Source organism: Bubalus kerabau, chromosome 5, assembly GCF_029407905.1.
Source record: "Bubalus kerabau isolate K-KA32 ecotype Philippines breed swamp buffalo chromosome 5, PCC_UOA_SB_1v2, whole genome shotgun sequence".
Classification (NCBI taxonomy): Eukaryota; Metazoa; Chordata; class Mammalia; order Artiodactyla; family Bovidae; genus Bubalus; species Bubalus kerabau.
In genome coordinates this window covers 24021368-24093456 of record NC_073628.1, presented here as the reverse complement: position 1 = coordinate 24093456, position 72089 = coordinate 24021368, and the positions used below count along the sequence as shown (strand labels likewise).

General features: G+C 40.2%; 3 protein-coding genes and 1 pseudogene across 3 annotated transcripts; 2 read left to right on the top strand and 2 right to left on the bottom strand.

Moving 5' to 3' along the window:
- Nucleotides 1-3200: 3200 nt before the first annotated feature.
- Nucleotides 3201-4172, top strand: LOC129654175 (olfactory receptor 151-like). Its single transcript, XM_055583725.1, has one exon. The coding sequence runs from the start codon at nucleotides 3204-3206 to the stop codon at nucleotides 4170-4172; it is 969 nt and encodes a 322-aa protein (XP_055439700.1). The 5' UTR covers nucleotides 3201-3203.
- Nucleotides 4173-21416: 17244 nt separating this feature from the next.
- On the bottom strand, nucleotides 21417-22358 carry LOC129653711 (olfactory receptor 145-like). The gene has a single exon (XM_055583422.1). It carries the CDS (start codon nucleotides 22356-22358, stop codon nucleotides 21417-21419), a length of 942 nt encoding a protein of 313 aa, XP_055439397.1.
- Nucleotides 22359-41849: 19491 nt separating this feature from the next.
- Nucleotides 41850-43170, bottom strand: LOC129653710 (olfactory receptor 8B12-like). Its single transcript, XM_055583421.1, has one exon. It carries the CDS (start codon nucleotides 43168-43170, stop codon nucleotides 42229-42231), a length of 942 nt encoding a protein of 313 aa, XP_055439396.1. The 3' UTR covers nucleotides 41850-42228.
- A 24502-nt stretch (nucleotides 43171-67672) lies between these two features.
- LOC129652555 (olfactory receptor 151-like) lies at nucleotides 67673-70163 on the top strand (annotated as a pseudogene).
- The last annotated feature ends 1926 nt before the right edge of the window (nucleotides 70164-72089 follow it).

Sequence of the window (72089 nt, the reverse complement as noted above, 5' to 3'; positions counted from 1 at the left end):
TTACCTCTAATATCAGGAACAAGACAAAGATGTCCACTCTTTTATTCAAAATAGCTTTTAGTCAAAACAGTGACTTTTATTCAACACAGTTTTGAAAGTCCTAACTGAAGTACAAAAGAAAAAAATAAAAAGAATTCAAATTGGAAAAGAAGAAATACAACCATCACTGTTGGCAAGACTTGCTTAAGACAGATTTTAAACTGCCATTTTGACTTAGATATACCAAGATTCCTTCTTGGCAGTCTTAGGCATCTACATATTATTAACATCAGCTAAAAATCTTCTCTGTACTGATTAGATTGGACTAAAGATGGACAAACAGTAGGTAGTAATCTAGAAATCAACAACATAGAAACAGAAAAATGATGAAGCAACAGGAGAGACAGTGAATATTCCAAAGGATATACTTAATGTGAGAAGAAAAAGTGACCAAGATCATCTAACAAATAGGGATCCCAATATTTAAAGATAAGCAAAGAAAGGGATAAGAGAAGATGTACACATGCCGTTCAAATAATGTTGCTCTTGATCTGTAAGTTGTACTGTATTCTGTTTCTACTTCCACCTACTTCTAAGCCTGGTCCAACATGAATTTTTCCTGAGTCCTTTCAACACAGTGGAGGGCAGTCTCAAACTCTTCCTCAGGAGCTTTGTTTAATGCAGTATAAACTGCTTTCCATGCCAAAATTTAAAGCTACAAAGGCATTCTGGTTACAATAAACACAAAACTTAAAGTAAAATCCTTTACTGACTTTAGTTGAATTTTGCCTGTCCAGAAACATCAGTTCAGTTCAGTCCCTCAGTTGTATCTGACTCTTTGTGACCCCACGGACCAAAGCACACCAGGCTTCCCTGTCCAACACCAACTCCCATGGCTTGCTCAAACTCATATCCATTGAGTTGGTGATGCCATCCAACCATCTCATCATCTGTTGTCCCCTTCTCCTCCTGCCTTCAATCTTACCAGTATCAGGATCTTTTCAAATGAGTCAGTTCTTCTCAGGTGGCCAAAGAATTGGAGTTTCACTTTCAGCATCTGTCCTTCCAATGAATATTCAGGACTGATTTCCTTTAGGATGGACTGGTTGGATCTCCTTGCCATCCAAGGGACTCTCAAGAGTCTTCTCCAACACTACAGTTCAAAAGCATCAAATCTTTGGCACTCAGATTTCTCTATTGTCCAACTCTCACATTCATACATGACTACTAGAAAAACTGTAGCTTTGATTAGATGGACCTTTGTTGGTAAATAATGTCTCTTCTTTTTAGTATATTGGAGAAGGAAATGGCAACCCACTCCAGTGTTCTTGCCTGGAGAATCCCAGGGATGGGGGAGGTTGGGGAGCTACCGTCTATGGGGTCGCACAGAATCGGACACGACTGAAGCGACTTAGCAGCAGCAGCAGCAGCTTTTTAGTATGCTGTCTAGATTGGTCATAGCTTTTATTCCAAGGATTGTATTTTAATTTCATGGCTGCAGTCACCATCTACAGTGATTCTGGAGCCCAAAAAACTAAAGTCTGTCACTGTTACTATTGTTTCTCCATCTATTTGCCATGAAGTGATGGGACTGGATGCCATGATCTTAGTTTTCTGAATGTTGAGTTTTAAGCCAGCTTTTCACTCTCTTCTTTCACTTTCATCAAGAGGCTCTTTAGTTCTTCACTTTCTGCCATTAGGGTGGTATCATCTGCATATCTGAGGTGATTGATATTTCTCCCAGCAATCTTTATTACAGCTTGTGTTTCATCCAGCCTGGCATTTCGCATGTTGTACTCTGCATATAAGTTAAATAAGCAGGGTGACAATACCCAGCCTTGATGTACTCCTTTCCCGATTTGGAACCAGTCTGTTTTTCCACATCTGTTTCTAACTGTTGCTTCTTGACCTACATACAGATTTCTCAGGAGGCAGGTCAGGGAGTCTGGTATTCCCATCTCTTGAAGAATTTTCTACAGTTTGTTGTGATAGACAGTCAAAGGCTTTGGTATAGTCAATAAAGCAAAATTAAATGTTTTTCTGGAACTCTCTTGATTTTTAAATGATCCAATGGATGTTGGCAATTTGATCCCTGGTTCCTCTGCCTTTTTGAAATCTAGCTTGGACATTTGGAAGTTCATGGTTCACATACTGTTGAAGCTTGGCTTGGAGAATTTTGAGCATTACTTTGCTAGCGTGTGAGATGAGTGCAATTGTGTGGTAGTTTGAACATGCTTTGCCATTGCCTTTCAGAAACATAGCACTCAATAACCAGAAAATCCCAGTAAATTAGAATTAATGTAAGTAGAAACCTGACATCATTATTTTTTAAATCTCATCAGGTGATATTTATGTGTAACCAGAACTAAGAATAACTGTCCTAAGACCTCAGGTTCAGTGAAAAATTACTACAAATTCCATATGCCTAATGAAAATGTACATTTGTATAGCAACAGAATATTTGGAAAATATTGAGTTGGCAAATTGTTTGGGTTTTCCACAACATCTTACAGAAAACCCTGAACAATAGCCCATTCAATATTTCATGTATATTATTCCATTATATTTTTAACTTTGAAAATTGATATTGTAACACCATATAATTCTCAAATGTGGAAACTGATTTGTCATTCAGTAATTGGAAGGGCTCTATCATCCCACACTATCTGGATTTAAGATAAGGTGACCGCATGCTTTCATTTCATGGGGAGTATTTTGGGATTGCAGATATGATAAGGGACTTTTTCTTTCTGGAGCAAAATTCAACTCTGGTCTCATAAATAAAACACACTTGTAGTTACCTCCAGGGTACTTGGAAAACATGAGAGTGGAAAGGCTCTATAGGGACCCCTATTTTCTACAACTTCATATTCTTCAAACCATGCCATAATTGTAGGAATCCTAGAAAACATTAGAAATGAAGAGACAAACAATTAGAAAAAATGAGTTCAAGATCACTCACTCAGGAACAGAAACTGATACCTACCCACACCAGAAAGGCTCATATATGGTTATTTCTAACTATCTTCAGGGGCTGCTGCACCAATGCTCAGCATCCTTAAATAAAATGACTTGGTACAATGAAGTCTGTCAGCCCTCTATGTCCTGGATCCACAGCTGATTGAATCCTGGGATGTGTAACTGGTTGATACCAAGGGCTGACTGTATATACATTTTCATAAGCTCTTATTTCTTTTTTCCACAGAGCTCCCAACCAAAGGACAATGGCTATACACAACCACTCCACAGTGACAGAGTTCATTCTTGGAGGTTTAATAAATCAGCCAGAGCTCCAACTACCCTTCTTCTTCCTCTTCCTTGGGATCTACTTGGTCACCATGATAGGGAACCTGGGTGTGATAACACTGATTTGTCTGAATGCTCAGCTTCATACACCCATGTACTATTTCCTCAGCAACCTCTCCTTTGTGGATCTCTGCTACTCCTCTGTCATTACCCCTAAGATGCTGGTGAACTTTGTGTCAGAGAAGAACACCATCTCCTATGCAGGGTGCATGTCCCAGCTCTACTTCTTCCTGGTGTTTGTCATTGCTGAGTGTTACATGCTGACAGTGATGGCCTATGACCGCTATGTTGCCATCTGCAGACCTTTGCTTTACAACATCATCATGTCTCATGGAGTCTGCTCCCTCCTGGTGGCTGCAGTCTATACCATGGGGATCATTGGCTCAACCATAGAAATTGGCCTCATGTTAAAACTATCCTATTGTCAGCACCTCATCAGTTACTACTTCTGTGATGTTGTCCCACTCATGAAGCTCTCCTGCTCCAGCACCTATCATATTGAAATAACAACCTTCTTTTTGGCTGGATTTAACATCATAGTCACCAGCTTAACCATCTTTGTTTCCTATGCTTTTATTCTCTCCAGCATCCTCCGTATCCACTCCACAGAGGGAAGGTCCAAAGCCTTCAGTACATGCAGCTCCCATCTTGCAGCTGTGGGATTGCTTTACGGCTGTACCACATTCTTGTACTTAAAACCCCCCACAGGCAGTTCCCTGGCCCAGGAGAATGTGGTCTCCCTGTTCTACACCACAGGGATACCTATGCTTAACCCCCTAATCTACAGCTTGAGAAATAAGGAAGTGAAGGCTGCCATGCAGAAAACACTAAGGAGAAAACTCTTTGGATGCAAATGTCATTATTTTTTTCAGGTTGAAAATTGGTAGAGAAATATAGAGGAGAAGCCCTGTAAAAATTTACATACATATAATGGAAGAACAACCACTTATCAATATGATTTATCGAATGTATTTGCTAATTTTTTCCAATTCCCTTTCTGCCTCTCACATCTCTCATGTCTTACTCTGCTTGAATCATTCTGGTTTCAAGCGGTCTTTTGTTTTGTTTGAGATCAGTTATTTGGTTGGTTGGTTTATTTATGCTTTGCCCTCTGGTAAACAAGGAGATCCAACCAGTCCATTCTGAAGGAGATCAGCCCTGGGATTTCTTTGGAAGGAATGATGCTAAAGATGAAGCTCCAGTACTTTGGCCACCTCATGCGAAGAGTTGACTCATTGGAAAAGACTCTGATGCTGGGAGGGATTGGGGGCAGGAGGAGAAGGGGACGACAGAGGATGAGATGGCTGGATGGCATCACTGACTTGATGGACGTGAGTCTGAGTGAACTCCGGGAGTTGGTGATGGATAGGGAGGCCTGGCGTGCTGTGATTCATGGGGTCGCAAAGACTCGGACACGACTGAGGGACTGAACTGAATTGAACTGAACTGAACTGAAAACATGTATCTTGATTATAGCATAAGTTTAGAACATCTAGCAATGAGTTCCATACTGTTCATGGGGTTCTCATGACAAGAATACCGGAGTGGTTTGCCATTCCTTTCTCCAGTGGACCACATTTTGTCAGAGAGCTATCCAATGATTTTTCCCCGACTAGCCCTTTGAGTACACAGACAAATAGAGATGAATTCAGAAGTCATAAGAAATAGCAAATAGTCTCTTTCTCACCCAGATTTATCCCACTTTTCTCTTTTATTATAATTTTACTGTGTCCTTATACCTGCCACAACTATTGTTTTTCTAAAATGTCCTTCAGCTGAAAATTTATATCCCCTCCTTTTCCTCTGTGGAGGCAAAACTTTAATGGACAGTCTTTTGCTGCAAAGCTTAATGTGACAGTTAATACACAAAGTAACCGAGTACCCTTGACCCATGTGTCTGATCTCCATTTCTGCCATGATTATTTAAATGGTGCCATCACCCAGTTATTCTATCACCATCAGGATCATCACTGAATTATCACCATCCATCTCACATTCATGGATGCTAGGCCAACATCTAAGTGTTTGATGGAATTAGTTCATTTCTCAGATGAGGAAACACTAAGTAATCTCAGATAACATAGCTGCTAAACAATTAACACTGAGATTCACACTGATAGATCATCATCCCCCCTCTCTTGGCCAACAGTATCTCTGTGTATCCTGCTATTCTTAGCATAATTATAAACTTCCAATGTCTAACTTTTCCTTCCATTATCTTCCCACAGCTTCCAGACATCCAAGGAATATTAAACATCCTTGTAGTCTTTTCTCCACGCTAAATAACATTCTGCAATCTCCACCTATATGACTCAGTAAACCAGCTGACCTGGTACAAAATGTCTTTCACCATTTGACTGAAACAATGAGTTAGAGAATTAGTTAGTTGCCTTGTGCTGCAAATATTTGAGGGCATTCTTTTCATTATAATTCATAATTTTTAATAATACTAAGCTAATTGTAAGTCCTTTGTCATTTTAATTATTTTAGATACAGTATTTCATAACTTTATGCAGAAAAATGAACAACTCTAAATTTCTTAAGCAGAAAGAATTTAATGCAGGAAACTAAATGTTCAGATATTTTTCTTGCTATTTTTAACTGGTGTCACAAAGAGTCAGACACGACTGAGCAACTGAACTGAACTTTAAATATATCCTGCCATTCCCTTCTGGCCTGCAGAGTTTCTGCTGAAAGATCAGCTGTTAAGCATATGGGGTTTCCCTTGTATGTTACTTGTTGCTTCTTCCAGGCTGCTTTTAATATTCTTTCTTTGTGTTTAGTCTTTGTTAGTTTGATTAGTATGTATCTTGGCATGTTTCTCCTTGGGTTTATCCTGTATAGGACTCTTTGTGCCTCTTGAATTTGGTTGACTATTTCCTTTTCAATGTTGGGAAAATTTTCAACTATAATCTCTTCAAAAATTTTCTCATACCCTCTCTTTTTCTCTTCTTTTCTGGGACCCCTATAATTCGAAGATTGGTGCATTTGATATTGTCTCAGAGGACTCTGAAACTATCCTCAGTTCCTTTCATTCTTTTTACTTTATTCCGCTCTTCATAAGTTACTTCTACCATTTTATCTTCCAGCTCACTGACTTGTTCTTCTGCTTCAGATATTCTGCTATTGATTCCTTCTAAGGTATTTTTAATTTCAGTAATTGTGCTGTTTGTCTCTGTATGTTTGTTCTTTAATTCTTCTAGGTCTTTGTTAAAAGATTCTTGCATTTTCTCCATTTTGTTTTCAAGGTTTTTGATCATCTTTACTATCACTATTCTAAATTCTTTTTCAGGTAGTTTGCCTATTTCCTCTTCATTTATTTGGACTTCTGTGTTTCTAGTTTGTTCCTTCATTTGTGTAGTATCTCTCTGTCTTTTCATTATTTTTTTAATTTATTGTGTTTGAGGTCTCCTTTTCCCAGGCTTCAAGGCAAGTTGAATTATTTCCTTGAAGAAAATTGAATTCTTTCTTCTTTTTGGCTTCTGCCCTCCTAAGGTTGGTTCAGTGGTTTCTGTAAGCTTCATATAGGAGTTTCCGTTTGTTTGTTTGTTTTTCCTCTGGTGGGCAAGGCCGAGTGAGTTGTAATCCTGTCTGCTGATGATTGGGTTTGCACTTTTGTTTGTTGTTTAGATGAGGCATCCTGCACAGGGTGCTACTGGTGGTTGGCTGATGCTGGATCTTGTATTCAAGTGGTTTCCTTTGTCTGAGTTCTCACTGTTTGATACTCCCTAGGATTAGTTCTCTGGGAATCTAGGATCTTGAAGTCAGTGCTCCACTCCAAAGGCTCAGGGTTTGATCTCTGGTCACAAGTAGTTTGTTATGGCATTAAGTGAGATTAAAACAAACACACTAAAACCAAAGATGAAACCCAAGCATATGGCAGTTACAAAATCAGGCAAATAATAATTAAAATAATGGAATATACACGTAAACATATACACCCATAAGCAAAGTCAAAACAGTCCAACTAAAATAAAGTACAGTAGAGTGACCCAGCAAACAAAGGAAATCAAAAGTTATATTTACCAGTTAAGAACAAAACTAACTAAAGCACAAACTGGAAAACAAAACTAAAGCAAAGTGCCAGGTGGAGAATAAAGCAATGAAAACAAAACTAACAGATATGTTGAGAGGAAAGGAAAGAAAGAAAGAATAGATGTGCAGTGTTAAATAGAGGTAGATGAAGAAGATTAATATACATTAAAGATTAACTGCAAGAACAGTTAAGGAAAAGAACAGTAGGAAAGGAAAACAAAGGAATAAATGTAGAAAAAATGTAATAGGATTTTAAAAATTAAAATTATTTTTAAAAGAAGAAAGAAAAAGGAGGAAAAAGGAAAACTCCACAGAAGTGCAAAAGCCCAATGTAGAGGCAGAGTTTTATAACAGAAGAAAAGGTGTGATTGAATATACACATATACATATATGTTGCTGCTGCTGCTAAGTCGCGTCAGTCGTGTCCAACTCTGTGCAACCCCATAGATGGCAGCCCACCAGGCTTCCCATCCCTGGGATTCTCCAGGCAAGAACACTGGAGTGGGTTGCCATTTCCTTCTCCAGTGCATGAAAGTAAAAAGTGAAAGTGAAGTCGCTCAGTCGTGTCCGACTCTTAGCGACCCCATGGACTACAGCCCACCAGGCTCCTCTGTCCGTGGGATTCTCCAGGCAAGAGTACTGGAGTGGGGTGCCATTGCCTTCTCCAATATATATCCATAAGCAAAATCAAAACAGTCCAACAAAAATATAGTACAATAGATTGACCTGGCTAATAAAGGAAACCAAATTTATATCTACCAAAATAAAGCACTAACTAAATAAGGCACAGAACTAAAGCACAAACTGGAGAAAAAACAAAAAAAGCAAGGTGCCAATTTGGGAATAAAGCAATGAAAATAGAACATATGTTGATAGGAAAGGCGAAAATGAAAAGAAAGAAAGATTATCTAGATATGCAAAGTTAAATAGAGGTAAATAAAGATTTATATATATTAAAGATGAACTTCAAGGGGAAAAGAACAGTAGGAAAAGGAAAAAAAGAGTAGGAATAAATGTAGAAAAAATAATAGGTTTTAAAAATTAAAATTAAAAAAAGAGAGGAAAACTCCACAGAACTGCAAAAACTCAATGTAGAGGCAGAGATTTATAACAACAATAAAAAATATGACTGAGAAAAAAATTTTTAAAGCTCAAAAGCATAATTGGATTTCATACTGCCTATAAAATCAACAACTACAACAGGGGGTGGAGGAAGGAAAAAAAAAGAAAAAAAATCCAAAAGATTCTATAGAACAAGTCAAAAAATAAGAATAATAAATGTTTTTCTTGAGTCACTGCTGTCAGAGTCCTTTCCGTCGCTGGGAGTCACAGTCCACCTCACCTCCCTAGGATGCCCTCCAAAACCATGCTGATCTCTGGACCTGCTGTGGGGGCAGCTCAGAGTATAATCAGGTCCTCTTCCTGTGTGTTCTTGCCGCCAATGTCCACAGCTATCAGAACTAGTGCGTTTTCTTTCGTGGGAGCTCTCAATGACCTTTAATATATTCCATAAGCACAGTCTGTCTGGTTGACCGTGTGGATTTAATCTGCAGCTTGTACAGCTGGTGGGAAGGTTTGGGTCTTCTTCCTTAGCCACACTGCCCCTAGGTTTAAATTGTGGTTTTATTTCCACCTCTACATGTGGGTCGTCCACTGGGGTTTGCTCCTGAGTCTGCCCTGGAGGACTTGGGTTTGCCGCTGTGAGGTCCAGGTGTGGAGGTGATGCAGCTGCTTGGGTCTCAGGGGTTCTGGCAGCACCAGGTACTCAGGGGCACTGGCGGCTAGGGCTGCAGGAAATATAGTGCTCTAGAAGGGTATGGCAACCAGTATTGGCCAATATGCTCCAGTATTCTTGTCTGGAGAACCCCCCCTCCCTGACAGAGAAGCCTGGCAGACCACAGTCTACAGGGTTGCAAAGAGTCAGACATGACCAAAGCGACCCTGCATGCATAGACACAAGACTTTTTTTTTTGCCTGTGGCAGCTCTGCCCCAGTGAAAGTTGAGCGTGAAGGTGGTGCAGCTGCTTGGCTTTTAGGGACCCTGGCGACGCCAAGTGTGCAGGGCACAGAGTGCCTCCCCTGCAGGGGTTATGGCCCTATCAGGGTCTTTTTGAGCCTCTTGGAGCTGACGATCAGAGGTCTCTTTGGCAAGTCTTTCTCTGTAGCTCCACCTTCATGCACTTAGAGGGCTCCCTTCCCTGGGATCCTTCTCTTTTGTTTGGCATGTCAGGCACATACAGGGGCCTCCCTGACTGGGGTCCTACTCTGTAGATCGGTGCATCAGGCACTTAAAGGAGCACCCTGGTGGGGTCCTACTCTGAAGTTCAGTGCCTCAGGCATTTGATGGGCAAGCCTCTCTATGTTCACTGCCGATACTGGCATGTGGGGGAAGAGAGGCTATGGTGATGGCTCCCCCCCTTACATGTGACTCAGCAATATCGCCTTGCTTCCACGGCTGCCTGGCTTTCCTCCACAGGCATTTCCAACCACAATTTCCTCCCTCACATTCTATCGATCCGTCTGTCTGCAGTCAACAGCACCTGTCACCCTGGGATTGCTCCACACGCCCTAAACTCCAGATCCCAGCTGCTGCACCTTCCAGAGGACCAGCGTGCCTGTCCAGGGTATGTATGGTTTTGTCAAGGACTGTCTGATTCTCATTCTATTTAGGCTGCCACAGATCAACTGTTTCACTCTCAGCCTTAAATGTTTCTCCTCTGACTCGGACAATTGCCCCAGTGTGGGGATTGGACCCCTGCTTCAGTTCCCCCACCCACTGAGCGCAGGTCCAGTCTTATTAACACTCCTGTTTTTCCCCCTAGTTCCTTCATCCTACTGAGTTTTGCGTGGTTCTATATATTCTTTTCCACTGGTCAGGTACCCCTGTCCACTGTCAGCTGGTGTTCTGCATGCATTTCTGTGTCTGAAGGTGTATTCCTGATGTATCCATGGAGAGAAATGTACTCCATGTCCAGCTACTCCTCCACCATCTTGTTTTCCTTCTGTATATCTTCTTTGATGATATATCTTCCAAGGTCTGAGAGATGAGTTGTTGCCAAGGTTCTGAGGAATGGCAGGATGTACAGGTAGAACACAAGAGTATTTTTAGGACAGAGAAACAACTTTCTATGTCACTATAAATGTTTATATATATATCACTATACATTTGTCAAACTCCACAAAATGCACAATACCAAGAGTGCCCTAATGTCATCTATGGACTTGGGTGGCAATGATGTATCAATGTGGATTCATAAATCATAACGAATGTGCAACTCTGATGGGGGATGCTGATAGTGGGAGAGGCTATGCATATGAGGAGGCAAGAGATATGTGGGAAATCTCTGTATGTTCAGTTCAATTTTGCTTTGAGCCAAAAACTGCTCCAAAGAAAAATAAGGTCTTTTTTTGAAAATGGTTTTTATATTCACAGTTACCAACAGAAGAAAGCGTACCATACCATGAGAGCTAAACACAGAAGCACAGGATTGGTCAGAAAGCAAAAAGAGAGGATGTAACTGGACAAGAGACTTTATTGTGTTTTCCACATGGAATAATGAGCAGGGCAGACTAAGCAGGTTTAGGATTGGCTAGTTTGAATAATTTCAGCTGGTTTTGGAACACAAGGGCTGTCCCCAGTTGTCTAGAAACTGAATTTGGCTTAGTTAGGGCAGATGGATAGTGGCCCAGAGTTTGAGAGGACAGTAAACGGGGCTGTTGGGTGTATGGGTCCAGCAGTGGTTGGTTTGCATTTGAAGCTACACTCATAAATGAAGGAATTCATCACAACTAAGCCTGCTTCATAAGAAATACTAAAAAGTGTTCTTCAAGCTGATGTTCAGTTCAATTCAGTCTCTAAGTCGTGTCCAACTCTTTGCGACCCCATGAACCCCAGCTGATGAAAAGGAACTAATTAATAACATGAAAATGTTTGAAAATACACAAGGTAAATGTAAGTATATAGTCAAACTAGGAATACTACTATGATATAATATGGTGGTATCCAAGCCACTAAACTCTAATATAAAGGTTAAAAGACAAAATTATTAAAACAACTATAGCTACAATATTGTGTTAATGGATTATAGTTGTTGTTTAGTCTGTAAGTAGTGTCTGACTCTTTACAACCTAATGGACTGCAACATGCCAGGCTTCCCTGTCCTTCATTATCTCCCTGAGTTTGTTCAAATTCATGTCCATTGAGTCAATGATGCTAATAACCATCTCATCCTTTGTCACTCCTTTCTCCTTTTGTCTACAATCTTTCCCAGCATCAGGGTCTTTTCCATTGAGTCAGCTCTTCGCATCAGGTGGCCAAAGTATTGGAGTTTCAGCTTCAGCATGAGTCCTTCCAATGAATGTTCAGGGTTGATTTCCTTTAGGAATCATTGGTTTGACGTCCTTGCAGCCCACAGGATTCTCAAGAGTCTTCTCCAGCACCACAGTTTGAAAGCATCCGTTCTTCAGCACTCTGCCTTCTTTATGGTCCAACTTTCACAACCATACATGATTACTGGAAAAACCATAGCTTTGATCATATGGACCTTTGTCAGCAAGCTGATGTCTCTGCTTTTTAATATGTTGTCTAGGTTTGTCATAGCTTTCCTTCCAAGAAGCAAGCATTTTGTAATTTCATGTTACTGATATACAATATGCTAATGGATATACAATATGAAAAGAACTAAGCTGTGTCAGCAGGGGAGAGAGTAAAAGGGTAGAGTTTTTGTACACAATTGAACTTAACTTGCTGTCAGCATAAAATAGACTGTTATATCTATAAAATGTTTTATGTATGCCTCATGTAAACTCAAAGCAAAAAACCTAAGAGAATCACAAAAGATAAAGAGAAGGGAGTCAAAGTACACCAATATGGAAAATTATTCAAAAAGGAAAGTAGCCAGAGAGGAGAAAATGTACAAAAGAGCTACAAAATTGCCAGAAAACAATAAGATATCATTAGTACGTTGTTACCTATCAACTATTACTCTTAATATAAATGAATTAAATTCCCCTATCAAAGGCATAGAGTAACTGGATGAATTAAAAAAAAAACTCAACTATATGATTCCTGTAAGAGACTCACTTCAGGTTTACTAACACACATGGAGTCAAAAGCCTCTTGATGAAAGTCAAAGAGGAGAGTGAAAAAGTTGGCTTAAAGCTCAACATTCAGAAAATGAAGATCATGGCATCCGGTCCCATCACTTCATGGGAAATAGATGGGGACACAGTGGAAACAGTGTCAGACTTTACTTTTTGGGGCTCCAAAATCACTGCAGATGGTGATTGCAGCCAGGAAATTAAAAGACATGTACTCCTTGGAAGGAAAGTTATGACCAACCTAGATAGCATATTGAAAAGCAGAGACATTACTTTGCCAACAAAGGTCCGTCTAGTCAAGGCTATGGTTTTTCCAGTGGTCAAGTATGGATGTAAGAGTTGAACTGTGAAGAAAGCTGAATGCTGAAGAATTGATGCATTTGAACTGTGGTGTTGGAGAAGACTCTTGAGAATCTCTTGGACTGCAAGGAGATCCAACCAGTCCATCCTAAAGGAGATCAGCCCTGGGGGTTCTTTGGAAGGAATGATGCTAAAGCTGAAACTCCAGTACTTTGGCCACCTCACGAGAAGAGTTGACTCATTGGAAAAGACTCTGATGCTGGGAGGGATTGGGGGCAGGAGGAGAAGGGGACGACAGAGGATGAGATGGCTGGATGGCATCACTGACTCGATGGACGTGAGTCTGAGCGAACTCCGGGAGTTGGTGATGGACAGGGAGGCCTGGCGTGCTGCGATTCATGGGGTCGCAAAGAGTCGGACACGACTGAGAACTGAACTGAACTGTACTGATGGAGTCAAAGTGAAAGGAAGGGAAAAGATACTTTATGCAAGTCAAAATAAAAAAGGACAATGGTAGCTATAGTTATATCTGACAAAGTAGGCATCAAATTTAAAATGATCACAAGGGACAAAAAATTGACATTATATAATAAGGGGATAATTCATCAAGGGAATAGAATAACCATAAATTATATGCACTAAATATCTAACCATCTAAATATATTAATCAGATAATTACAGATCTGAAGGGAGACATTGACAACAATACAAAAAGAACACATGGTTACGACACCCCACTGCCAATAATGGATAGATCACCCAGACAAAAAAGTAAAAAGGAAATGTCAAACTTGAACTATGCTTTAGACTAAATTGTCCTAACAGACATCTACAGAATATACCATCCCACAGCAGTGGAATACTTGTCAAAGGCACACAGAACATTTTCTAGGATATATCACATGATAGTTCATAAAGAAGCCCTAGGAAATTTTAAAAGAATGAAATCATGCAAAGCATCTCTTTTATCCACATTTGTACGAAACTAGAAATCAGTAACATGAGGAAAGCCAGAAAATTCACAAATATGTGGAAATTAAACAGCATACTTCTGAAATACCAGTCGGTCAAAGAATAATTTTTTTAAAATCTTGAGATAAACTGAATGGAAATACAACATACCAAATCTTATGGGCTACAACAAAAGCAGTTCTAAGAGTGAAATTTTTCCTGCTAATTTTTATTGAAGTATAGTTGATTTACAATGTTGTGTTAGTTTCTTGTGTACAACCAAGTAATTCAGACAGATGTATAGATAAATATAGATTGTGTGTGTGCTCAGTAGCTTTAGTCTTGTCCAACTCTTTGTGAACCTATGGACTGTAGACTGCCAAGCTCCTCTGGTCATAGGATTCTCCAAGTAAGAATACCAGTGTGGGTTGACATTTCCTTCTCCAGGGGATCTTCCTGACCCAGGGATAAACCCGAATCTCCTGTGCCTCCTGCATTGCAGATGGGTTCTTTACTGCTGAGTCACTGGGAAAGCCATAAATATGGCTTTCTCAGATTCATCTTGATTATATCTTATTATGATACTTTTTTTAATTTTTTTTTAATGCAGTTCCCTGTACTACATAGTAGGACCTTCTGATTTATCTATTTAAATATAGGAGTTTATGTGTGCTAATCCCAAACTTTGTTTTTTTTAGTTTTGTTTTGTTTTTAATTGAAATTTATTTATTTTAATTGGAGTCTAATTGCTTTACAATATTTTATTTGTTCTGCCACACATCAACATGAATCCACCATGGGTGTACACGTGTTCCCCATCCTGAACCCCCCCTCCCACCTCCCTCCCCGTACCATCCCTCCGGGTCATCCCAGTGCACCAGCCCCAAGCATCCTGTATCGAACCTGGAATGGTGATTCGTTTCTTATATGATATTATACATGTTTCCATGCCATTCTCCCAAATCATCCCACCCTCTACCTCACCCACAGAGTCCAAAAGACTGTTCTATACATCTGTGTCTCTTTTGCTGTCTCACATACAGGGTTATCATTACCATCTTTCTAAATTCCATATATATGCATTAGTATACTGTATTGGTGTTTTTCTTTCTGGCTTACTTCACTCTGTATAATAGGCTCCAGTTTCATCCACCTCATTAGAACTGATTCAAATGTATTGTTTTTAATAGTTGAGTAATACTCCATTGTGTATATGTACCACAGCTTTCTTATCCATTCATCTGCTGATAGACATCTAGGTTGCTTCCTTGTCCTGGCTATTATAAACAGTGCTGCGATGAATACTGGGGTTAATTTATCCCTCCCATCTTACCCCTTGGTAACCATAAGTTTGTTTCTATGTCTTTGAGTCTCTACCTTTATGTAAGTGAATTTATTTGTATTATATTTAAGATTCCACATATAATCGATATCATATGATATTTATCTTTCAATTTGACTTGCTTCACTTCTAAGATAATCTCTAGGTCCATCAATGTTGGTGCGAATGACATTATTTCATTCTTTATAATGGCTGAGAAATATTACTTTGTTTCTCCTGAGGAAATAATCAGAAATCTAGACAAAATTTTAACACAAACTAATAATTATAGCATTATTTATAATAATAAAACATTGGAGAACCTGACACAATTTTAATTTTTAACAATAGAAGAAAGATGTTTAATGACATATTTACATGATGAAACCTATGAAAAAGTATGATTCAAAAATATTTATTGATAAGCAAATGCTCCCATTATAATGAGAAATCCAACAGTATTTTATAACATGACATACAGAGCATGATCACACTGGAAAAAATGTTATACTCCAGATAAGATCCTCATTTCCTGATCTCTGAATGGTGGAGTGTGTGTATCAGTTAGCTGTTGCTATATAAGAGTCTCACAAAATCTCATTGGTGTACAGTAATGATTATTTGTTGCTCACATGTCTACAAGATCGTTGTGGTGCATCTTGTCTGGTGCATATGCCTATATGTATACATGTATATTATATATATAAATGTACAAAGATATATGTTTGAATATAGACATATTCATAAGGAATAGCAACAGCTGTTGCTTCTAAAGAGAATTCAGGGATGGAATAACTAGAGGGGACGCAGACATATTTTCACTGCATAACCTCCACTTGTGTTGTTTAATTGTTTACCATGTGCAAGAATTACTTGGTCAAAATGTTTTTACTGTATTTTAATAATATTTAAGAGGAAATAGCAACCCACTTTAGTATTCTTGCCTGGAAAACTTCATGGACAGAGGAGCTTGGCAGGCTACAGTCCAGGGATTTGCAAGCAGTCAGACTCAACTGAACAACTAAGCATGCACACAAAATATAATTTTAAAATGAAAATTAGAAAACACTCAATTTTTCTCATGAATAAGGAAGTTCTTGAAAGGTGAAGTGATATGCTACAGGTCATGCAAAAAGCAAAGGAAGTACTGATAAGTAGATGAAAGAGTTCCAGCAGGAAAGGAACTAAGATTTATTAAGTGCCTGGCATTTAATTCTCTCAAAAACCTCATGAAGTCAAGACCATTATCTCACTTTTAAAAACAGAGAAATTAATATTTAAAGACATTAATTTTCTCAAAATCACACAACTATCAACTGAGCTTACCAGATTACTAGAAAACCATCTCCATTACAGGGTCACAATTTGATGTTTCCTCTGGTACCTTTTCGGAGAAAGTGATGGTACCCGACTCCAGTACTCTTGCTTGGAAAATCCCATGGACGGAGGAGCCTGGTGGACTGCAGTCCATGGGGTCGCGAAGAGTCAGGCACGACTGAGCGACTTGACTTTCACTTTTCACTTTCATGCATTGGAGAAGGAAATGGCAACCCACTCCAGTGTTCTTGCCTGGAAAATCCCAGGGATGGGGGAGCCTGGTGGGCTGCCGTCTATGGGGTTGCACCGAGTCGGACACGACTGAAGTGACTTAGCAGCTGGTACCTTTTGAAAGGGTCTTAGTCACCTCATTCACCAGGTACATAAACCACACACTCAAAAGGTCTCCTGAATTCAATTCTCATTTCCTGGTGCATAATGAGTAAAGCAAAACCTTCCCCCAGCACTCTCAGTTTTATAACTTTGATCTAAAGGGCAAACTAAACACATTCAAAGTTCCCTTTTTCCCAAAGGAAGAGAAACTTCCCAAAGAAAAGCTCATATGACAAAATGCCTCATCAGCATTTAACATGTTAATACTATTCCAAAGAACTTCCTTTATTACTAATTAATCATTGAGACCCAAGGTGTTCCAATGTATTCTATACCACTTTACCCAGTGTTTTAGGTGTATAAAACAGTCAAAATGAATTATCTCTTTCCCATACATGACTGCATGAGAAGATCCGTTTAATCTGCAGTGCCTTAAAATCCTCTAGAAATGACCTCTTCTAATAATCAGCTCCTTAGTACTTCATGATAACTAACTAAATCCCCAAATTATTTACTCCTATCTTACAACTTACAGACTTTTAAGTAGTCTATCCCGAGCCACAGACTTTTCCATCAGAGCTAAATACCCAAACTAACCCTTCACTTGAGTTCAGTTCAGTCCCTCAGTGGTGTCCGACTCTTTGTGACCCCATGAATTGCAGCATGCCAGGTCCCCCTGTCCATCACCAGCTCCCGGAGTTCACCCAAACTCATGTCCATCGAGTCAGTGATGCCATCCAGCCATCTCATCCTCTATCGTCCCCTTCTCCTCCTGTCCCAAATCCCTTCCAACATCAGGGTCTTTTCCAATGAGTCAACTCTTCACATAGGTGACCAACATATTGGAGTTTCGGCTTCAGCCTCAGTCCTTCCAATGAACACCCAGGACTGATCTCCTTTAGGATGGACTGGTTGGATCTCCTTGCAGTCCAAGGGATCTCAAGAGTTTTCTCCAACACCACAGTTCAAAAGTATCAATTCTTCAGCGCTCAGCTTTCTTCACAGCCCAACACTGAAATCTATACATGACCACTGGAAAAACCATAGCCTTGACTAGACAGACATTTGTTGCCAACGTAATGTCTCTGCTTTTGAATATCCTGTCTAGGTTGGTCATAACTTTCCTTCCAAGGGGTAAGCGTCTTTTAATTTCATGGCTGCAGTCACCATCTGCAGTGATTTTGGAGCCCAGAAAAATAAAGTCAGCCACTGTTTCCACTGTTTCCCCATCTATTTGCCAGGAGGTGATGGGACCAGATGCCATGATCTTAGTTTTCTGAACTTTAAGCCAACTTTTTCACTCTCCACTTTCACTTTCATCAAGAGGCTTTTGAGTTCCTCTTCACTTTCTGCCATAAGGGTGGTGTCATCTGCATATCTGACGTGATTGATATTTCTCCCGGCAATCTTGATTCCAGCTTGTGCTTCTTCCAGCCCAGCGTTTCTCATGATGTACTCTGCATATAAGTTAAATAAGTAGGGTGACAATATACAGCCTTGACGTACTCCCTTTCCTATTTGTAACCAGTCTGTTGTTCCATGTCCAGTTCTAACTGCTGCTTCCTGACCTGCATACAGATTTCTCAAGAGGCAGATCAGCTGGTCTGGTATTCCCATCTCTTTCAGAATATTCAGCAGTTTGTGATCCACACAGTCAAAGGCTTTCGCATAGTCAATAAAGAAGAAATAGATGTTTTTCTGGAACTCTATTGCTTTTTTGATGATTGAGTGGATGTCAGCAATTTGATTTCTGGTTCCTCTGCCTTTTCTAAAACCAACTTGAACATCAGGAAGTTCACGGTTCACATATTGCTGAAGCCTGGCTTGAAGAATTTTGAGCATTACTTTACTAGCGTGTGAGATGAGTGCAATTGTGCAGTAGTTTGAGCATACTTTGCATTGCCTTTCTTTGGGATTGGAATGAAAACTGACCTTTTCCAGGCCTGTGGCCACTGCTGAGTTTTCCAAATTTGCTGCCATATTGAGTGCAGCACTTTCACAGCATCATCTTTCAGGATTTGAAAAAGCTCACCTGGAATTCTATCACCTCAACTAGCTTTGTTCATAGTGATGCTTTCTAAGGCCCACTTGACTTCACATTCCAGGATGTCTGGCTCTAGGTGAATTATCACACCATCGTGATTATCTTGATCATGAAGCTCTTTTTTGTACAGTTCCTCTGTGTATTCTTGCCACCTCTTCTTAATATCGTCTGCTTCTGTTAGGTCCCTATCATTTCTGTCCTTTATCGAGCCCATCTTTGCATAAAATATTCCCTTGGTATCTCTAATTTTCTTGACGAGATCTCTAGTCTTTCCCATTCTGTTGTTTTTCTCTATTTCTTTGCACTGATTGCTGAGGAAGGCTTTCTTATCACTTCTTGCTATTCTTTGGAACTCTGCATTCAGATGCTTATATCTTTCCTTTTCTCCTTTTCTTTTTGCTTCTCTTCTTTTCACAGCTATTTGTAAGGCCTCCCAGGCAGCCATTTTGCTTTTTTGCATTTCTTTTCCATGGGGATGGTCTTATCCCTGTCTCCTGTACAATGTCACAAACCTCTGTCCATAGTTCATCAGGCATTCTATCTATCATATGTAGTCCCTTAAATGTATTTTTCACTTCCACTGTATAATCATAAGGGATTTGATTTAGGTCATACCTGAATGGTCTAGTGGTTTTCCCTACTTTCTTCAATTTAAGTCTGAATTTGGTAATAAGGAGTTCATGATCTGAGCCACAATCAGCTCCCAGTCTTGTTTTTGCTGACTGTATAGAGCTTCCCCATCTTTGGCTGCAAAGAATATAATCAATCTGATTTTGGTGTTGACCATCTGGTGATGCTCATGTGTAGAGTCTTCTCTACTAACCCTTCAATAACTCTAAATTCTGACTCTCTTACTCTTGAAACAATGTAGGAAATATTCCAATCAAGCATCTTTATAACCCTTAAACTAACACAAGTTCTAATTCACTAGCCTGGGTCCCTCAGCTTCTACACATAACCATAGGAGTTACCATGCTTCACCTGCTATCTTGGGCCTACACACTTGATACCCACACACCACATTTTTAACACAATTCTGTTGTCAGTTGGCCAGGATCAAGTTTAGCGAACATTTGTCTCCTACTCTTGTGAAGAAATGTAATATTCAAAACTTATATATGGAGAATTTATATTAAATAACTGTGACTACTGTCAGATTTTAATATACTGATATATCATACATTCAAAATGAAATCGGCAAGGGCAACAAGGAAACAATGCAAGAACACAGGGCACAGAGGAAAATGAAGCAGATTCAAATTCAAGGCCTGGATTCCAGTCCCAGCTGTGGCACCAGTTCTGTGGCCCTGGAAAACATATGTAATATTTCCAAGTCTCCAAGTCTGTTAAATGAGATTAGATTAAATGGTTTATAAGACCCATTCAAGATTAAATGATCTATGATTGTAGAGCATATGCATAAAACAATATTAGAATATTCAGGGTGGATCAAGGGGAAGGAGAAATACATCTGAACCAAACACTCAGTGCTCACTCACTTCTGTCACGTCCAATTCTTTGCAACCCCGTTGTCTGTAACCCAGCAGGCTCCTCTGTCCATGGGATTCTCCAGCAAGAATACTGGAGTGGACATTATCAGAGAAATGCAAATCAAAACCACAATGAGATACCATCTCATACCGGTCAGAATGGATGCTATCAAAAGGTCTACAAACAATAAATGCTGGAGAGGGTGTGGAGAAAAGGGAACCCTCTTACACTGTTGGTGGGAATGCAAACTAGTACAGCCACTATGGAGAACAGTGTGGCGATTCCTTAAAAAACTGGAAATAGAACTGCCATATGACCCAACAAACCCAGTGCCAGGCTAACACACCAAGGATAGCAGAATTGAAAGAGACACATGTACCCCAATGTTCATTGCAAAACTGTTTACAATAGCTAGGACATGGAAGCAACCTAGATATCCATCAGCAGATGAATGGATAAGAAAGCAGTGGTACATATACACAATGGAGTATTACTCAGCCTTTAAAAAAAAAAGCACATTTGAGTCAGTTCTAATGAGGTGGATGAAATTGAAGCTTATTATACAGAGTGAAGTAAGTCAGAAAGAAAAACACCAATACAATATATTAATACATATATGTGGAATTTAGAAACATGGTAACAACAACCCTGCATGTGAGACAGCAAAAGGGACACAGATATAAAGAACAGACTTTGGCTCTGGGAGAAGGTGAAGGTGGGAAGATTTGAGAAAATAGCATTGATGCATGTATATTACCATATGTGAAATAGATGACCAGTCCAAGTACAATGCATGAAACATGGCACTCAAAGTTGGTGTACTGGGACAACACAGAGGGATGGGATGGGGAGGGAGGTGGGAGGGGGGATCAAGATGGGGGGACACATGTACACCCGTGGCTGATTCATGTCAATGTATGGCAAAAACCCACCATAATATTGTAAAGTAATTAGCCTCCAATTAAAATAAATAGATTAATTTTTTAAAAGGAATACTGAACTGGGTTGCCATGCCCTCCTCCAGGGGATCTAATGCATCTCTTATGTCTCCTGCATTGGCAGTTGTGTTCTTTACCACTAGTGCCACCTGGGAAGCCCAAAGTGAAAGTGTTAGTTGCACATCCAGACACAAAGACTTAAAACTTTCTGTACAAGAGAGGGGAAAAAATGGAACTTACACCCTTCGTTGAAAACACACACAAGCTAATAAACAAAACATTTTATCTACTTCTTCAAATACTACTCCTTTCTCAAGAAATTATTTTTTTGCAAGGTTTTCCTCAGGGCAGCTTTGACATCCTTGTTCCTCAAACTATATATCAGTGGATTTAACATGGGCACCACAATGGTATAGAACAGGGACGACACTTTCCCTTGGTCAAGGGGCAAAACGGAAGGTGGTTTGAGATACACAAAAGCCCCAGAACCAAAGAAAAGGAAAACCACAATTATGTGGGAGCTGCATGTACTGAAAGCTTTGGACCTGCCCTCAGTGGAGTGAATGCGGAGAATGCTGGAAAGGATTAGAGCATAAGAGATGGAGATGGTGACAGTGACCATTCCAATAACAGTGGTCACAACTATGAAGACCACCAGTTCGTGCACAGAAGAGCTGTTGCAAGCCAGCTCAAGCAGAGGAGGGATATCACACAAGAAATGATTGATGAGGTTGTCAACACAGAAGATCAGACTTGCTATGCTTCCTGTGTGAGCCATGGCCCCTGAGAACCCCATCACATACACACCCAACAAAAGCAGTAAACAGACCTTAGGAGACATGCTGACTGTGTACACCAGTGGCTTACAGATGGCCACATAGCGGTCATATGCCATCGCTGACAGGACGAAGGACTCAGAGATGACAAAGAAGCAGAAGAAAAACAGTTGAGTCAAACACCCTGCATGCAAGATGATGTTCTTCTTTGAGACAAAACTCATCAGCATTTTGGGAGTGATGGTGGTGGAGTAACAGAAGTCTATTAAGGAGAGGTTGAAGAGGAAGAAGTACATGGGGGTGTGCAGGCGCGAGTTCAACCCAATCACCGTTATCAAGCCCAGGTTCCCCACTACGGTGACCACATAGAAACCTAGAAACAGGAGGAAGAGGGGGATCTGGAGTTCTGGTTGGTCTGTTAAGCCTGCAAGGATGAATTCTGTCACTGAAGAGTTCTCAGCTGCCATTCTCCCCTGGAGAAAACCCAGTCCATGGGGGAAAGAAAAGAGAACCATTTTGAGAGAAACACCACTATACCCTCCCAGCACCCACCTCCCATTCTTAAGAATAAAATCCACCAAGACATTTGAGATTTCGTGTGGAAGGAAGGATTTTACCGTTTGCTATGGATCTACTTTAATAGCTAAGTGACTTGAGCTTCCAGAGAACAATAAAGAGGCTAGACTTTGCCTCCCGAGTGACCGCTGGCACTTCTACAAGAAGCAGACATATATTCATATTCCAGTTCATTCAAAAATAAGAGATGTCTTTTAGGTCTTTAAGTCAGTCCATTTTCTGTGCCCTGTCTCTCCTACTTCTGTTTGACACTGGGGACTTTTCCTTGACCAGCAGAAGAGACTGTGACTTCTCAGAGCTCCCACCTCTGGGTCATTGTTGACAAATAAAGAAGGAGATCTCATATTTTTCCAGGATCTCCTGTCTCTAGTGGCTTTAGGGTTAATGATAATTGTTTCAAGCCAGCACTTATTTAAGTGGCTACTATGTGAGGCTGTGTACTAAGAGCTATGTAACAATACTATTATCCACATTTTGCAAATGAGAAAGCTGAGTTAAGTAACTCACCCAAAACTCAGCCCTAAAACTACTGAGTAGCTGCCAGAAGGTGAACTTGGGCAGTCTGACTCTCACCTTTTGCACTGATAACCACCGTGTTACATGACTGACCAGGGCCAACCACGTACTCACCTTCCTTTAATTTAGAACTGTAATGCCATACTCCACTGTCTCTTGTCCACAATAGTCCTGGGAAAGAAAATGACCATAGTGAATTGAAGATGGCTGCTTTGAGCTCAGAACTCTCTCCTCCCAATCTGATCCTAAGAATCAGAATCTCTGACTTACCTTGTATGTCATTCTGCTTTGAAGAGCATGTTTCTGGTTATTGGTTTGCTCAAAACCCCTCCAAGCTACAAGGAATGAGGCCGTGCCTTTTCCTGACTAGTGGATAACAGGAGAATAGGAAGTTTTATTAGGATTGTGGATCTCGGTGACTTCATTATTCAAAGACTCCCTCAAGACCATTTCCTGAGAGATTACTTTCCCAGTGATAGAAATGTTTGTTTATACCCTTGATATTACGTGCTTTGGTTTCTGGAGACAGTTTCTTTCAACAGACAGTTATCTGGCATAATTAAGAAAAAAAATCATTGTGAAAAATGACTGTTATTACCATTTCTGGAATATCCATTACTGTGCCTGACAAAGACCCTTTACAGTTTCTGGCTGCCAAGATTGAAAACATCATGCACATATATTCTATATTTCATAATAATTATATTCAGTATTAAGGTAAGTTGCCCACAGAGACAATGTGTTTCAGAGCCCATGTGCTTGGGTCTGTCTAAATTTAGGCCCATATATATAATCACTAGATTAAACTTCCTCTTGTTGAGGGTCATTGGAATCCTTAAACCAGGGTCCCTGCCTTCTGAAATCTGGCAGTTTTGGGAAAAGTAACAAATAAATATGAAATGACTTTAATAAAAACAAGAAGTGAGTATGTCAAGAAACAATTAACACTAAGGGCTATCTATTATAATTTACAGTAAGATACGCTTCCCAGGTGGCTCAGACAGTAAAGAGTCCGCCTGTAATGCAGGAAAACCAGGTTCAATCACTGGGTCAGGAAAATGTCCTGGAGAAGGAAATAGCAACCCACTCCAATATCCCACCTGGTGATCCTGTGGACAGAGGAGCCTAATGGACTACAGTCTCTGCAGTTGCAAAGAGTCAGACAAATCTGTGCAACTAACACTTTCACTTTCATTCAATAGTGTATTCATATTTCATCCATTCTAGGAATGACTGCACCATCCAGCAAACAAGAAAGAAGATTTCTGTGATTCTCTGCCCTTATCTTCCCATAGGCTGGAAGTCTAGTGGCAGCAAAGGTTCTCTATCAAGCACTTCGTCTCAGCATCTGTCAGAAGCAGCTTTGCTCTCAATTAAGACTCCCATTGGCTGTCCATACCTTCCACCCACTTTTTTTTTTAATTTTTTATTATTAATATTTTTTACTTTACAATATTGTATTGGTTTTGCCATACATCAACATGCATCTGCCATGGGTGTACACATATTCCCCATCCTGAACCCCCCTCCCACCTCACCCACTTTTAATCGAGTGCTCCTCTCTATTGACTTTCTAGCTTCTCAAGTTCTCAGGCTGAATCCTCGTAGATCAAACTCCCAATCCAGGTATACATCCAAATTTGTTCTTCCTCTTTAGTTTGCTTTTGTCCATTGTGTCTTCTACTTCTCAAAATTAACTTCTGCCTTGTCAAAAACTCATTAAAGCCTCGATGCACTAGTGTTGAGGTTTTTACTGAATGATGTCAGATGATGCGTGACTGTAGATGAGATTTTCAAAGCTGAGGTGCTTGTGGGAGAAACTATATATGGAAATTGATGCAATCGCTATGAAGGACATTATGGAGATTCCTTAAGAAACTAGGTATAAAACTATCCTATGTCCCAGTACTCCCACTACTGGGCACATTCCCTGTGAAGATCATAATTCAAAATACACAGTGGAAAAAGTGGCAGACTTTATTTTCAGTACTCCAAAATCACTGAGGATGGTGAGTGCAGCCATGAAATTAAAAGACACTTGCTCTTTGGAAGAAAAGTTATGACCAACCTAGACAATATATTAAAAGGCAGAGACATACTTTGCCAACAAAGGTCTGTCTAGTCAAAGCTATGGTTTTTCCTGTAGTCATGTATGGATGTGAGAGTTGGACTATAAAGAAAGCTGAGCACCAAAGAATTGATGCTTTTGAACTCTGATAGAGAAGAGTCTTGAGAGTCCCCTGGACTGCAAGGAGATCCAACCAGTCCATCCTAAAGGAAATCAATCCTGAGTGTTCATTGGAAGGACTGATATTGAAGCTGAAACTCCAATACTTTGGCCACCTGATGCGAAGAACTGATCCATTGGAAAAGACCCAGATGCTGGGAAAGATTGAAGATAGGAGGAGAAGGGGATGACAGAGGATGAGATGGTTGGATGGCATCACTAACTCAATGGACATGAGTTTGAGGAAACTCTGGGATTTGGTGATGGACTGGGAAGCCTGGTGTGCTGCAGTCCATGGGGTCGCAAAGAGTCGGACATGACTGAACTGAACCCCAATGTTCATTGCTGCACTATTTACAATAGACAAGACATGGAAGCAACCTAGATGTCCATCAGCAGAGGAATGGGTAAAGAAGTTATGCTGCACATATACAATGGAATATTGTTGTTGCTAAGTTGCCAAGTCATGTCCACCTCTTTGTGACCCCATGGGCTGCAACACTACTGTGGGGTTGGAGAAGACTCTTGAGAGTCCCTTGGACTGCAAGGAGATCCAACCAGTCCATTCTGAAGGAGATCAGCCCTGGAATTTCTTGGGAAGGAATGATTCTAAAGCTGAAACTCCAGTACCTTGGCTACCTGATGCGAAGAGTTGACTCATTGGAAAAGACTCTGATGCTGGGAGGGATTGGGGGCAGGAGGAGAAGGGGACGACAGAGGATGAGATGAATGGATGGTGTCACTGACTCGATGGATGTGAGTCTGAGTGAACTCCAAGAGTTGGTGATGGACAGGAAGGCCTGGCGTGCTGCAATTCATGGGGTTGCAAAGAGTTGGACATGACTGAGTGACTGAACTGAACTGGGCTGCAACACACCAGTCTCCCTGTCCTTTACTATCTCCAGGAGTTTGCTCATACCCATGTTCATTGAGTTAGTGATGTCATCCAACCATCTCATCCTCTGCTGCTCCCTTCTCCTCCTGCTCTCAATATTTTCCAGCAATAAAGTGTTTTCCAATGAGTTGATTCTTCACATAAGATGGCCAAAGTATTAGAGCTTCAGCTTCAACATCAGTCCCTCCAGTGAATATTCAGGGTTGATTTCCTTTAGGATTGACTGGCTTGATCTCCTTGCTGCCCAAGGAACTCTCAAGAGTCTTCTCCAACAGCACAATCCAGAAGTATCAGTCCTTCACCTCTCAGTCTTCTTTATGCTCAAGCTCTGACACCTATACATGACTACTGGAAAAACCATAGCTTTGACTAGACGGACCTTTGTTGGCAAGAAATGTCTCTGCTTTTTAATATACTGTCTATGGTGGTCATAGTTTTTCTTCCAAGGAGCAAGTGTCTTTTAATTTCAAGGAGGCAGTCACCATCTCAGTGATTTTGGGAGCTCAAGGAAATAAAGTCTGTCACTGTTTCCATTGTTTCTCCATCTATTTGCCATGAAGTAGGGACCGGATGCCAATTACTCAGCTATAAAAGAAATAAAATTGTGTCGGTTGTAGTGATGTGGATGAACCTAGAGTCTGTCAAACAGAATGAAGTAAGGCAAAAAGAGAAAATATATATACTATATTAATGCATATGTATATATGGAATCGAGAAAAATGGTACTGATGAACCTGTATGCAGGGCAAGAATAGATGCAGATGTAGAGTATGGACTTGTTGAACAGTGAGGGAAGGAGCGGTTGGGATGAACTGAGAGAGTGGGACTGACATATGTATACTACTGTGTATAAGCAGACAGCTAGTGGGAGGCTCCTGTAGAGCACGAGGGGCTCAGCTCAGTGCTCTGTGGTGACCTAGAGGGGTCGATGGGGGATGTGGGAGGGAGCCCCTTGGGAGCGTATACATGTATACATATGGCTGATTCATGTTGTTGTATAGCAGGAATTAACACAGCATTGTAAAGCAATTTTATCCTTCAATTAAAAATTTTAAAAAGAAACTTACCACAGAAATAATGAAAGAATTTGGTTATGGAGCTTCCTCAGGGCTCATCTTTGTTACAAGTAACACCTCAAAGGTCTTCAAAACAAATCTTTATCTTAAGCTTTACGTTTCAAGGACCAATGTACTATTTTAAAAAGAAAATCTCCCTGTGCAATGCTATACAATCTACAATTTCCCAAGGATGAAAGATAAATCAAGATTATGAGGTGAACTGACATAAAAAGGGGATTAACTAGGGAAAAAAACTGACATCATCTCAAGTCCAAAGTATGTGGCTTAATATGCTGGAGCAGGGAGATAATTCTTAACACAATAAAACATCTCCATGGACAAGAAAAAGTGTTTCTAAAACCAGAAGTATTAGACAAATAGAAAACAAAGATTGAAGGGATTAAATGCAATTTATAGACCTTTCAGTTCAGTTCAGTTCAGTCGCTCAGTCATCTCTGGCTCTTTGCCACCCCATGAATCGCAGCACGCCAGGCCTCCCTGTCTATCACCAACTCCCGGAGTTCACTCAGACTCATGTCCATCGAGTCAGTGATGCCATCCAGCCATCTCATCCTCTGTTGTCCCCTTCTCCTCCTGCCATCCCTCCCAGCATCAGTCTTTTCCAATGAGACCTTTACTGAAAATGAAAGCCACACTTTTTCTCTAAAAAGTGTTTCAGAACTTTACAAAGTCTTTTCGCAGCAACTTTATTCTGGTGGCTAGCTCACATCTAGAAGGGATGTGTTGCTGTGGAAGAAGCCAAATCTAATTGTACTGAGTGTTCTGCCTTGAACTAATCCTGGCTGTACTGCCTTGAACAAGATGCTAAGTCTCTTTGCTGGTGTTCCCCTCTCTACAGCATGGCAACAGTTAAAACTGATTTGTCTGTGTCACAGTATCGTTCATGAATTACATCAGATGTTTTAAACCAAGTGGATATTCTGATGTACTGTTTACTTGATACCATTGACAACTTCAATTTCAAGACACTTTAACTTTCCACCTTTCCTTCAACTTCTGCCCACTTATTTTCATTCTCCTTCAAGGTTCCTTATTCACCTGTCCGTGAATGTTAATGACAACAGATCCTCAACTTCTTTCCTCTTGTCCTACTCACTTTTTCTGAGCCATCTCATCCACTTGCTCACACTGAATGAATTCAAAGTCCAATCTATATTTCTAGCTGGGATTTTACACCTATAACACCAGCAACCCACCGCACATCTCCACCTGAATGCCCCATTGACATGTGACTCGTCCACTGATGTTTGCTCCTGAGTCTGCCCTGGAGGACTTGGGTTTGCTGCTGTGAAGGCCAGGGTGGAGGTAATGCAGCTCCTTGGGTCACAGGGGTTCCGGCAGCACCAGAACTCAGGGGCACTGGCGGCTAGGGCTGCAGGAAATATAGTGCTCTAGAAGGGTATGGCAACCAGTATTGGCCAATACGCTCCAGTATTCTTGTCTGGAGAACCCACTCCCTGACAGAGAAGCCTGGCAGGCCACAGTCTACAGGGTTGCAAAGAGTCGGACATGACCAAAGCGACCCTGCATGCATAGACACAAGACTTTTTTTTTGCCTGTGGCAGCTCTGCCCCAGTAAAAGTTGAGCGTGAAGGTGGTGCAGCTGCTTGGCTCTCAGGGACCCTGGCGACGCCAAGTGTGCAGGGCACAGAGTGCCTCCCCTGCAGGGGTTATGGCCCTATCAGGGTCTTTTCGAGCCTCTTGGAGCTGACTATCAGAAGGCCTCTTTGGCAAGTCTTTCTCTGTAGCTCCACCCTCATGCACTTAGAGGGTTCCCTTCCCTGGGATCATTTTCTTTTGTTTGGCACGTCAGGCACATACAGGGGCCCCCCGAATGGTGTCATACTCTGTAGATCGGTGCATCAGGCACTTAAAGGAGCACCCTGGTGGGGTCCTACTCTGAAGTTCAGTGCCTCAGGCATTTGATGGGCAAGCCTCTCTGTTGTTCAGCTGCCGATACTGGCATGTGGGGGAAGAGAGGCTATGGTGATGGCTCCCCCCCTTACACGTGACTCAGCAATATTGCCTTGCTTCCACGGCTGCCTGGCTTTCCTCCACAGGCATTTCCCACCACAGTTTCCTCCCTCACATCCCATCAATCGGTCTCTCTGCAGTCAACAGCACCTCTCAACCTGGGATTGCTCCACACGCCCTAAACTCCAGATCCCAGCCGCTGCACCTTCCAGAGGACCAGCATGCCTGTCCAGGGTATGTATGGTTTTGTCAAGAACTGTCTGATTCTCATTATATTTAGGCTGCCACAGATCAGCTGTTTCACTCTCAGCTTTAAATGTTTCTCCTCTGACTCGGACAATTGCCCCAATGTGGTGATTGGACCTCTGCTTCAGTTTCCCCACCCACTGAGGGCAGGTCCAGTCTTATTAACACTCCTGTTTTTCCCCCTAGTTCCTTCACCCTACTGAGTTTTGTTCAAATATAGCACAATTGCACTCATCTCACACGCTAGTAATGTAATGCTCAAAATTCTCCAAGCCAGGCTTCAGCAGTACGTGAACCGTGAACTTCCAGATGTTCAAGCTGGTTTTAGAAAAGGCAGAGGAACCAGAGATCAAATTGCCAACATCTGCTGGATCATCAAAAAAGCAAGAGAGTTCCAGAAAAACATCTATTTCTGCTTTATTGACTATGCCAAAGCCTTTGACTGTGCGGATCACAATAAACTCTGGAAAATTCTTCAAGAGATGGGAGATGAGACCACCTGACCTGCCTCTTGAGAAACCTGTATGCAGGTCAGGAAGCAACAGTTAGAACTAGACATGAAACAACAGACTGGTTCCAAATAGGAAAAGGAGTACATCAAGGCTGTATATTGTCACCATGCTTATTTAACTTATATGCAGAGTACATCATGAGAAACGCAGGGCTGGAAGAAACACAAGCTGGAATCAAGATTGCCGGGAGAAATATCAATAACCTCAGATATGAAGATGACACCACCCTTATGGCAGAAAGTGAAGAGGAACTAAAAAGCCTCTTGATGAAAGTGAAAGAGGAGAATGAAAAAGTTGGCTTAAAGCTCAATATTCAGAAAACGAAGATCATGGCATCTAGTCCCACCACTTCATGGGAAATAGATGGCGAAACAGTGGAAACAGCATCAGACTTTGTTTTTCTAGGCTCTAAAATCACTGCAGATGGTGATTGCAGCCATGAAATTAAAAGATGCTTACTCCTTGGAAGAAAAGTTATGACCAACCTAGACAGCATATTCAAAAGCAGAGACATTACTTTGCCAATAAAGGTCCATCTAGTCAAGGCTCTGGTTTTTCCAGTGGTCATGTATGGATGTGAGAGTTGGACAGTAAAGAAAGCTGAGCTCCGAAGAATTCATGCCTTGGAACTGTGGTGTTGGAGAAGACTCTTGAGAGTCCCTTGGACTGCAAGGAGATCCAACCAGTCCATTCTAAAGGAGATCAGTCCTGGGTGTTCTTTGGAAGGAGTGATACTAAAGCTGAAACGCCAATACTTTGGCCACCTCATGCGAAGAGTTGACTCCTTGGAAAAGACTCTGATGCTGGGAGGGATTGGGGGCAGGAGGAGAAAGGGACGACAGAGGATGAGATGGCTGGATGGCATCACCAACTCAATGGACATGAGTTTGAGTGAACTCCGGGAGTTGGTGATGGACAGGAAAACCTGGTGTGCTGTGATTCATGGGGTCGCAAAGTGTCGTACACGACTGAGCGACTGAACTGAACTGAACTGAGTTTTGCATTGTTCTATATATTCTTTTCCAGTGGTCAGGTACCTGTGTCCGCTGTCAGCTAGTGTTCTGCATGCACTTATGTGTCTGAAGGTGTGTTCCTGATGTATCCATGGAGAAAAATGTACTCCATGTCCAGCTACTCCTCCGCCATCTTGTTTTCCTTCTGTATATCTTCTTTGATGATATATCTTCCAAGGTCTGAGAGATGAGTTGTTGCCAAGGTTCTGGGGAATGGCAGGATGGACAGGTAGAATACAAGAGTATTTTTAGGACAGTGAAACAACTTGTATGTCACTATAAATGTTTATATATATATCACTATACATTTGTCAAAATCCACAAAATGCACAATACCAAGAGTGCCCGAATGTCATCTATGGACTTGGGTGACAATGATGTATCAATGTGGATTCATAAATCATAAAGAATGTGCAACTCTGATGGGGGATGCTGATAATGGGAGAGGCTATGCATATGAGGAGGCAAGAGATATGTGGGAAATCTCTGTACGTTCAGTTCAATTTTGCTTTGAGCCAAAAACTGCTCCAAAGAAAAATAAGGTCTTTTTTTGAAAATGGTTTTTATATTCACAGTTATCAAGAGAAGAAAGCGTGCCATACCATTAGAGCTAAACACAGAAGCACAGGATTGGTCAGGAAGCAAAAAGAGAGGAGGTAACTGGACAAGAGACTTTATTGTGTTTTCCACATGGAATAATGAGCAGGGCAGACTAAGCAGGTTTAGGATTGGCTAGTTTGAATAATTTCAGCTGTTTCTGGAACACAAGGGCTATCCCCAGTTGTCTAGAAACTGAATTTGGCTTAGTTAGGGCAGATGGATAGTGGCCCAGAGTTTGAGAGCACAGTAAACGGGGTTGTTGGGTGTATGGGTCCAGCAGTGGTTGGTTTGCATTTGAAGCTACACTCATAAATGAAGGAATTCATCACAACTAAGCCTGCTTCATAAGAAATGCTAAAAAGCGTTCTTCAAGCTGATGTTCAGCTCAATTCAGTCGCTCAGTCGTGTCCAACTCTTTGCGACCCCATGAACCCCAGCTGATGAAAAGGCACTAATTAATAACATGAAAATGTTTGAAAATAAAGGTAATTGTAAATGTATGTATATATCCAAACTCGGAATACTGTTATGATATAATATGGTGGTAATCTGCTGCTGCTGCTGCTACTAAGTCGCTTCAGTCGTGTCCGACTCTGTGCGACCCCATAGACGGCAGCCCACCAGGCTTCCCTGGGATTCTCCAGGCAAGAACACTGGAGTGGGTTGCCATTTCCTTCTCCAATGCATGAAAGTGAAAAGTGAAAATGAAGTCACTCAGTCGTGTCTGACTCTTAGCTACCCCATGGACTGCAACCCACCAGGCTCCTCCGTCCATGGGATTTTCCAGGCAAGAGTACTGGAGTGGGGTGCCATTGCTTTCTCCGAATATGGTGGTATCCAAGCCACTAAACTCTAAGATAAAGGTTAAAGGGCAAAATTATTAAAATAACTATAGCTACAATATTGTGTTAATGGATTATTGTTGTTGTTTAGTCTGTAAGTAGTGTCTGACTCTTTACAACCCAATGGACTGCAACATGCCAGGCTTCCCTGTCCTTCATTATCTCCCTGAGTTCAAATTCATGTCCATTGAGTCAATCATGCTAATAACCATCTCATCCTCTGTCACTCCTTTCTCCTTTTGCCTACAATCTTTCCCAGCATCAGGGTCTTTACAAATGAGTCAGCATCTCTTTGCATCAGGTGCCCAAAATATTGGAGTTTCAGCTTCAGCATGAGTCCTTCCAATGAATATTCAGGGTTGATTTCCTTTAGGATTCATTGGTTTGACATCCTTGCAGCCCACAGGATTCTCAAGGGTCTTTTCCAGCACCACAGTTTGAAAGCATCAGTTCTTCAGCACTCTGCCTTCTTTATGGTCCAACTCTCACAACCATACACGACTACAGGAAAAACCATAGCTTTGATCATATGGACCTTTGTTAGCAAGCTGATGTCTCTGTTTTTTGATACATTGTCTAGGTTTGTCATAGCTTTCCTTCCAAGAAGCAAGCATCTTGTAATTTCATGTTACTGATATACAATATGCTAATAGATATACAATATGAAAAGAACTAAACTGTGTCTGCAGGTAGAGAGTAAAAGGGTAAAGTTTTTGTACACAATTGGACTTAAGTTGCTGTCAGCATAAAATAGACTGTTATATCTATAAAATGTTTTATGTATGCCTCATGTAAACTCAAAGCAAAAAACCTAAGAGATACACAAAAGATAAAGAGAAGGGAGTCAAAGTACACCAATATGGAAAATTATTCAAAAAGGAAAGTAGCCAGAGAGGAGAAAAGGTATAAAAGAGCTACAAAATTGCCAGAAAACAATAAGATATCATTAGTACGTTGTTATTTATCAACTATTACTCTTAATGTAAATGAATTAAATTCCCCTATCAAAAGGCATAGAGTAACTGGATGGATAAAAAAAAAAAAAAAAAACCCAACTACATGATTCCTGTAAGACACTCACTTCAGGTTTACTGACACACATGGAGTCAAAGTGAAAGGAAGGGAAAAGATACTTTATGCAAGTGAAAAAGTAAAAAGCAATGGTAGCTATACTTATATCTGACAAAGTAGACATCAAATTTAAAATGATCACAAGGGACAAAAAATTGACATTAGATAATGACAAGGGGATAATTCATCAAGGGAATAGAATAACCATAAATTATATGCACTAAATATCTAACCATCCAATTAATCAGATACTAACAGATCTGAAGGGAGACATTGACAACAATACAAAAAGAACACATGGTTACGACACCCCACTGCCAATAATGGATAGATCACCCAGACAAAAAAGTAAAAAGGAAATGTCAAACTTGAACTATGCTTTAGACTAAATTGTCCTAACAGACATCTACAGAATATACCATCCCACAGCAGTGGAATACTTGTCAAAGGCACACAGAACATTTTCTAGGATATATCACATGATAGTTCATAAAGAAGCCCTAGGAAATTTTAAAAGACTGAAATCATGAAAAGCATCTCTTTTATCCACATTTGTATGAAACTAGAAATCAGTAACATGAGGAAAGCCAGAAAATTCACAAATATGTGGAAATTAAACAGCATACTCCTGAAATACCAAAGAATAATTTTTTTTTAATCTTGAGATAAACTGAATGGAAAAACAACATACCAAATCTTATGGGCTACAACAAAAGCAGTTCTAAGAGTGGACATTTTCCTGTTAATTTTTATTTAAGGATAGTTGCTTTACAATGTTGTGTTAGTTTCTCGTGTACAACAAAGTAATTCAGACAGATGTATAGATAAATATAGATTGTGTGTGTGCTCAGTAGCTTTAGTCTTGTCCGACTCTTTGTGAACCTATGGGCTGTAGACTACCAGGCTCCTCTTGTCATAGGATTCTCCAAGTAAGAATACCGGTGTGTGTTGCCATTTCCTTCTCCAGGGGATCTCCCCGACCCAGGGATTAAACCCAAATCTCCTGTGCCTCCTGCATTGCAGATGGGTTCTTTACTGCTGAGTCACTGGAAAGCCACAAATATGGCTTTCTCAGATTCATCTTGATTATGTCTTATTACAGTATTTTGAATGTAGTTCCCTGCGCTATATAGTAGGACCTTATAATTTATCTATTTAAATGTAGGAGTTTATGTGTGCTAATCCCAAACTCTTAATTTATCCCTCCCCTCTTGCCCCTTGGTACCCATAAGTTTGTTTCTATGTCTGTGAGTCTCTACCTTTATGTAAGTGAATTTATTTGTATTATATTTAAGATTCCACATATAATTGATATCATATGATATTTATCTTTCAATTTGACTTGCTTCACTTGTAAGATAATCTCTAGGTCCATCAATGTTGCTGCAAATGGCATTATTTCATTCTTTATAATGGCTGAGAAATATTCCATTGTCTCTCCTGAGGAAATAATCAGAAATCTAGACAAAATTTTAACACAAACTAATAATTATAGCATTATTTATAATAATAAAACATTGGAGAACCTGACACAATTTTAATTTTTAACAATAGAAGGAAGATTTTTAATGACATTTTTACATGATTAAACCCATGAAAAAGTATGATTCAAAAATATTTACTGATATTTAAATGCTCCCATTATAATGAGAAATTCAACAATATTTTATAACATGACATACAGAGCATGATCACACTGGAAGAAAATGTTATACTCCAGATAAGATCTTCATTTCCTGATCTCTGAATGGTGGAGTGTGTGTATCAGTTAGCTGTTGCTATATAAGAGTCTCACAAAATCTCATTGGTGTACAGTACTGATTATTTGTTGCTCACATGTCTACAAGATCGTTGTGGTGCATCTTGTCTGGTGCATATGCCTATATGTATACATGTATATTATATATATATAAATGTACAAAGATATATGTTTGAATATAGACATATTCATAAGGAATAGCAACAGCTGTTGCTTCTAAGGAGAATTCAGGGATGGAATAACTAGAGGGGAAGCAGACATATCATCACTGCATAACCTCCACTTGTGTTGTTTAATTGTTTACCATGTGCAAGAATTACTTGGTCAAAATGTTTTTACTGTATTTTAATAATATTTAAGAGGAAATAGCAACCCACTTCAGTATTCTTGCCTGGAAAACTTCATGGACAGAGGAGCCTGGCAGGCTACAGTCCAGGGAGTTGCAAAGGGTCAGACGCAACTGAACAACTAAGCATGCACACAAAATATAATTTTAAAATGAAAATTAGAAAAGAGCCAATTTTTCTCATGAATAAGGAAGTTCTTGAAAGGTGAAGTGATATGCTACAGACCATGCAAAAAGAAAAGGAAGTGCTGATAACTAGATGAAAGAGTTCCAGCAGGAAAGGAACTAAGATTTATTAAGTGCCTGGCATTTAATTCTCTCAAAACCTCATGAAGTCAAGACCATTATCTCACTTTTAAAAACAGAGAAATTAATATTTAAAGATATTAAGTAATTTTCTCAAAATCACACAACTATCAACTGAGCTTACCAGATTACTACCAACCAACTCCATTACAGGCTCACAAATTGATGCTTCCTCTGCAACCTTTTGAAAGGGTCTTAGTCACCTCATTCACCAGCCACATAAACCACACATTCAAAAGGTCTCATGAATTCAATTCTCATTCCCTGTTGCATACAGAGTAAAGCAAAACCTTCCCCCAGCACTCTCAGTTTTATAACTTTGATCTAAAGGGCAAACTAACCACACATTCAAAGTTCCCTTTTTCCCAAAGGAAGAGAACCTTCCCAAAGAAAAGCTCATATGACAAAATGCCTTATCAGCATTTAACATGTTAATACTTTCCCAAAGAACTTTCCCTTATTACTAATTAATCATTGAGACCCAGGTGTTCTGATATATTCTATAACCCTTTACCCAGTGTTCTAGGTGTGTAAAGCAGTCAAAATGAATTATCTCTTTCCCATACATGACTGCATGAGAAGATCTGCACAATCTATAGTGCCTTAATCCTCTGGAAATGACCTCTTCTAATAATTAGTTGATTAGTACTTCCATAACTAATTAAATCCACAAACTATTTACTCCTATATTACAACTTACAGACTCTTAAGTAGTCTATCCCAAGCCACAGACTTTTCCATCACAGCTAAATACCCAAACTAACCGTTCAGTTCAGTGCACTTCAGTCACTCAGTCGTCTCGGACTCTTTGTCACATGAATTGCAGACAACCAGGTCTCCCTTTCCATCACCAACTCCAGGAGTTCACCCAAACTCATGTCCATCGAGTCTGTGATACCATCCAGCCATCTCATCCTCTGTCATCCCCTTCTCCTCCTGCCCCTAATCCCTCCCAGCATCAGGGTCTTTTCCAATGAGTCAACTCTTTGCATGAGGTGGCCAAAGTACTGGAGTTTCAGCTTCAGCATCAGTCCTTCCAATGAACACCCAGGACTGATCTCCTTTAGAATGGACTGGTTGGATCTCCTTGCAGTCCAAGGGACTCTCAAGAGTCTTCTCCAACACCACAGTTCAAAAGCATCAATTCTTTGGTGTTCAGTTTTCTTCACAGTCCAACTCTCACATCCATACATGACCACTGGAAAAACCAGAGCCTTGACTAGATGGACCTTTGTTGGCAAAGTAATGTCTCTGCTTTTGAATATGCTATCTTGGTTGGTCATAACTTTCCTTCCAAGGACTAAGCGTCTTTTAATTTCATGGCTGCAGTCACAATCTGCAGTGATTTGGAGCCCCCCAAAAATAGTCTGACGCTGTTTCCACTGTTTCCCCATCTATTTCCCATGAAGTGATGGGACCAGATGCCATGATCTTCGTTTTATGAATGTTAAGCTTTAAGCCAACTTTTTCACTCTCCTCTTTCACTTTCATCAAAAGGCTTTTTAGTTCCTCTTCACTTTCTGCCATAGGGTGGTGTCATCTGCATATCTGAGATGACTGATGTTTCTCCCAGCAATTTTGATTCCAGCTTGTGCTTCTTCCAGCCCAGCATTTCTCATGATGTACTCTGCATAGAAGTTAAATAAGCATGGTGACAATATACAGCCTTGACATACACCTTTTGCTATTTGGAACCAGTCTGGTGTTCCATGTCCAGTTCTAACTGTTGCTTCCTGACCTGTATACAGGTTTCTCAAGAGGCAGGTCAGGTGGTCTCACATTTCCATCTCTTCAAGAATTTTCCACAGTTTATTGTGATCCACACAGTCAAAGGCTTTGGCATAGTCAATAAAGCAGAAATAGATGTTTTTCTGGAACTCTCTTGCTTTTTTTTTTTTTTTAATTCTATTGGTGGAATTTAGATTTTTTTATTTTATTTTATTTTTAAACTTTACAAAATTGTATTAGTTATGCCAAATATCATAATGAATCTGCCACAGGTATACATGTGTTCCCCATCCTGAACCCTCCTCCCTCCTCCCTCCCCATACCATCCCTCTGGGTCGTCCCAGTGCACTAGCCCCAAGCATCCAGTATCATGCATCGAACCTGGACTGGCAACTCGTTTCATACATGATATTTTACATGTTTCAATGCCATTCTTCCAAATCTTCTCACCCTTTCCCTCTCCCACAGAGTCCATAAGACTGTTCTATACATCAGTGTCTCTTTTGCTGTCTCGTACACACGGTTATTGTTACCATCTTTCTAAATTCCATATATATGCGTTAGTATACTGTATTGGTGTTTTTCTTTCTGGCTTACTTCACTCTGTATAATAGGCTCCAGTTTCATCCACCTCATTAGAACTGATTCAAATGTATTCTTTTTAATGGCTGAGTAATACTCCATTGTGTATATGTACCTCTGCTTTCTTATCCATTCATCTGCTGATGGACATCTAGGTTGCTTCCATGTCCTGGCTATTATAAACAGTGCTGCGATGAACATTGGGGTACACGTGTCTCTTTCCCTTCTGGTTTCCTCAGTGTGTATGCCCAGCAGTGGGATTGCTGGATCATAAGGCAGTTCTATTTCCAGTCCCCTAAGGCATCTCCACACTGTTCTCCATAGTGGCTGTACCAGTTTGCATTCCCACCAACAGTGCAAGAGGGTTCCCTTTTCTCCACACCCTCTCCAGCATTTATTACCTGTAGACTTTTGGATCGCAGCCATTCTGACTGGTGTGAAATGGTACCTCATAGTGGTTTTGATTTGCATTTCTCTGATAATGAGTGATGTTGAGCATCTTTTCATGTGTTTGTTAGCCATCTGTATGTCTTCTTTGGAGAAATGTCTATTTAGTTCTTTGGCCCATTTTTTGATTGGGTCATTTATATTTCTGGAGTTGAGCTGTAGGAGTTGCTTGTATATTTTTGAGATTAGTTGTTTGTCAGTTGCTTCATTTGCTATTATTTTCTCCCATTCTGAAGGCTGTCTTTTCAGAGTGGCAGAACTCTCTTGCTTTTTGATGATCCAGCAGATGTTGGCAATTTGATCTCTGGTTCCTCTGCCTTTTCTAAAACCAGCTTCAACATCTGGAAGTTCAGAGTTCACGTACTGCTGAAGCCTGGCTTGGAGAATTTTGAGCATTACTTGACTAGCGTGTGAGATGAGTGCAATTGTGCGGTAGTTTGAGCATTCTTTGGCATTGCTTTTCTTTGGGATTGGAATGAAAACTGACCTTTTCCAGACCTGTGGCCACTGCTGAGTTTTCCAAATTTGCTGCCATAATGGGTGCAGCACTTTCACAGTGTCATCTTTCAGGATTTGAAAAAGCTCACCTGGAATTCCACCACCTCCACTAGCTTTGTTCGTAGTGATGCTTCCTAAGGCCCACTTGACTTCACATTCCAGGATGTCTGTCTCTAGGTGAGTGATCACACCATCGTGATTATCTTGGTCATGAAGCTCTTTTTTGTACAGTTCTTCTGTGCATTCTTGCCACCTCTTCTTAATATCTTCTGCTTCTTTAGGTCCCTACCATTTCTGTCCTTTATCGAGCCCATCTTTGCATGAAATGTTCCCTTGGTATCTCTAATTTTCTTGACGAGATCTCTAGTCTTTCCCATTCTGTTGTTTTCCTCTCTTTCTTTGCATTCATCACTGAGAAAGGCTTCGTTATCCCTCCATGCTATTGTTTGGAACTCTGCATTCAGATGCTTATATCTTTCCTTTTCTCCTTTGCTTTTTGCTTCTCTTCTTTTCACAGCTATTTATAAGGCCTCCCAGGCAGCCATTTTGCTTTTTTGCATTTCTTTTCCATGGGGATGGTCTTGATCCCTGTCTCCTGTACAATGTCATGAACCTCCGTCCATAGTTCATTAGGCACTCTATCTATCATATGTAGTCCCTTAAATCTATTTCTCACTTCCACTGTATAATCATAATGGATTTGATTTAGGTCATACCTGAATAGTCTAGTGGTTTTCCCTACTTTCTTCAATTTAAGTCTGAAATTGGTAATAAGGAGTTCATGATCTGAGCCAGTCAGCTCCCGGTCTTGTTTTTGCTGACTATATAGAGCTTCTCCATCTTTGGCTGAAAAGGATATAATCAATCTGATTTTGGTGTTGATCATGGTGATGATCATGTGTAATAGAGTCTTCTCTGCTGCTGCTGCTGCTAAGTCACTTCAGTCGTGTCCGACTCTGTGTGACGGCATAGACGGCAGCCCACCAGGCTCCCCCGTCCCTGGGATTCTCCAAGCAAGAACACTGGAGTGGGTTGCCATTTCCTTCTCCAATGCATGAAAGTGAAAAGTGAAAGTGAAGTCGCTCAGTCGTGTCCGACCCTCAGCGACCCCATGGACTGCAGCCTACCAGGCCCCTCCATCCATGGGATTTTCCAGGCAAGAGTACTGGAGTGGGTGCCATTGTCTTCTCTGAGAGTCTTCTCTACTAACCCTTAAATAACTCTAAATTCTGACTCTCTTAGTCTTGAAATAATGTTGGAAATATTCCAGTCAAGCATCTTTATAATCCTTTAACTAACAGAAGTTCTAATTCACTAGCCTGGGTCCCTCAGCTTCTACACATAGCCATAGGAGTTACCCTGCTTCACCTGCTATCTTGGACCTCCACACTTGATACCCACACACCACATTTTTAACACAATTCTGTTGTCAGTTGGCCAGGATCAAGTTTAGCAAACATTTGTCTCCTACTCTTGTGAAGAAATGTAATATTCAAAACTTATATACTGAGAACTTTTATTAAATAACTGTAACTACAGTCAGATTTTAATATACTGATATATCATACTTTCAAAATGAAATCTGCAAGGGCAACAAGGAAATGACGCAAGAACACAGGGCACAGAGGAAAACGAAGCAGATTCAAATTCAAGGCCTGGATTCCAGTCCCAGCTGTGGCACCAGTTCTGTGGCCCTGGAAAACATATGTAATATTTCCAAGTCTCCAAGTCTCTTAAATGAGGAGACTAGATTAAATGGTTTATAAGACCCATTCAAGATTAAATTATTTATGATTGTAGAGCATATGCATAAAATAATATTACAATATTCAGGGTGGATCAAGGGGCAGGGGAAATACATCTGAACCAAACACTCAGTGCTCACTCACTTCGGTCATGTCCAATTCTTTGCAACCCCATTGTCTGTAACCCAGCAGGCTCCTCTGTCCATGGGATTCTCTAGGCAAGAATACTGGGTGGGCATTATCAGAGAAATGCAAATCAAAACCACAATGAAGTACTATCTAATACCAGTCAGAATGGATGCTATCAAAAAGTCTACAAACAATAAATGCTGGAGTAGGTGTGGAGAAAAGGGAACCCTCTTACACTGTTGGTTGGAATGCAAACTAGTACATCCACTACGGAAAACAGTGTGGCGATTTCTTAAAAAACTGCAAATAGAACTGCCTTATGACCCAGCAATCCTACTGCTGGGCATACACACCAAGGAAATCAGAATTGAAAGAGACACATGTACCCCCAATGTTCATTGCAAAACTGTTTACAATAGCTAGGACATGGAAGCAACCTAGATATCCATCAGCAGATGAATGGATAAGAAACCTGTGGTACATATACACAATAGAGTGTTACTCAGCCTTTAAAAAAAAAAAGCACATTTGAGTCAGTTCTAATGAGGTGGATGAAATTGAAGCTTATTATACAGGATGAAGTAAGTCAGAAAGAAAAACACCAATACAATATATTAATGCATATTTGTGGAATTTAGAAACATGGTAAAAATGACCCTGCATGTGAGACAGCAAAAGGGACACAGATATAAAGAACAGACTTTTGGGCTCTAGGAGGTGAGGGTGGGAATATTTGAGAAAATAGCATTGATGCATGTATATTACCATATGTGAAATAGATGACAAGTCCAAGTACAATGCATGAAACATGGCACTCAAAGTTGGTGTACTGGGACAACACAGAGGGATGGGATGGGGAGGGAGGTGGGAGGGGGGATCAAGATGGGGGGACACATGTACACCCGTGGCTGATTCATGTCAATGTATGGCAAAAACCCACCATAATATTGTAAAGTAATTAGCCTCCAATTAAAATAAATAGATTAATTTTTTTAAAAGGAATACTGAAGTGGGTTGCCATGCCCTCCTCCGGGGGATCTAATGCATCTCTTATGTCTCCTGCATTGGCCGTTGTGTTCTTTACCACTAGTGCCACCTGGAAAGCCCAAAGTGAAAGTGTTAGTTGCACATCCAGACACAAAGACTTAAAACTTTCTGTACAAGAGAGGGCAAAAAATGGAACTTACACCCTTCGTTGAAAACACACAAGCTAATAAACAAAACATTTTATCTACTTCTTCAAATACTATTCCTCTCTTAAAAAATTAATTTTCCCCAAGGTTTTCCTCAGGGCAGCTTTGACATCTTTATTCCTCAAACTATATATCAGTGGATTTAACATGGGCACCACAATGGTATAGAACACGGACGACACTTTCCCTTGGTCAAGGGGCAAAACGGAAGGTGGTATGAGATACACAAAAGCCCCAGAACCAAAGAAAAGGAAAACCACAATTATGTGGGAGCTGCATGTACTGAAAGCTTTGGACCTGCCCTCAGTGGAGTGAATGCGGAGAATGCTGGAAAGGATTAGAGCATAAGAGATGGAGATGGTGACAGTGACCATTCCAATAACAGTGGTCACAACTATGAAGACCACCAGTTCATGCACAGAAGAGCTGTTGCAAGCCAGCTCAAGCAGAGGAGGGATATCACACAAGAAATGATTGATGAGGTTGTCAGCACAGAAGATCAGGCTTACTATGCTTCCTGTGTGGGCCATGGCCCCTGAGAACCCCATCACATACACACCCAACAAAAGCAGTAAACAGACCTTAGGAGACATGCTGACTGTGTACACCAGTGGCTTACAGATGGCCACATAGCGGTCATATGCCATCGCTGACAGGACGAAGGACTCAGAGATGACAAAGAAGCAGAAGAAAAACAGTTGAGTCAAACACCCTGCATGCAAGATGCTGTTCTTCCTTGAGACAAAACTCATCAGCATTTTGGGAGTGATGGTGGTGGAGTAACAGAAGTCTATTAAGGAGAGGTTGAAGAGGAAGAAGTACATGGGGGTGTGCAGGCGCGAGTTCAACCCAATCACCGTTATCAAGCCCAGGTTCCCCACTACGGTGACCACATAGAAACCTAGAAACAGGAGGAAGAGGGGGATCTGCAGTCCTGGCTCGTCTGTTAAGCCTGCAAGGATGAATTCTGTCACCGAAGAGTTCTCAGCTGCCATTCTCCCCTGGAGAAAACCCGGTCCATGGGGGAAAGAAAAGAGAACCATTTTGAGAGAAACACCACTACCACCCTCCCAGTACCCACCTCCCATTCTGGAGAATGAAATCCACCAAGACATTTGAGATTTCGTGTGGAAGGAAGGATTTTACCGTTTGCTATGTATCTACTTTAATAGCTAAGTGACTTGAGCTTCCAGAGAACAATAAAGTGGCTAGACTTTGCCTCCAGAGTGACCGCTGACACTTCTACAAGAAGCAGACATATATTCATCTTCCAGTTCATTCAAAAATAAGAGATGTCTTTTAGGTCTTTAAGTCAGTCCATTTTCTGTGCCCTGTCTCTTCTACTTCTGTTTGACACTGGGGACTTTCCCTTGGCTGTCAGAAGACGCTGTGACTTCTCAGAGCTCCCACCTCTGGGTCAGTGTTGACAAACAAAGAAGGAGATCCATTATTTTTCCAGGATCTCCTGTCTCTAGTGGCTTTAGAGTTAATGATAATTGTTTCAAGCTAGCACTTACTTAAGTGGCTACTATGTGAGGCTGTGTACTAAGAGCTATGTGACCATACTATTATCCACATTTTGCAGATGAGAAAGCTGAGTTAAGTAACTCACCCAAAACTCAGCCCTAAAACTACTGAGCAGCTGCCAGAAGGTGAACTTGGGCAGTCTGACTCTCACAATTTGCACTGGTAACCACCGTGTTATATGACTGACCAGAGCCAATCACGTACTCACCTTCCTTTAGTTTAGAGCTGTAGGGCCATAGTCCACTGTCTCTTGTCCACAATTGTCCTGGGAAAGAAAATGACCATAGTGAATTGAAGATGGCTGCTTTGAGCTCAGAACTCTCTCCTCACAATCTGGTCTTAAGAATCAGAATCTCTGATTTATCTTGTATCTCATTCTGCTATGAAGAGCATGTTTCTGATTATTGGTTTACTCAAAACCCCTCCAGCTACAAGGAATGAGGCTGTGCCTTTTCCTGACTAGTGGATAACAGGAGAACGGGGAGTTTTATCAGGATTGTAGATCTCAGTGATTTCATTATTCAGAGACTCCCTCAAGACCATTTCCTGAGAGATTACTTTCCCAGGGATAGAAATGTTTGTTTATACCCTTGATATTACTTGCTTTCATTTTTATTTTTGTTGTTGTTGTTGTTTCTTCATTTTTTTATGATATACATGTTTTAATGCCATTCTCCCAAATCGTCCCCCCCCCACCTCTCCCACAGAGTCCAAAAGATTTCTATACATCTGTGTCTCTTTTGTTGTCTCGCATACAGGGTTGTCATTACCATCTTTCTAAATTCCATGTATATGCGTTAGTATACTCTATTGGTGTTTTTCTTTCTGGCTTACTTCCCTCTGTATAATAGGCTCCAGTGTCATCCACCTCATTAGAACTGATTCAAATGTATTCTTTTTAATGGCTGAGTAATACTCCATTGTGTATATGTACCACAGCTTTCTCATCCATTCATCTGCTGATGGACATCTAGGTTGCTTCCATGTCCTGGCTATTATAAACAGTGCTGCGATGAACATTGGGGTACACGTGTCTCTTTCAATTCTGGTTTCCTCAGTGTGTATGCCCAGCAGTGGGATTGCTGGGTCGTATGGCAGTTTTATTTCCAGTTTTCTCTGTTCTCCATAGTGGCTGTACCAGTTTGCATTCCCACCAACAGTGTAATAGGGTTCCCTTTTCTCCACACCCTCTCCACCATTTATTACTTGTAGACTTTTGGATCGCAACCATTCTGACTGGCATGGAATGGTACCTCATTGTGGTTTTGAATTGCATTTCTCTGATAATGAGTGATGTTGAGCATCTTTTCATGTGTTTGTTAGCCATCTGTATGTCTTCTTTGGAGAAATGTCTATTTAGTTCTTTGGCCCATTTTTTGATTGGGTTGTTTATTTTTCTGGGATTGAGCTGTAGGAGTTGCTTGTATATTTTTGAGATTAGTTGTTTGTCAGTTGCTTCATTTGCTATTATTTTCTCCCATTCTGAAGGCTGTCTTTTCACCTTGCTTAGAGTTTCTTTTGTTGTGCAGAAGCTTTTAAGTTTAATTAGATCCCATTTGTTTATTTTTGCTTTTTTTCCAATATTGTGGGAGAGGGGTCATAGAGGATCCTGCTGTGATGTATGTCGGAGAGTGTTTTGCCTATGTTCTCCTCTAAGATTTTTATAGTTTCTGGTCTTATGTTTAGATCTTTAATCCATTTTGAGTTTATTTTTGTGTATGGTGTTAGAAAGTGTTCTAGTTTCATTCTTTTACAAGTGGTTGACCAATTTTCCCAGCACCACTTGTTAAAGATATTGTCTTTTCTCCATTGTATATTCTTGCTCTTTTGTCGAAGATATGGTGTCCATAGGTGTGTGGATTTATCTCTGGGATTTCTATTTTGTTCCATTGACCTATATTTCTGTCTTTGTGCCAGTACCATACAGTCTTGATGACTGTGGCTTTGTAGTAGAGCCTGAAGTCAGGTAGGTTGATTCCTCCAGTTCCATTCTTCTTTCTCAAGATTGCTTTGGCTATTCGAGGGTTTTTGTATTTCCATACAAATTGTGAATTATTTGTTCTAGCTCTGTGAAAAATACTGCTGGTAGCTTGATAGGGATTGCATTGAATCTATAGATTGCTTTGGGTAGTATACTCATTTTCACTATATTGATTCATCCAATCCATGAACATGGTATATTTCTCCATCTATTAGTGTCCTCTTTGATTTCTTTAACCAGTGTTTTATAGTTTTCTATATATAGGTCTTTAGTTTCTTTAGGTAGATATATTCCTAAGTATTTTATTCTTTCCATTGCAATGGTGAATGGAATTGTTTCCTTTATTTTTCTTTCTATTTTCTCATTATTGGTGTACAGGAATGCAAGGGATTTCTGTGTGTTGATTTTATATCCTGCAACTTTACTATATTCTTTAATTAGCTCTAGTAATTTTCTGGTGGAGTCTTTAGGGTTTTCTATGTAGAGGATCATGTCATCTGCAAACAGTGAGTTTTACTTCTTCTTTTCCAATTTGGATTCGTTTTATTTCTTTTTCTGCTCTGATTGCTGTGGCCAAAACTTCCAAAACTATGTTGAAAAGTAGTGGTGAGAGTGGGCACCCTTGTCTTGGTCCTGACTTTAGGGGAAATGCTTTCAATTTTTCACCATTAAGGATAATGTTTGCTTTGGGTTTGTCATATATAGCTTTTATTATGTTGAAGTATTGCTTTGGTTTTTAGAGACAGTTTCTTTCAACAAACAGTTATCTGGTATAATTAAGAAAAAAAAATCATTGGAAAAATGACTGTTATTACCATTTCTGGAATATCCATTACTGTGCCTGACAAAGACCCTTTACACTTTCTGGCTGCCAAGATTGAAAACATCATGCACATATATTCTATTTTCATAATAATGATATTCGTTATTAAGGTAAGTTGCTCACAGAGACAATGTGTTTCAGAGCCCACATGCCTGGGTCTGTGTAAATTTAAGACCCTATATATAATCACTAGATTAAACTTCCTCTTGTTGAGGGTCACTGGAATCCCTAAAGCAAGGTCCCTCCCTTCTGAAATCTGGCAATTTTGGGGAAAGTAACAAATAAATATGAAATGACTTTAATAAAAACAAGAATTATGTCAAGAAACAATTAACACTAAGAGCTATCTATTATAATTTAGAGTAAGATATGCTTCCCAGGTGGCTCAGACAGTAAAGAGTCCGCCTGTAATGCAGGAAAACCAGGTTCAATCCCTGGATCAGGAAAATGTCCTGGAGAAGGAAATGGCAACCCACTCCAATACTCCCACCTGGTGATCCCATGGACAGAGGAGCCTAATGGGCTACAATCCCTGCAGTTGCAAAGAGTCAGACAAAACTGTGCAACTAACACTTTCACTTTTCACTTTCATTCAATAGTGTATTCATATTTCATCCATTCGGGGAATAACTGCAGTGTCCAGCAAACAAGAAAGAAGATTTCTGTGATTCTATGCCCTTATCTTCCCATAGGCTGTAAGTCTAGTGGTAGCAAAGGTTCTCTATCAAGCACTTCATCTCAGCGTCTGTCAGAAGCAGCTTTTCTCTCAACTAAAACTCCCTTTGGCTGTCCCTACCTTCCACCCACTTGTAATCGAGTGCTCCTCTCTACTGACTTTCTAGCTTCTCGAGTTCTGAGGCTGAATCCTCATAGATCAGATTCCCAATCCAGGGATACATCCAAATTTGTTTTTCCTCTTTAATTTGCTTTTCTCTATTGTGTCTTCTACTTCTGAACATAAACTTCTGCCTTGTCAAAATTTTCATTAGATTAAAGCCTCGATGCACTAGTTTTGATGTTTTTACTGAATGATGTCAGATGATGAGTGACTGTAGGTGAGATTTTCAAAGTTGAGGTGCTTGTGGGAGAAACTATATATTGAAATTGATACAATCACTATGAAGGACATTATGGCGATTCCTTAAGAAACTAGGAATAAAACTATCCTATGACCCAGTAGTCCCAGCGTTGATTTCCTTTAGGATTGACTGGCTTGATCTCCTTGCTGTCCAACGGACTCTCAAGAGTCTTCTCCAACACCACAATTCAGAAGCATCAGTCCTTCACCTCTCAGTCTTCTTTATGGTCCAGCTCTGACACCTATACATGACTACAGGAAAAACCATAGCTTTGACTAGATGGACCTTTGTTGGCAAAGTAATGTCTCTGCTTTTTAATATACTGTCTATGGTGGTCATAGTTTTTCTTCCAAGGAGCAAGTGTCTTTTAATTTCAAGGAGGCAGTCACCATCTCAGTGATTTTTGGAGCTCAAGGAAAAAAAGTCTGTCACTGTTTCCATTGTTTCTCCATCTATTTGTCATGAAGTGATGGGACCAGATGCCGATCACTCAGCTATAAAAGAAACAAAATTGTGTCAGTTGTAGTGATCTGGATGAACCTAGAGTCTGCCAAACAGAGTGAGGTAAGCCAAAAAGAGAAAATATATATACTATAGTAATGCATATGTATATATGGAATCTAGAAAAATGGTACTGATGAACCTATCTGCAGGGCAAGAATAGATGCAGATGTAGAGTGTGGACTTGTTGAACAGTGAGGGAAGGAGCAGGTGGGATGAACAGAGAGAGTGGGACTGACATGTGTATACTACTGTGTGTAAGCAGAGAGCTAGTGGGAGGCTCCTGTAGAGCACGAGGGGCTCAGCTCAGTGCTCTGTGGTGACCTAGAGGGGTCGATGGGGGCTGCGGGAGGGAGCCCATTGGGAGGGTATATATGTATACATATGGCTGATTCATGTTGTTGTATAGCAGGAATTAACACAGCATGTAAAGCTATTATCCTTCAATTAAAAATTTTAAAAAGAGACTTACCACAGAAATAATGAAAGCATTTGGTTATGGAGCTTTTTCAGGGCTCATCTTTGTTACAAGTAACACCTCAAAGGTCTTCAAAACAAATTTTTATCTTAAGCTTTACATTTCAAGAACAAATGTACTATTTTAAAAAGAAAATCTGCCTGTACAATGCTATAAAATCTACAATTTCCCAAGGATGAAAGATAAATCAAGATTATGAGGTGAATTGACATAAAAAGGGGATTAACAAGGGGATAAACTAACATCATCTCAAGTCCAAAGTGTGTGGCTTAATATGCTGGAACAGGGAGATGATTCTTAACACAATAAACATCTCCATGGACAAGAAAAAGTGTTTCTAAAACCAGAAGTATTAAACAAATAGAAAACAAAGATTGAAGGGATTAAATGCAATTTATAGACCTTTCAGTTCAGTTCAGTTCCGTTGCTCAGTCGTCTCCTGCTCTTTGCGACCCATGAATCACAGCACGCCAGGCCTCCCTGTCTATCACCAACTCCCGGAGTTCACTCAGACTCACGTCCATCGAGTCAGTGATGCCATCCAGCCATCTCATCCTCTGTTGTCCCCTTCTCCTCCTGCCATCCCTCCCAGCATCAGAGTCTTTTCCAATGAGACCTTTACTGAAAATGAAAGCCACACTTTTTCTCTAAAAAGTGTTTCAGAACTTTACAAAGTCTTTTCCCAACAACTTTTTTTTTAACTTTACATAATTGTATTAGTTTTGCCAAATATCAAAATGAATCCGCCACAGGTATACATGTGTTCCCCATCCTGAACCCTCCTCCCTCCTCCCTCCCCATACCATCCCTCTGGGTCGTCCCAGTGCACTAGCCCCAATCATCCAGTATCGTGCATCGAACCTGGACTGGCAACTCGTTTCATACATGATATTTTACATGTTTCAATGCCATTCTCCCAAATCTTCCCACCCTCTCCCTCTCCCACAGAGTCCATAAGACTATTCTATACATCAGTGTCTCTTTTGCTGTCTCGTACACAGGGTTACCAATACAGTATACTAACGCATATATATGGAATTTAGAAAGATGCTAACAATAATCCCAACAACTTTATTCTGGTGGCTAGCTCACATCTAGAAGGGATGTGTTGCTGTGGATGGAGCCAAATCTAATTGTACTGAGTGTTCTGCCTTGAACTAATCCTGGCTGTACTGCCTTGAACAAGATGCAAAGTTCTCTTTGCTGGTGTTCCCCTTTCTACAGCATGGCAACAGTTAAAACTGATTTGTCTGTATCACAATATCATTCATGAATTACATCAGATGTTTTAAACCAAGTGGATATTCTGATGTCCTGTTTACTTGATACCACTGACAACTTCATTTTCAAGACACTTTAACTCCACCTTTCCTCCAACTTCTGGCCACTTATTTTCATTCTCCTTCAATCTTCCTTATTCACCTGTCCTTAATTTTAATGACAACAGATCCTCAACTTATTTCCTCTTGTCCTACTCAATTTTTCTGAGCCATCTCATCCACTTGCTCACTGAATGAATTGAAAATCCAATCCATATTTCTAGGTGGGATTTTACACCTATAACCCAGCAACCCACTGCACATCTCCACCTGAATGCCCCATAGAGACCTACGACTCAACACACTGAAAACTTATTATTTTCCCCCTAAAGTGGCTCCTGCTGCATTACCCTGATCAGAATATGGCACCATTTTTCTGCTTGCTTCCTCCTCTCCATCATAATTAAATCATGTCGATTATGTCTTTTAAATGATTTGCGCCAGTTGCCTGAAAATCAGTTACTGAAAATAATTTACCAACTGGACAGTTTGCTGAAAGCTAATTCACTGAATAGCCAGTTTGTAAAATGGCCAATTTAGTATGTGTAGTTTTACTTTCAGGGTTTTCTATGCAGTATGTATTCATTTCATAAAATTAGGAACTATAGGTAAAGTGAAAGCTTAAATTACTGTAAGCTGTTATCTTTTTTAAACAACTTAAAGGAAGAAAACAAGCTTTTTTATATTTAAACACATATTTACTATTCCCAACAATCTTCATTCCTTTCTGTAGACTCAAGTGTCCATCTGGTGTCATTTTCCTTTAACATTTCTTAAAGGGAAGACGTGATGGCAATGAGTTCTCTAAGCTCTTACTTTTCTGAAAGAAAATAAAATTTACTTCACTTTAATTTAGAAGAATATTTTCTCTGTATATAGTTCTGGATAGACAGGTTTTTATTTCAACATTTTAAACATATTGTTTCATTGTCCTTTGGTGTGCATTCTTTATGACAAGAAGTCAACAATAATCTTCATTTTTGGTCCTCTGTGAAATTTGTCTTTATAATCTGGTTGGTATAACATTTATTTAAAAAACACTGATTCTAAGCAATTTGATTATGGGGATAACTTGATGCAGTTTTCTTTGTATTAGTCAGCTTGAGGTTCATTGAGCCTATCCTGCAGGTTTATAGTTTTCTTCAAAGTTGGAAATTTTCAGCCATCTTTGATTCTAATATTTTCTCTAACCTATGCAACTCTGAGTCCAGTTGAACTGCATTAGACCACTTGATATTGTATCACAAGGCACTGAGTCTACTTATTTTTGAATCCTCTATCCCTTTTTCTCTCCCTCTCTCTTTCTCTCACTTTCTCTCTCTCTCTCTCTTTCTATCTCTCTCTATTTCAGCACTTTCTTCTTACCAAATATTCAAGTTTTTTATTTATTTCTTCTATAATGTCTACTGATCTGTTAAAGTCATCTACCAAAGTTTCTTTTCATATAAAGCATTTTCAATTCTACGTGTTCCATTTGGTTTTCTTTTGTAGTTTCCTTTTTTTTTTTTTTTCACTCTGCTATGTTCTTATTTTCCTTAACACTCTTGAGTGTGTATATAAGGCCTTTTTTAAGTTCTTGTTGACTAATTCCAATATTTGTATAATTTCTGGTATGTTTCTACTGGCTGACTTTTGCCCTGGTTGTGATTTGCATTTTTTTTTTTTTTTTTTGCTTTTTGTACTATCTACTGATTTTTATTGATTTTGAAACATTATGACTATAACATTGTTGAGCTTCTAAATTATCCTGCTCTCCTTTAAAAATTGTAATGGCTTATTTTATGGCCATTAGGTCATCTGAATGCAGAGTTCCAAAGAATAGCAAGAAGAGATAAGACAGCCTTCTTCAGCGATCAATGCAAAGAAATAGAGGAAAACAACAGAATGGGAAAGACTAGAGATCTCTTCAAGAAAATTAGAGATACCAAAGGAACATTTTATGCAAAGATGGGCTCGATAAAGGACAGAAATGGTATGGACCTAACAGAAGCAGAGATATTAAGAAGAGATGGCAAAAATACACAGAAGAACTGTACAAAAAAAGATCTTCATGACCCAGATAATCACGATGGTGTGATGACTCACCTAAGCCAGACATCTTGGAATGTGAAGACACGTGGGCCTTAGAAAGCATCACTACGAACAAAGCTAGTGGAGGTGACAGAATTCCAGTTGAGCTATTCCAAATCCTGAAAGATGATGCTGTGAAAGTGCTGCACTCAATATGCCAGCAAATTTGGAAAACTCAGCTGCCGGGGTCCAGCCCCAGCTGATCCAGGGTATTCGAAGGAGAGAGGGTGTAGGCGAGGGTCAGGAAACAACTGCTTAATTAAACGTTAATTAAGGATATAAAGAGTAATAGAATGAGGATAGCTCAGTGAGGAAATTCAGTGGAGAAAAGCGGCTGAAATAAGGATAGCTCAGTAGGAAAATTCAGTGAAGAAAAGAGGCTGAATAAAATTCCAAAGCAGGGAATTAACGTCACCTACGAAGGCCGCAGGCGTCCTCCCGTTCTCCCGAAGGAGAGGAGACACTAAGGCCTCCCCGGTTGGATCTTAGAAGCCCAGGCAAAATTAGTAGGCTTGATGAGCTTCCCCTCCTCAGAGGAAAAATTCAGCCAGAAGGTGAAAGAAAGAACGACATGGGGAGACCAAATTTCGGTGAACAAAAAAGGGACGTACTTTCTTTTCCAAAGTAGTTTTATACCTTAAGTTGTGCACAGAGGATAATGGGGGAAGGGGTGGAGTCATGCAAGGACAGCAGTTCCTGGTTCTAATTGAAGCCAGGCTTTCAAACTTATCATATGCAAAAGTTCAGGTGATTTACATCATCTTCTGGCCCGGAGGCCTGTTAACATTTTAAGAAACTTATTTTTCTCTAAAGGTGATTATTCCTAAGTCACGCACCAGCCTCCAAAAAAGCATTGGACAAAGCTTCATTTTACATTTCTATACACCCATTATATCAATCAATACACTGCCAAGGACAGAGTAGGTAAGGAGTATGGAGACTTAGCAGCAAACATTGGCTCAATAAGTGAAAAACCCTTCACCAATACAATTTCTAATCAATCTTTTAACTACTCAAAAGAATCTGTGTTTAAACAATTTAGAACATCTCCTGCCTCTCACAGTTGGGAGGCTCTGAACAATCACATGTGGCCGGAAAAACCTATTCAGGCAGGCTAGAGGACTTCCAAAGGAGTTTGTAGGTTGAAACACTGTCAAACCCGGGAATTATTAACTGGAGCTGTAAGCTAACTCTCTTTTCAGAGAGAGGTAGTGGGGGACAGCCCCCGTAAAGTCAGAGGTGTAGGTGAAAGCACAAAGCAGAAAGTAGGCAGACTCTGGTTTTGGGGGTAGATGCTCAAGAATTTCCAGGGGGACTCCTGAGGCTCGATCCCGCCTTTGCTTATGCCGAGCCTCCTTCCTCATGACCTTTGCCACGGGCGGAGTGCCTCACGCTGGCCCCTGGCAGTGACAGAATTCTAGTTGAGCTATTCCAGATCCTCACTCAATATGCAATATGCCGGCTCCCGGCACTCAGCAGTGGCCACAGGCCTGAAAAAGGTCCGTTTTCATTCCAATCCCAAGCAAAGGCAATGCCAAAGAATGCTCAAACTACCACACAATTGCACTCATCTCACACGCTAGTAAAGTAATGCTCAAAATTCTCCAAGCCAGGCTTCAGACGTATGTAAACTGTGAACTTCTAGGTGTTGAAGCTGGTTTTAGAAAAGGCAGAGGAACCAGAGATCAAATTGCCAATGTCTGCTGGATCATCAAAAAAGCAAGAGAGTTCCAGAAAAGCATCTATTTCTAATTTATTGACTATGCCAAAGCCTTTGACTGTGTGGATCACAATAAACTGTGGAAAATTCTGAAAGAGATGGGAATACCAGACCACCTGATCTGTCTCCTGAGAAATTTGTATGCAGATCAGGAAGCAACAGTTAGAACTGGACATGCAACACCAGACTGGTTCCAAATAGGAAAAGGAGTACATCAAGGCTGTATATTGTCACCCTGTTTTGTTTTTTTGTGTTTTTTTTTTTTTGGTTTTTTTTATTTTATTTTTTTATTTTTTTAAATTTTATTTTATTTTTAAACTTTACATAACTGTATTAGTTTTGCCAAATATCAAAATGAATCCACCACAGGTATACATGTGTTCCCCATCCTGAACCCTCCTCCCTCCTCCCTCCCCATTCCATCCCTCTGGGTCGTCCCAGTGCACTAGCCCCAAGCATCCAGTATCGTGCATCGAACCTGGACTGGCGACTCGTTTCATACATGATATTTTACATGTTTCAATGCCATTCTCCCAAATCTTCCCACCCTCTCCCTCTCCCACAGAGTCCATAAGACTGTTCTATACATCAGTGTCTCTTTTGCTGTCTCGTACACAGGGTTATTGTTACCATCTTTCTAAATTCCATATATATGCGTTAGTATACTGTATTGGTGTTTTTCTTTCTGGCTTACTTCACTCTGTATAGTAGGCTCCAGCTTCACCCACCTCATTAGAACTGATTCAAATGTATTCTTTTTAATGGCTGAGTAATACTCCATTGTATATATGTACCACAGCTTTCTTATCCATTCATCTGTTGATGGACATCTAGGTTGCTTCCATGTCCTGGCTATTATAAGCAGTGCTGCGATGAACATTGGGGTACACGTGTCTCTTTCCCTTCTGGTTTCCTCAGTGTGTATGCCCAGCAGTGGGATTGCTGGATCATAAGGCAGGTCTATTTCCAGTTTTTTAAGGAATCTCCACACTGTTCTCCATAGTGGCTGTACTAGTTTGCATTCCCACCAACAGTGTAAGAGGGTTCCCTTTTCTCCACACCCTCTCCAGCATTTATTACTTGTAGACTTTTGAATCGCAGCCATTCTGACTAGTGTGAAATGGTACCTCACCCTGTTAATTTAACTTATATGCAGAGTACATCACGAGAAACGCTGGACTGGAAGAAACACAAGCTGGAATCAAGATTGCCGGGAGAAATATCAATAACCTCAGATATGCAGATGACACCACCCTTATGGCAGAAAGTGAAGAGGAACTCAAAGTCCTCTTGATGAAAGTGAAAGTGGAGAGTGAAAAAGTTGGCTTAAAGCTCAACATTCAGAAAACCAAGATCATGGCATCCAGTCCCATCACTTCATGGGAAATAGATGGGGAAACAGTGGAAACAGGGTCAGACTTTATTTTTCTGGGCTCCAAAATTACTGCAGATGGTGACTGCAGCCATGAAATTGAAAGACGCTTACTCCTTGGAAGGAAAGTTATGACCAACCTAGATAGGATATTCAAAAGCAGAGACATTACTTTGCCAACAAAGTTTAGTCTAGTCAAGGCTATGGTTTTACCTGCGGTCATGTATGGATGTGAGAGCTGGACTGTGAAGAAGGCTGAGCGCTGAAGAATTGATGCTTTTGAACTGTGGTGTTGGAGAAGACTCTTGAGAGTCCCTTGGACTGCAAGGAGATCCAACCAGTCCATTCTGAAGGAGATCAGCCCTGGGATTTCTTTGGAAGGAATGATGCTAAAGCTGAAACTCCAGTACTTTGGCCACTTCATGCAAAGAGTTGACTCATTGGAAAAGACTCTGATGCTGGGAGGGATTGGGGGCAGGAGGAGAAGGGGACAACAGAGGATGAGATGGCTGGATGGCATCACTGACTCGATGGACGTGAGTCTGAGTGAACTCCGGGAGTTGGTGATGGACAGGGAGGCCTGGTGTGCTGCGATTCATGGGGTCGCAAACAGTCAGACATGACTGAGAGACTGATCTGATCTGATATAAGCTTAATCTTTTTGAAGTTTCTCTCTAAGACATGTTAAAGCAGGTTTAATTTAGAGTTAGACAAATTTAGTACTACTCCTTGGAGAAGGCAATGGCACCCCACTCCAGTACTCTTGCCTAGAAAATCCCATGGATGGAGGAGCCTGGTGGGCTACAGTCCATAGGGTCGCTAAGAGTTGGACACAACTGAGCGACTTCACTTTCACTTTTCACTTTCATGCATTGGAGAAGGAACTGGCAACCCACTCCAGTGTTCTTGCCTGGAGAATCCCAGGGACGGGGGAGCCTGGTGGGCTGCCGTCTCTGGGGTCGCACAGAGTCGGGCACGACTGAAGCAACTTAGCAGCAGCAGCAGCAGTACTACTCCTAAACTATTACTTTTCATGGGCCTGTACTTAATTTTCCTTCAGGTTTCAGTAAGCTGAGTGATGCAACTTCAGACATCTCCAGGCTTTCTGTGAGTTCTGGGAATCGTTCAGATTCCAAATCAGCAGTAGTTATTATTAACTTGGCCTCATGCAACTTCACCCTATACATACACAGTTCAGTATTAGCCAAAGAAAAAAGAGGACTGTATTCATGTTTCTGGAGCTCTTTCTCTACCTAGCTCATGTCCTCTTCCTCATATTTGAAGTGACTAAGCCCCCTGTGTTCTGATCTCTTGTACAACTAGTAGAAATGTTGTGCTTTGCTTGGGCAACCCCTCTTGTGGCAGGGCATGATTAGACCACCAAAATGAAAGCTTGGGCAATTATAAGACTTACCTGATTTGTTTTCCTTCCATCACAGATACCAGCACAGAGATGCCTGTTGTCACATGTCTAAAGAGTAATTACAACTACTTTTCCAGTTTTCCAGTTTACAGTAGCAAGGTGAGTCTGTTATGAGTTGTTCAGTCAGTTCAGTTCGGTCACTCAGTCATAACTAAGAAAACACTCAGAAGTCTTTATCTATTTAGTTTTGACTGGATTTTCAGTTCAGTTCAGTCACTCAGTCATGTCCAACTCTTTGTGACTCCATGGACTGCAGCATGCCAGGCCACCCTGTCCATCACCAACTCCCAGAGTTTACTCAAACTCATGTCCATTGAGTCAGTGATGCCATCCAGTCATCTCATCCTCTGTCATCCCCTTCTCCTCCCAACTTCAGTCTTTCCCAGCAACAGGGTCTTTTAAAATGAGTCAGTTCTTCGCATCAGGTGGCCAAAGTACTGGAGTTTCAGCTTCAGCATCAGTCCTTCCAATGAATATGCAGGACTGATCTCCTTTAGGATGGACTGGATTGATCTCCTTGCAGTCCAGGGGACTCTCAAGAGTCTTCTCCAACACCACAATTCGAAAGCATAAAGTCTTTGGCGCTCAGCTTTTTTTATAGTCCAACTCTCACATAAATACATGACTACGGGAAAAATCATAGCCTTAACTAGATGGACCTTTGTTGGCAAAGTAACGTCTCTGCTTTTTAATATTCAGTCATACCTTTTCTTCCAAGGAGTAAACATCTTTTAATTTCATGGCTGCAGTTACCATCTGAAGTGACTTTGGAGCCCAAAAAAATAAAGTCTGTCACTGTTTCCACATCTATTTGCCATGAAGTGATGGGACCAGATGCCATGATCTTAGTTTTCTGAATGTTCAGTTTTAAGCCAAATTTTTCACTCTCCTCTTTCACTTTCATCAAGAGGCTCTTTAGTTCTTCTTCTCTTTCTGCCATAAGGGTGGTGTCATCTGCATATCTGAGGTGATTGATATTTCTCCCGGCAATCTTGATTTCAGCTTGTGCTCCCTCCAGCCCTGCATTTCTCATGATGTACTCTGTGTATAAGTTAAATAAACAGGGTTACAATATACAGCCTTGACGTGCTCCTTTCCTGATTTGGAACCAGTCTGGTGTTGCATGTCCAGTTCTAACTGTTGCTTCCTGACCTGCATACAGGTTTCTCAAAAGGCAGGTCAGGAGGTCTGGTTTTCCCATCTCTTTCAGAATTTTCTACAGTTTTTGGTGGTCCACACAGTCAAAGGCTTTGGCATAGTCAATAAAGCAGAAATAGATATTTTTCGGGAACTCTCTTGCTTTTTTGATGATCCAACAGATGTTGTCAATGTGATCTCTGGTTCCTCTGCCTTTTCTAAAACGAGCTTGAACATCTGGACGTTCACGGTTCACATATTGCTGAAGCCTGGCTTGGAGAATTTAGAGCATTACTTTACTACCGAATCAAGTGAGAAGCCCTACTCTGTGGGGTGACTTGATATGTTTTATGGCAGAAACCCTGTCAAGGATTTATGCCAACCTACCAATGGACTTTCCTGGTAGCTCAGACAGTAGAGTGCCTGCCTGCAATGCAGGAGACTGGGGTTCAATCCCTTGGTCGGGAAGATCTCCTGGAGAAGGAAATGGCAACCTGCTATAGTATTCTTGCGTGGAGTCTATGGGGTCACAAACAGTCAGACAAGACTGAGTGACTTCACTCTCACTTTCACTTTACTAGTGAAAAGTGAAATTATGAGATGAGTGCAATTATGTGGTAGTTTGTGCATTCTTTGGCATTGCCTTTCTTTGGGATTGGGATGAAAACTGACTTTTTCCAGTCCTCTGGCCACTGCTGACTTTTCCAAATTTGCTGGCATATTGAGTGCAGCACTTTCACAGCATCATCTTCCAGGATTTGAAATACCTCAACTGGAATTCCATCAACTCCACTAGCTTTGTTCATAGTGATGCTTCTTAAGGCCCACTTGACTTCGCATTCCAGGATGTCTGGCTCTAGGTGAGTGATCACACCATCGTGATTATCTGGGTTGTGAAGATCTTTTATATACAGTTTTTCTGTGTATTCTTGCCACCTCTTCTTAATATCTTCTGCTTCTGTTAGGTCCATACCATTTCTGTCCTTTATTGTGCCCATCTTTGCATGAAATGTTCTCTTGGTATCTCTAATTTTCTTGAAGAGGTCCCTTGTCTTTACCATTCTATTGTTTTCCTCTGTTTCTTTGTACTGATCACTGAGGAAGACTTTCTTATCTCTCCTTGCTATTCTTTGGATTTTAGTGACTGCTAAAATATTGGAGACAGACTGAAAGAAAGACCAGTAGCAGTCAAGGGAAAATATATGCATGAGAAAATATACCTGACATAGAGTAAGCACTAGGTATTACAAATAGTTAAAAAAATATCTTTAATGTAGTCAAAATGTTAAAGAATACATACTTTAGGAATTTACTTTCTGAATGTATTTTTCGTGTATGTGTGTGTGTGTGTGTGTGTGTGTGTGTATACATAAGATTTTATGTGTGTGTATATTGCTTTTATGCTCAGTAGCTAAGTCGTGTCCAACTCTTTAGGACCCCATAAACTATAGCCTGGCAGGCTCCCCTGTCCATGGGATTTCCCAGGCCAGAATACCGGAGTGAGTTGCCATTTCCTTTTTCAGGTGATTTTCCTGACCCAGAAATCAAATCCACATCTGCACTGGCAGGCGGATTCTTTACCAATGAGCCACGAGGGAAGCCAAAAATTGCTTAAAGAAAAGCTTATCAGGTGATACTGAGAATAGCAGCGGAAACTGGAAAGAGTTCACTCACTCCAAAAGCAGGTGAATTTAAGAGTGCTAACACAATGTCTGAAGGGGGTGCATCATTCTGTGGATCTAGAATCTCAAGTCTAATCACGTAGAACTCTTCTACAGAACAAACACCCATGTCTATAAGAAACAGACAACATCTTAAGAGAAACCTATTTGGGAAAGGAGGGTTAAGATCAAAAAGAAAAGAAGAATTCAAGAAAAATTTTTAACTTCAAAGCTAGACAAAAATGATCCAATATACACTGAAAAGAGCAGAAACCTAGAAGTATAATGAAAGCAAGGGAACAAAACAAATACTAAAATTTAGAGTTTATAAAAATTCTCATTAGATTAAAAAATAATAAAGGACTGAAACTTGTTCTGAAAAGGAACACATCATGTCAAAGAATAATGACTTAGAATGAAAAACTGACAACCACACTCTAGCAAAATTATTGGCCATTAAGGAAAATGAAAAGATCTTTTGAGTACCCAGACATGGGTAGCATTATTTATTTACCTTTAAATATAAGAAGGATGGTCAACAGGGGTGGGGCATGGGGGAAATGGGGAGATGTTGGTCAAGGGTACAAATTTCCAACTTGTACAGTTCCAGAGAACTCAATCAGAGAAGGCAATGGCACCCCACTCCAGTACTCTTGCCTGGAAACTCCCATGGATGGAGGAGCCTGGTAGGCTGCAGTCTATGGGGTCGCAAAGAGTCAGACACGACTGAGCAACTTCACTTTGACTTTTCACTTTCACGCATTGGAGAAGGAACTGGCAACCCACTCCAGTGTTCTTGCCTGGAGAATCCCAGGGACGGGGGAGCCTGGTGGGCTGCCATCTATGGGGTCGCACAGAGGCGGACACGACTGAAGCGACTTAGCAGCAGCAGCAGCACAGAACTCAATAAGTCTGCGGAATATAATGTACAATATGGTGCCTATAGTTAACACTACTGTATTGAACACCTAAAATTTTCTAAGAGAGTATACTTTAAGTGTTCTTGGGTCACACAAAAAGGTAACTATGTGAGATGAGGGATATGTTTATTACTTTGATTGCACTAATCATTTCACAATAGGTATGTATGTCAAATCACATAGTATACTTACAAAAATCACATGTGCAACTGAGATGTATATAATTTTTATTTGTCAATCATATTGCAGTAAAGCTAAAAAAATATAAACTAATAACAAAAGTAATCAAGGTTAATTACTAAAAATTAAGTAAAATTAATTCTATTTCAATGGAAAAAACAGTTAACTAAAATTAAACAGGCTTTTTTTTAAAGTAAGCTTAGGGGAGGGAGGAGCCAAGATGGCGGAGGAGTAGGACGGGGAGAACACTTTCTCCCCCACAAATTCATCAAAAGAGCATTTAAACATCGAGTAAATTCCACAAAACAACTTCCGAATGCCGGCAGAGGACATCAGGCACCCAGAAAAGCAGCCCAACTCTTCGAAAGGAGGTAGGAAAAAATATAAAAGACAAAAAAAGAGACAAAAGAGGGAGGGACGGAGTTCCGTCCCGGGAAGGGAGTCTTAAAAAGAGAGAAGTTTCCAAACACCAGGAAACCCTCTCACTGCCGAATCTGTGCCGAGCTTTGGAAGCACAGAGGGCAACATAAAAGGGAGGGGAAAAAAAAAATAAACAATTAAAAATCGCGGATTGTGAGCCCTACGGGAACTCCCCCAGCGGAGAAGCAGCGCAGACGCCTGCACACGGCATTAGCAAGCGGGGGCTGGGCAGGGAAGTGCGGCACGGGCTGTGTCCCTTAGAGTAAGAATCGGGCCGAATGTCCTGAGCGCTATCTGAGCGAAATAATTTGGGCTAGCAAACCAGACTGTGGGATATCTACCACGCGAAAAGCCAGCCCTAACCTAAGACACCGCCAGGCCCGCGCACAGAACAAAGGACTGAACAGAGATAGCCGGCTGCAGACCTCCCCCTCCGGTGACAGGCAACCAGAGCCGGAAGGGGGCAATCGCAGCCCCAGAGAGACACTATCTATAAAACTGTAAGCAGGCTTCTTTGCTAACTAAAACTTCTTGGGGGTCTGGACGGTCAACATCTGCCTGAGAAGGTGCGCCGGTTTTACACCCAGATAACCGAGTGGCGGGGAGGCGATAAGTCGCAGCATTGGCGCCCGCCAAGCACCTCATCGCCTGAGCTGCTCGACCTGGGAAGAACACAAAACGCAGGCCCAACCGAGTCTGCGCCTCTGAGGACTACCCGAGTGCCTGAACCTGAGCGGCTTGGACCTGGGAGCTCAGTCCAGGGCCGGCCTCTGATTGTTCCCGGCGGAACAACCTAGAGCCCAAGCAGTGTGGGCAGGGAGGTTACACGCGCCGTGAGCGGGGGCAGACCCAGTGTGGCCGAGGCACTTCGAGCGCACGCCAGTGTTATCTGTTTGCAGCATCCCTCCCTCCCTCCCCACAGCGCGGCTGAACAAGTGAGCCTAAATTAAAAAAAAAAAAAAAAAAAAATAGGGTCCTCCACCGTCCCCTTTGTGTCAGGGTGGGAACCAGACACTGAAGAGACCAGCAAACAGAAGAAGCTCTAACAGAGGGAAACGCCTTGGAAGCTACAGGCCATAGATTAAAACCCTGTGGTTACTACGGATTACATAGGAAGGGGCCTATAGATCTTGAGAAATATAAGTCGGACTAAGGATCTGCCAAAAATGAACTGAACCCACAATACTCACAACAAAACCAGAGAAAGACCTAGATATATTTTTACTATTTTTACGATCAATCTTTCTTTCTTTCTTTTTTTTTTTAATTAAAAAAAAATTTTTTTAAGTCCTCTATTGTCCTTTAATTTTCACTTTTATAACTATTACTTTGCAAAAAAAAAAAAAAGACCCTATTTTTTTTTTTTTTTTTTTTTTCTTCTTCAGCAAACTTCATATATATATTTTATAATTTTTTGACCGTGGTTTTTTTTTTTTTTTTCTTTTTTCTTTTTCTTCTTTTCTTTAACATTGCATTTTTGAAATTCCAAACTCTACTCTAGATTGTTAATTTTAGCCATTTGATATATGTTATCAATTTTGTACCTATAGTTTTTTTCATAATTGCTGTGACTTTTTTTTTTTTCCTCTGTTTCTTTCTCTTCTTCTTTTATATAACATCGTATATCTGCAATTCCAAACTCTACTCAAGATTTTTAATTTATGCTTTTTGGTATTTGATATCAATTTTGTACCTGTATTTTCTTTATAATTTTTGTGACATTGTTTTTGTTGGTTTGTTTGTTTTCTCTCTTTATTTTTCTTCTTCTTCTTTTTTTTTTTTTTTTTTTTAACGTTGTATTTTTGAAATTCCAAACTCTACTCTGGATTTTTAATTTTTGCTGTTTGGTATTAGTTATCAATTTTGTACCTGTAGTTTCTTTATTACTTTCACGACCTTGTTTGTTTTTCTTTGTTCGTTTTTTCTCTCTTTCTTTTCCTTCTCCTTTTCATTAACATCGCATTTTTGAAATTCCAAACTCTACTCTAATTTCTAATTTTTGTTTTTATGTATTTGTTACCAATTTTGTACCTTTAAGAACCCAATCTTCAGGACCCATTTCTCACTAGTGTACGAGATTACTGGCTTGACTGCTCTCTCTCCCTTTGGACTCTCCATTTTCTCCACCAGGTCACCTGTATCTCCTCCCTAACCCCTCTCTACTCTACCCAACTCTGTGAATTTCTGTGTGTTCCAGACGGTGGAGAACACTTAAGGAACTGATTACTGGCTGGATCTGTCTCCCTCCTTTTCATTTCCCCCTTTTATCCTTCTGGCCACCTCTGTCTCCTGCCTCCTTCTTCTCTTCCCTGTATAACTCCGTGAACATCTCTGAGCGGTCCAGTTGTGGAGTGCACATAAGGAAGTGACTACTGGCTAGCCCACTCTCTCCACTATTGATTCCACCTCATCTCATTTGGGTCACCTCTAACTCCCTCCTCCCTCTTCTCTTCTCCATGTAACGCTGTGAACCTCTCTGAGTGACCCTCACAGTAGAGAAACTTTTCATCTTTAACGTAGATGTTTTATCAGTGGTGCTGTATAGAAGGAGAAGTTTTGAAACTACTGTAAAATTAAGACCGATAACTGGAAGTAGGAGGCTTAAGTCCAATCCCTGACTCCAGGGAACTCCTGACTCCAAGGAACATTAATTGACAGGAGCTCATCAAACGCCTCCATACCGACACTGAAACCAAGCACCACACAAGGGCCAACAAGTTCCAGGGAAAGACATAACAAGCAAATTCTCCAGCAACAAAGGAACACAGCCCTGAGCTTCAAGATACAGGCTGCCCAAAGTCACCCCAAAACCATAGACATCTCATAACTCATTACTGGACATTTCATTACACTCCAGAGAGAAGAAATACAGCTCCATCCACCAGAACATCGACACAAGCCTCCCTAACCAGGAAACCTTGACAAGCCACCTGTACAAACCCACACACAGCGAGGAAACGCCACAATAAAGAGAACTCCACAAACTGCCAGAATACAGAAAGGACACCCCAAACTCAGCAATTTAAACAAGATGAAGAGACAGAGGAATAGCCAGCAGATAAAGGAACAGGATAAATGCCCACCAAACCAAACCAAAGAGGAAGAGATAGGGAATCTACCTGATAAAGAATTCCGAATAATGATAGTGAAATTGATCCAAAATCTTGAAATTAAAATGGAATCACAGATAAATAGCCTGGAGGCAAGGATTGAGAAGATGCAAGAAAGGTTTAACAAGGACTTAGAAGAAATAAAAAAGAGTCAATATATAATGAATAATGCAATAAGTGAAATTAAAAACACTCTGGAGGCAACAAATAGTAGAATAACAGAGGCAGAAGATAGGATTAGTGAATTAGAAGATAGAATGGTAGAAATAAATGAATCAGAGAGGATAAAAGAAAAACGAATTAAAAGAAATGAGGACAATCTCAGAGACCTCCAGGACAATATTAAACGCTACAACATTCGAATCATAGGGGTCCCAGAAGAAGAAGACAAAAAGAAAGACCATGAGAAAATACTTGAGGAGATAATAGTTGAAAACTTCCCTAAAATGGGGAAGGAAATAATCACCCAAGTCCAAGAAACCCAGAGAGTCCCAAACAGGATAAACCCAAGGCGAAACACCCCAAGACACATAGTAATCAAATTAACAAAGATCAAACACAAAGAACAAATATTAAAAGCAGCAAGGGAAAAACAACAAATAACACACAAGGGAATTCCCATAAGGATAACAGCTGATCTTTCAATAGAAACTCTTCAAGCCAGGAGGGAATGGCAAGACATACTTAAAATGATGAAAGAAAATAATCTACAGCCCAGATTATTGTACCCAGCAAGGATCTCATTCAAGTATGAAGGAGAAATCAAAAGCTTTTCAGACAAGCAAAAGCTGAGAGAATTCTGCACCACCAAACCAGCTCTCCAACAAATACTAAAGGATATTCTCTAGACAGGAAACACAAAAATTGTGTATAAATTCGAACCCAAAACAATAAAGTAAATGGCAACGGGGTCATACTTATCAGTAATTACCTTAAACGTAAATGGGTTGAATGCCCCAACCAAAAGACAAAGACTGGCTGAATGGATACAAAAACAAGACCCCTGCATATGTTGTCTACAAGAGACCCACCTCAAAACAGGGGACACATACAGACTGAAAGTGAAGGGCTGGAAAAAGATTTTCCATGCGAATAGGGACCAAAAGAAAGCAGGAGTAGCAATACTCATATCAGATAAAATAGACCTTAAAACAAAGACTGTGAAAAGAGACAAAGATGGTCACTACATAATGATCAAAGGATCAATCCAAGAAGAAGATATAACAATTATAAATATATATGCACCCAACACGGGAGCACCGCAGTATGTAAGACAAATGCTAACAAGTATGAAAGAAGAAATTAACAATAACACAATAATAGTGGGAGACTTTAATACCCCACTCACACCTATGGATAGATCAACTAAACAGAAAATTAACAAGGAAACACAAACTTTAAACGATACAATAGACCAGTTAGACCTAATTGATATCTATAGGACATTTCATCCCAAAACAATGAATTTCACCTTCTTCTCAAGTGCACATGGAACCTTCTCCAGGATAGATCACATCCTGGGCCATAAAGCTAGCCTTGGTAAATTCAAAAAAATAGAAATCATTCCAAGCATCTTTTCTGACCACAATGCAGTAAGATTAGATCTCAATTACAGGAGAAAAACTATTAAAAAATCCAACATATGGAGGCTGAACAACACGCTGCTGAATAACCAACAAATCACAGAAGAAATCAAAAAAGAAATCAAAATTTGCATAGAAACGAATGAAAATGAAAACACAACAACCCAAAACCTGTGGGACACGGTAAAAGCAGTCCTAAGGGGAAAGTTCATAGCAATACAGGCACACCTCAAGAAACAAGAAAAAAGTCAAATAAATAACCTAACTCTACACCTAAAGCAACTAGAAAAGGAAGAAAGGAAGAACCCCAGGGTTAGTAGAAGGAAAGAAATCTTAAAAATTAGAGCAGAAATAAATGCAAAAGAAACAAAAGAGACCATAGCAAAAATCAACAAAACCAAAAGCTGGTTCTTTGAAAGGATAAATAAAATTGACAAACCATTAGCCAGACTCATCAAGAAACAAAGGGAGAAAAATCAAATCAATAAAATTAGAAATGAAAATGGAGAGATCACAACAGACAACACAGAAATACAAAGGATCATAAGAGACTACTATCAACAATTATATGCCAATAAAATGGACAACGAGGAAGAAATGGACAAATTCTTAGAAAAGTACAACTTTCCAAAACTCGATCAGGAAGAAATAGAAAATCTTAACAGACCCATCACAAGCACGGAAATTGAAACTGTAATCAAAAAACTTCCAGCAAACAAAAGCCCAGGTCCAGACGGCTTCACAGCTGAATTCTACCAAAAATTTAGAGAAGAGCTAACACCTATCCTGCTCAAACTCTTCCAGAAAATTGCAGAGGATGGTAAACTTCCAAACTCATTCTATGAGGCCACCATCACCCTAATACCAAAACCTGACAAAGATCCCACAAAAAAAGAAAACTACAGGCCAATATCACTGATGAACATAGATGCAAAAATCCTTAACAAAATTCTAGCAATCAGAATCCAACAACACATTAAAAAGATCATACACCATGACCAAGTGGGCTTTATCCCAGGGATGCAAGGATTCTTCAATATCCGCAAATCAATCAATGTAATACACCACATTAACAAATTGAAAAATAAAAACCATATGATTATCTCAATAGATGCAGAGAAAGCCTTTGACAAAATTCAACATCCATTTATGATCAAAACTCTCCAGAAAGCAGGAATAGAAGGAACCTACCTCAACATAATCAAAGCTATATATGACAAACCCACAGCAAACATTATCCTCAATGGTGAAAAATTGAAAGCATTTCCTCTAAAGTCAGGAACAAGACAAGGGTGCCCACTTTCACCATTACTATTCAACATAGTTTTGGAAGTTTTGGCCACAGCAATCAGAGCAGAAAAAGAAATAAAAGGAATCCAAATTGGAAAAGAAGAAGTAAAGCTCTCACTGTTTGCAGATGACATGATCCTCTACATAGAAAACCCTAAAGACTCCACCAGAAAATTACTAGAACTAATCAATGACTATAGTAAAGTTGCAGGATATAAAATCAACACACAGAAATCCCTTGCATTCCTATACACTAATAATGAGAAAACAGAAAGAGAAATTAAGGAAACAATTCCATTCACCATTGCAACGGAAAGAATAAAATACTTAGGAATATATCTACCTAAAGAATCTAAAGACCTATATATAGAAAACTATAAAACACTGGTGAAAGAAATCAAAGAGGACACTAACAGATGGAGAAATATACCATGTTCATGGATTGGAAGAATCAATGTAGTGAAAATGAGTATACTACCCAAAGCAATCTATAGATTCAATGCAATCCCTATCAAGCTACCAACAGCATTCTTCACAGAGCTAGAACAAATAATTTCACAATTTGTATGGAAAAACAAAAAACCTCGAATAGCCAAAGCGATCTTGAGAAAGAAGAATGGAACTGGAGGAATCAACCTACCTGACTTCAGGCTCTACTACAAAGCCACAGTCATCAAGACAGTATGGTACTGGCACAAAGACAGAAATATAGATCAATGGAACAAAATAGAAAGCCCAGAGATAAATTTTTTTTAATAACATAATACAATGAAGACAGCCTTTCGTGTCCAAGATGCTGTTGATTGAATCCTCAGATGTGTCTCCAACTCTTACCAAGGGCTGACTCTATACAACCTTTCACAGGCTCTTCTTTCTTATCTCCACAGGGTCCCCAAAGAGAAAATGGCTGCAGAAAACCAATCCACAGTGACAGAGTTCATTCTTGGAGGTTTAACAAATCGGCCAGAGCTCCAGCTCCCCCTCTTCTTCCTCTTCCTTGGGATTTACTTGGTCACCATGGTAGGGAACCTGGGCATGATAACCCTGATTTGTCTGAACGCTCAGCTTCACACCCCCATGTACTATTTCCTCAGCAACCTCTCCTTTGTGGATCTCTGCTACTCCTCTGTCATTACCCCTAAGATGCTGGTGAACTTTGTGTCAGGGAAGAACACCATCTCCTATGCAGGGTGCATGTCCCAGCTCTGCTTGTTCCTGGTGTTTGTCATTGCTGAGTGTTACATGCTGACAGTGATGGCCTATGACCGCTGTGTTGCCATCTGCAGACCTTTGCTTTATAATATCATCATGTCTCATTGAGTCTGCTCCCTGCTGGTGGCTGGGATTTATGCCATGGGGCTCATTGGCTCATCTATAGAGACTGGTCCTATGTTGAAGCTGTCCTATTGTGATTTTCTCATCAGTTATTACTTCTGTGACATCATCGCCCTCATGAAGCTCTCTTGCTCTAGCACCTATGACACTGAGATGACAACTTTCTTTTTGGCTGGATTCAACATTGTAGTCACCAGCTTAACAGTCCTTGTTTCCTATGCCTTCATCGTCTCCAGCATTCTCCATATCACCTCCACAGAGGGACGATCCAAAGCCTTCAGCACCTGCAGTTCCCATCTTGCAGCTGTGGGATTATTTTATGGGTCTGCTTCCTTCATGTACCTAAAACCCTCCACAGCCAGTTCCCTGGCCCAGAAGAACGTGGCCTCTGTGTTCTACACAACAGTGATCCCTATGCTGAACCCTCTGATCTACAGCTTGAGAAATAAGGAGGTACGGGCTGCCATCCAGAAAACTCTGAGGTGAAAAACACTTTGAAAGTAAATCTTATGATTTCTCAGGTTGAAAGTGGAATAGAAATATAGGGGAGAAACCCTCTAAAATTCATACTACACGTGAATGGAGAACAACTGCTTCTCAACATGTCTGAATGTTTTCCATTTTCCCTTTCTCCCTTTCACATCTCTTATGCCTCTCATGTCTGCTTGCTGGTTTTGAGTTCAGGTTTTATTCCTTTAGGGATAGTTTGTTTTTGTTTTTGGTTTTGGTTTCTGCTTATCCTTGGCCCTCTGATAAACATGTATCCATCTTGACTGGAACATAAGATAAATTAGAACTTTCAGCAATGAGTTTAAGAGGGTTGTTCATTGATTTATCCTCTTCTATAAAGAATATATTATCCAAACTAATACTAATTTAAGCCTGTAGTACACATGACAAATGGAGGCGAATTTGAAAGTCACTAAGAAGTAGCAAATACTCTTTCACAACCAGATTTGTCCGTTTTCTCTCTTATTATGCTGCTACTGTCTACTTATTACTGCCAAAGTTATTTAAATATTCCTTCACTAAATTAATGCCATAATCACCATCATAACCATAGTATATGAGCAAAAGTGGATGCTAGTCAATTGTTTGAGTGTTTTGCTAAGTTATCTCATTTATTCTGCTGAGGAAACTTTGATTTAGAGAGGTTAAATAACTTTCTCCAGATGACACAGCTGGTAAACAGTTAATACTGATATTCAAACCCACACGTCATCATACGCCTCCCCCCTCCCCCATCTCTTGGCCAAAGGTCTCTCTATGCAGCCTATCAGTCTTGGCATAATCATAACCTCTCTGCTGCTGCTGCTGCGTCGTTTCAGTCGTGTCCGACTCTGTGCGACACCATAGACAGCAGCCCACCAGGTGCCCCAGTCCCTGGGATTCTCCAGGCAAGAACACTGGAGTGGGTTGCCATTTCCTTCTCCAATGCATGAAAGTGAAAGTGAAGCTGCTCAATCATGTCTGACTCTTAGTGACCACATGGACTGCAACCCACCAGGCTCCTCCATCCATGGGATTTTCCAGGCAAGAGTACCAGAGTGGGTTGTCATTTCCTTCTAAACTCTCAGTTTCAAACTTTTCCTGACAATAACTTTTTTTCACTGTTTTCCCACATCTCCCAGACAACCAAGGAATATTCGACACTCCTGTAGTTTTTTCTCCTTCCTCAATAACTGACATTCTGTAATACCAGTCAACCTGACTCAGTAAATCCAATCAGCATTAGATAAAATGTCTTCCACCATTTGATAAAAACAATATCAGGGATCATGTTAAAGAATTAATTCTCTTGCACAGCCAAAGATTTGTGGGCATTATTTTAATTGTAACTCATAATTATTTTAAGATAATAGTAAAATAATGATTAGTTTTTTGTCATTTTACTTTAGGTGCAATACCTCATTCCTCACTCAGATATGGAAAAATGAATAATTCTGAGTTTCTCTGAGATTTAACACTCTGAGATTTAAATGCTCATAGTAATTTTTTTTGCTTTGATTAATAAATTTTCTATATTAGGTGTACAGAAAAACTGAGCAAATGATACAGGGATTTCCCATGTACTCTCTTTTCATAGGCTTATTTGCCATCTGTATATCTTCTGTGTTATGTGTCTCCTAAGGTCTTGGGCCCATTTTTAATCAGGTTGTTTCTTTACTTTCCATATTTTTGTTGAAATATATTTGACATATAACATTGTGTGAATTTAAAGTGTACACATGTTAGTCTGATATATTTTTATATGATTGCCATGATAGCAATAATTAGCACCTCTCTCAAGGAAGCCTGGCGTGCTACAGTCCATGGGGTCACAAACAGTCAGACACCACTGAGTGACTGAACAACAACAGCAACACATTATATAGTTATCAGTTCATTTTAGTGGTTTAAATGATTGAGTTTTAGTCTCTCAGCAAGTTTGAGGACTGTGATACAACATTGTTGCCTATTTTCACTGTGTTGTACATCAGATCTCTAGGACTTATTTACCTCCTACTGCAAGTTTGTACCTTAAACATCTGTCCTATATCCCTACCCACCACCCCCCAAGTAACCACCATTTTACTTCTACAAGTTTGATGTTTTTTGATTCCACCTGTAAGTGATATGCAGTATTTGTCTTTCTTTGGCTGACTTACATTATTTAGCATAATATACTCAAGGTTCATCCAAACTTTGTAGTAAATATTTTAGATAACAGTTCTTTATCAGATATATCTTTTGCAAATATTTTCATGTAAACCACAGCCTGTCTTTTCATCCTCTTGACAATGTCCTTCTACAGAGTAGAAATTTTTAATTCTATTGAAGTCCAGCTTCTCAATTCCTTGTTTTATAAATCATTCTTTTTGTCTTGTACCTAAAAGGTCATTGCCACACCCAAGGTCATCTAGATTGCTCCAGTTACCTTCTAGGAATTTTACAGTTTTGTATTTTACATTTAAGCTTGAGATATTTTAAGTTAGTTTTTGTGAGCAATGTGAACTCTTGTGTGATTCATTTTCTTACATGTTGTACGGAACCATTCTTTAATAACATTATCTTGGTTCAATTGTTCTTTTTTTCTTTACAAAGGTCAGTTATCAATGATTAGTTGTCTGTATTTATGTGGGTCTATTTCTAGGATCTCTATTCCATTGCTCTCTTTGTCTAGCCTACCTACAATACCCAATTACTATCACTTTAGATCAATAATAAGTCATGATATTGAGTAGTGTCAGTCCTCCAACTTTTAATTCAGTTCTACTTCTTCAGTGTGCATTGGCAATTCTGAGTCTTTTGCGTCTCTGTATAAACTTTGTAATCAGTTTGTCATTATCCACAAAATACCCTGCTGTGACATTGACTGGAATTGTATAGAATCTATAGATCAAGTTCAGAAGAAGCAAAATCATGAAAATATCAGGTCTTCAGGTTCACACACATGGAGTAACTCCATTAATTTTGTTATTTGATCAGCATTTTGTAGTCTTCCTCATAAAGATTTTGCACATATCTTGTTAGATTTATTCTGAAGTATTTCATTTTGTGGGGTGCTAATATAAACGGGATTGTGTTTGTAACTTTAAATTCCACATGGTCTTTGCTGATACAGGAAAGCAATTGACTTCTGTATGTTAACTTACATCCTTCCACCTTGTTATAATCACTTTTGGTTTCAGGAGTTTTCTTGTTGATTCTTTTAGATTTTCTGCATGACAATTATGCCATCTATGAAGAAAGACAGTTTTATGTCTCTCTTCCCGATCTGTATACATTTTATTTCCTTTTCTTGTCTTACTGATTACCTAGGGCCAATACTATACTGAAAAACAGTCGCGAGAGGGACATCCTTGCCTTGCTCCTAATCTTAGTGGGGAAGTTTCAAGTTTTTCATCATTAAGTATGATGTTAACTTTAGGTTTTGTGTAGGTGTTCTTTTTCAAGTAGAGAAAGCTCCTCTTTACTGTTAGTTTACAGACAGTTTTTATCATGC

What these genes read in the sequence shown, in the direction of transcription:
- LOC129654175 (XM_055583725.1), top strand. Translation starts at nt 3,204, where the DNA reads ATGGCTATACACAACCACTCCACAGTGACAGAGTTCATTCTTGGAGGT.
- LOC129653711 (XM_055583422.1), bottom strand. Translation starts at nt 22,358, where the DNA reads ATGGCAGCTGAGAACTCTTCAGTGACAGAATTCATCCTTGCAGGCTTA.
- LOC129653710 (XM_055583421.1), bottom strand. Translation starts at nt 43,170, where the DNA reads ATGGCAGCTGAGAACTCTTCGGTGACAGAATTCATCCTTGCAGGCTTA.